The sequence below is a fragment of the Canis lupus genome, chromosome 18 (assembly GCF_003254725.2).
Source record: "Canis lupus dingo isolate Sandy chromosome 18, ASM325472v2, whole genome shotgun sequence".
NCBI classification, from domain to species: domain Eukaryota; kingdom Metazoa; phylum Chordata; class Mammalia; order Carnivora; family Canidae; genus Canis; species Canis lupus.
The window spans coordinates 2,581,679-2,653,538 of NC_064260.1; positions in this window are offsets into that span (position 1 = coordinate 2,581,679).

Sequence of the window (71,860 nt, forward strand, 5' to 3'; positions counted from 1 at the left end):
AACTCAAATACAAAGGCTAACCTTGCACCTAAAGGAGCTGGAGAAAGAACAGCAAATAAAACCTACACCAAGCAGAAGAAGAGAGTTAATAAAGATTAGAGCAGAACTCAATGAAATAGAGACCAGAAGAACTGTGGAACAGATCAACAAAACCAGGAATTGTTTTTTTTTTGGAAGAATTAATAAGATAGGTAAACCATTAGCCAGCCTTATTAAAAAGAAGAGAGAAGAGACTCAAATTAATAAAATCACGAATGAAAAAGGAGAGATCACCACCAATACCAAGGAAAGACAAATGATTTTAAAAACTTACTATGAGCAGCTATATGCCAATAAATTAGGCAATCTGGAAGAAATGGATACAAACTACCAAAACTGGAACAGGAAGAAATAGAAAACCTGAACAGGCTGATAACCAGGGAGGAAATTGAAACAGTCATCAAACACGTCCCAGGACACAAAAGTCCAGGGCCAGATGGCTTCCCAAGGGATTTCTATCAAACATTTATAGAAGAAACCATACCTATTCAACTAAAGCTGTTCCAAAAGATAGAAAGGGATGGAGTAGTTCCAAACTCGTTCTATGAGGGCAGCATCACCTTGATCCATCCAAAACCAGAAAGACCCCACCAAAAAGGAGAATTATAGACCAATATCCCTGATGAACATAGATGCAAAAATTCTCAACAAGATACTAGCCAATAGGATCCAACAGTACATTAAGAAGATTATTCACCATGACCAACTGAGATTTATATCCCGGATGCAAGGCTGTTTCAATACTCATAAAGCAATCAATGGGATTGATCATATTAACAAGAGAAAAATCAAGAACCATATGATCCTCTCATTGGATGCAGAGAAAGCATTTGACAAAATACAGCATCCATTCCTGATCAAAACTCGTCAGAGCGTAGGGATAGAGGGAACATTCCTCAGCATCTTAAAAGCCATCTACGAAAAGCCCACAGCAAATATCATTCTCAATGGGGAAAAACTGAGAGCCTTTCCCCTAAGATCAGGAACACGACAGGGATGTCCACTCTCACCACTGCTGTTCAACATAGTACTGGAAGTCCTAGCCTCAGCAATCAGACAACAAAAGGAAATAAAAGGCATTCAAATTGGCAAAGAAGAAGACAAACTCTCCCTCTTCACAGATGATATGATACTGTACATAGAAAACCCAAAGGAATCCACCCCAAGATTGCTAGAACTCATACAGCAATTTGGCAGTGAGGCAAGATTCAAAGTCAATGCCCAGAAGTCAGTGGCATTTCTATACACTAACGATGAGACTGAAGAAAGAGAAATTAAGGAGTCAATCCCATTTACAGTTGCACCCAAAAGCATAAGATACCTAGGAATAAACCTAACCAAAGAGGGGAAGGATCTATATCCTAAAAACTACAGAACACTTCTGAAAGAAATTGAGGAAGACACAAAGAGATGGAAAAATATTCCATGCTCATGGATTGGCAGAATTAATATTGTGAAAATGTCAATGTTACCCAGGGCAATCCCTATCAAAATACCATGGACTTTCTTCAGAGAGTTGGAACAAATCATCTTAAGATTTGTGTGGAATCAGAAAAGACTCCGAATAGCCAGGGGAATTTTAAAAAAGAGAACCAGAGCTGGGGGCATCACAATGCCAGATTTGAGGTTGTACTACAAAGCTGTGGTCATCAAAAATTTTTATTTTAGTGATAGAGAAGAAGGAGGAGGAGGACGAGGAGGAGTACGAGGAAGAGGAGAGGGAGAAGGACACGCAGACTCCGTAGTGAGCGCAGAGCCCGATGCAGGGCTGGATCCCACAACCCTGAGATCATGACCGAGCCAAAATCCAGAGTTGGTTGCTTATCTGACTGAGTCACCCAGGCGCCCTGGGGTTATAGTTCTAACCCAAGGCTGGAGGGCTCCAAAGCCTGTGCTCATTCATGCCGCCTTGTTTCCAGTCCCACATGGGACCCTGTGCTAGAACCCAGTGCTGGGGCAGGGAGAGCTGTGTGCAGGTACAGTGCCTCGATGCCTTTGATGCAGCTCCGAGCACTGCGAGGAGAAAGGTATCATATATGAGCGTGACCCACAGAATGGGCAGGCAACCGTCTTCTCCCACCATGAGATGCCATCCTTGGCTGCAGGGTTAGGCCGGCCTGCACTGGAACCCAAGTGTTCAGTACCCGTCAGGCTTTCTCTGACCCTCAGGTCCCTTATCTACAAGAAAGGAGATAGTAATTCTTCCTTCACAGAGTTGCTGAAAAAATTAAACATCCATCTAGAGAGTGCCCAACTCATTCCAAGAGCTGTCTCTCTTCCCTTTGCCCACGAGGAACCTCAGAGCCCGTCTGGTGCCACGTCTATACCAGCTGTGTGGGCATAAGGGCCTTGATTTCTGCCATCAGTTATCTCCCTCTGCTCTGCTCTTCCTATGGCTTTTCCCCTTGGTCCTGAGGTTTTACTTAACACTTGCTGGTTCCTTACGTGATGTGATAGTTGATTTCATGAGTCACCTCGATGGGCCTAGGGGATGTCTACACAGCTGGTGAAACATTTCCGGGTGTGTTGTGAGGGTGTTTCTAGAGGAGATTAGCATTTGATTCAGAAGACTGAGTCAAGAGATGGCCTGCGTGGGCTGCATTGACTGATTCTGTGCGAATGGAACGAGCTGGTGAAGGGCAAGAAGAACAGAAAGACAAGAACATTTCCTTTTCCTTCTTGAGCTGGGATAGCCACCCTCTGCTGCTTTTGGACACTGGAGCTCCTGGTTCCTGGGCCCTTGGACTTGCAGTAAGTGATACCAACAGCTTTCCTGATTCCCCAGTTTGCATGTGGCAGATTGTGGGAGTTCTTGGCCTCCATGTGAGCCAATTCTTATAATAGATCTCTCTGTCTCTCCCTCTCTGTGTCTGTCTCTCTGTCTCTGTCTCTCCCAGTGTTGTGTGTGTGTGTATCTTCCATTATTTCTGTTTCTCTGGAGAACCCTGACTGACACACATGAATTTCTGCTAGAAGCTTATTAAAAACAAAACATAACAAGGAAATAAATAAGGAGACATTTCATGCAGTGTTGCTTTTGATGCTCTGGGGCCTCAGGATTATTTTCCCTGTGCAACTCAGAAAACCTGGGGGGCATTAGGCATGTGCTTCTTGACACACAGGGTCAAGGGCTCACTGGGATTGGCTGGAAAAGAGGAGGCGCCAAACTTGTTGAGGACACATTAATCCCACACAGGAGTTGATGTAGCTCACAGCCCCACCCATACGGTGGAAGAGCCAATTTATGGCTGTTGTGGTTTCTAGCATTTTCAATGTTATTGGCTAGACAGCCTCATCCTCTTCATCATCATTATTATTTTCTCCTCAATTAATAAGCATATCATGGCACCAATACGAACTTTACTGCCTTGCTTAAGGGTCACACTATCATCCCTATCCCCAAGCCCTTGCTCTCGCTTTTAAGAGTTATTTGTCAAAACAAGCTTTCACATTATTCTTGGGTGCTTCCATGTCAGGTTGCTGAAGCCCCTGGAGAGGGTCCACCACTGCTGTGCAGACCCCTGGAGAAGCAGCCTGGGAAGCAGAGCAGAGGTGTGTCCCAGCAGATGTTCACTAGATGTTGTGCAAGGAGCATGGGCTGAAGGGCATGAAGTTGGATTTTGGTCAACTTCTACCCCCAGCTCACTGAGTCCTCGACAACAAGCTCCTTCTCCAGTCTGTGGACAGTCTTCGTGTCTCTTCCAGAGCTAACCCACATTCCCTGGATCCTTTCCTGTAGACGTGGTAGGAATGGCCCTGGAGAGGCAGGGATGGGGGGCCTGTTGCTCCTTGCCCTGGGGCTGCCCTGTGTCCTCTTCCTGCACCGGACTCTCTGTCCTTCCCCCCTCCATGGCCGTCCCCTCCCCTCCATGGCCACGGTCCACTCCAGCCCACCCGGAGGCACCTCCGGCTCAGCAGGTTTCTTGACCTTCTGTCAGCTATGCTTCGTCTATTGCTCACCTGCTGGAAAATACCATTTCCTCTGACAGTACTTAGCACCCTGAGAGGGGGAACATGTGTCTTGCCATCTTTCCAGGGTGATACACACTTGGAGCAGGAAGATTGCTGGAAAGCACACATCTAATCCCGCCTCACACCCCATAAATCTGGAATGAGGGTCCTTAAGGTGTGACGTAGGCAAAGGAGGGTCTGTTTTTGAGATTCTGCAGAGCACAGGGCGCAGGGATGGGGTCGCTTCGTGCCCCAGCAGGGAGCCCCGGGGGGCAGGAACCTGGTCTGCTCACCGCAGCACCACCCACAGCCTCTGCCCTGCTCTCCTTCTTAATGGGCATTTAATGGGAGCTTCTAAAATTAAATCATACATCTAGCTTGGGAATCCCATGAGTTTCAGTGGACTCAGGCATTGAAGACCAATGAGAAAATGTTTCGACAGAAAGGCAGTGGGCAGCGGAGTAAGCAGGGTGGGCTGAAAGTGCATGGAAGGCTTCATCAATTGACGCCAATGAGTTCTTTCCTACTTTGGCTTCTTTCTTTGTGTGCTCATGAGTCATTTTCAGTGGGTGGGTGTAGACTTTGGAGAAGTTGTTCTTTTTCCTTAGTACTGGTATTTTGCTGCTCACCAGTTAGAGCCCTTGTCAATTTTCTCTTCTTTCAGAACATCCGGTTCCTAAAGGCAGAGTTGCGCATGACCAGGCTTAGCAGGTCCCACATCCTCTCAAACTCCTCTGAGTCTAAGACTACAGGACTTACGGCGTATTGTCTATTTTCGGTGAGCTCTTGCTGAGGCTGCAGGCAGTATTTTTCTTTATGGTCTTATAAGAGGCTGTCCCCTGGTCCCCTTTTTATTATTTATCTTCACCCTTGCACTCCCATTCTGGCACAAAAGAATACACTATAATTTAATCCAATTCAAACTAGATGCGATTCAACTTCCTTCCATTCAACCATTTCTATGGCGCTCGTGTGTCAGACGTGACGCCAGGCACTGTTACCCTTGCATTCAATTCCCCAAGTGAGAGCCATCTAATGGGCATCACATTCAGTCCCATTCCTGGGCAGCCACAGAACTGGAGGACACCAGGGCTCAAGAACTAGCCAGGGGCGCAGCCTCCAAAGTGCTGAGCAAGGAAGAAGGTGGGTGCCTCAGATGCAAAAGGACGTCATTGAGGGAACTGTGTTTGGAAACATGGAGAGGGAAGAAGGGAGCAAGACCGAAAGGCTGGGATAAATAGGATGCAAGAGGAAAAAAAAAAAAAAGGAGGAAGAAGAGAACAGTGGTCCCAGAGGAGTCAGTGGCTGCTCCAGAATCTCTCCATGGGGCCCAGGAAGTTCCCAGGAGCACACAGAATACAGAACGGCAGGTGACCTGGCCGCACAATACTCTTGGGTGGAGTAGCAGCAGTGCCTTGGGGTTATGGCAACTGAACCCAGGAACATTCTTGAGTTTAGGACGTAAGATGACAGTACCGATGAGTACCAAGAACGAGGCCGATAGGAACGGGAGATGCATGTAGTGGTTGATTGAAGCCAAGGGCCGAGATTTCCAAGTTTCCGTGGGTGAAGTAGGCAATTCCAAGTTCAGACAGGAGATTGTAGTTCTGCTGAAAGGTGGCTGGGAACAGAGGAGTACAGCCTTCAAGATGACAAGCGTCCTATCTGTCCCCATGTGGGGGCTGAAGTTTGCAGGGGCAGGTCAATAGGGGGGGAAGGCAGGGAAATGTGGCAGGAGTTAAAGCCCTGGGAGTAGGTGGGTGCATCACACAGGAAGGGATGGCATTGTGCCTGGGGGTGAAGGGAGGGGTTAGGAAGCCAGGTGATGCCCTGATGTCCTAGTTTTTATTTCCCTTTGCCAAGTTCCTTGTGCCTGGTAGGGTCATCAGTCTTCATGACTCCTTCAAAGCTTATCTCAGCGATGGGTACATGACTCAGGCCTGGCCAATCACAGCATCCTTAGCAAGGGACTGGTCCAGCGGCTGGGACCGTGACCCAGGCAGGGTCATTGTGTTTCATCCCATGGAATTTAGTTGCATTTGGGTTTGGTTTTTGCCTTGTTTTTTATTGACAGAGTCCAAGCACCTAGAACAGAGGCTTTCAGTAAATATTTGTTAAATGAGTGGGTGTAGATATTGGAAAAATGTTTGCATCTGGAATCAAATGGTTGCCAATCTGGAATCCTGTGATGCTGAAGCAGCTGGTGACCGTCCTGGCCACCCCATGGGGTGAGATTTTCTATAGAAAAACACCAAGCCTAGAAAACCAGAGAACAGAGATGGGAAGAGGCTGAGAGGGACCAGAAGGAGGTGGAGAGGGGAGCAAAGGGGAGGGAGGGGAAGTGATTAACCTCACGGCCCGGAATCCCAGCTCCAGCTCCAGAAGCTTCAGTTCCTCTGGAGCTCCCTTCACCTCCATCCGGCATCTTTTCCAAGCATGCAAGCAAGAAGTCTCCATGGTTCGCTCTAGTTCGCTTTCTGTTTTGTGGTTGGAAGACGTAAGACGGTGTTCCTCGGGGTTCTCGTGGCTGTGGGGAGCCCGGGAAGTGGGCCGTCTTGACCCGTGACTGTCACTCGGTCTCAGCTGATAGGCTTCCCGGCGCGAGCTGCCCGCTGTGCAGGCTTGATCCTGCCCCATCCCCTGGGACCTTACACCACACTTTTAAAAACAGCAGTTGTCCTGGGGATTAGGGGAAAGGCTTTGCCTTTTGTCGGGATTATTTTCACGAGGAGCCAGACAGACCACCGGGGTTTAGCCTCAAGATCTCGTCTCACGTCGCAAAGAGGCAGGGCCTGCAGAAGCGGACACCTGTCCACTCACTAGGTCGCAGTGAATCACAGGCTGGGCAGAGCGGCCAGAAGGTGGGACACCACATCCACCCACAGGTGGCTGGACCTGGGGGATCTGCCTGGCACGGATGACCAAGGTGCTGAGAGGTGGGTCCCCAGCGCTGGGGCCGAGGGCACCCAGGGCGAAGGGACCCCCTTTCCTAGCTCTGCCTCTGCAGCCTGAGGCAGGCCACACACGCCGAACGACAGGCAGGACGGTCTCTCTTGTATTAACTGGGAACATTTCGTTCATTACTCATCATTACTTCATATTTAATGAGACTCCAATGTGTGCCCAGCACATTAGTAGCTCCACTAAGGACCATAGAGACGGATCCCCCCCAATCGAATTATTCGTAATAAAAACGGGAGGTTGAACAGATAATCTCACAGTGATGCACGGCTGCCTCTTATCTATTTGCCTCTGCTTTGGCTCCTTCTTCCACTCATGGTGCGTCCTCCACATGGGGGGCCTGAGGGATGGGGGCCAAGCCTCTGGGAGGGGGGGCAAGAGGGACACGGGATGGTGAATGAGACAGGCCAGGCCAGGGCAGTTGTATAGTGAAAACGTTTGAGAATTGGGCTGGAGTCCCAGGAAACCTGGGAGCGAGGAGGGTGACATGCGGGCCACGACGTTTCACAGCTGAAAGGAGGCCCCGACTCTGGTCACCCAGCCGGACACAGAGCCTTTCTCTGTAGCGGTGACTCTGCTTCTGTGATTTTCCACGTCACACGAACTGCTGAAGGGTAACCACACAAGGTGAGATGTGCAGAAAGGAGGGTTGTCTGAATGTCTTTGTTTCTCTTTAAAACGAAAAGCCTTCCCCAAATACGTTATCTGGCTTTGTTGGGTGGCTTTGAAGGACACACAGGTCCTTGTGTCTGCAATGGTCAGAAAAGACTTTGCAAAGAAGCGGATCTGCAGAAAATGTTCCCACTTTCGGGGGGAATCTGAGGGCCTTCCTGTGGAGGTGGAGGGGACGCTACCTCGTGTTCCCTGAAAGCAGGACTCTGGGCTCATGCTTGGGGAGGCCGGGGAGGCAAGGTGTGCCCGCCTCACAGCGTGGATCCAGCAGATGGGAAATGCTATTTTTTTCACTTAGGGTTAAAGTCGTTCATAACCCATGCAAGGGCTTTGACTATATTTCAAATGAAAAATACTTTTTTCATCTCATTTCAGATTACAGTGGGGAGAGTTCCTTCGGTGGCACATTTTAGAAATATATAGAAGGAATAACAGAGCAGTAATAGAGTTACAAGTCAGGAGATGCTCATCAGCTATTTGATTTTGGACAATAAGATATTTTCTTTTTTAAAGATTTTATTTATTTATTCATGAGAGACACAGAGAGAGAGAGAGAGGCAGAGACACAGGCAGAGGGAGGAGCAGGCTCCATGCAGGGAGCCCGATGTGGGACTCGATCCCGGGACTCCAGGATCACACCCTGGGCCAAAGGCAGGCACCAAACCGCTGAGCCACCTGGGCTGCCCCAATAGAATATTTTCTTACCTGTAAAATGGGGAGACTCGTACCTACCTCATGTGGGGTTATTGTGGGGTTATCTGAACGGCGACGTGGTGGAGCATAATCTTGCACTTCAGCAAATGGGGGCTCTTGTTGTGCTATTTATGTGAAGATCCTATTAAGTTTAGCCATTCAGAAAGGGGAAGACGGTCCTACAAAATAGCATACAAAGGTTTTGGGATTCATAAGCTCTGTATAAATTGGTTGTATTGGTAGCTCTATGATAAAGGCAACAAAACATTGTGCTTAGTATGATTTCCTTCCACGAGGTAAGTTTGAACTCTGCAGATTATCGAAGGTTCCATGGCAACAGGAATTGTCATTCATCAGCCACTGGACTCTGCAGTAGGATGTCACTCAGCCTTCCCGCAGGGATGAGAGGCTCAGGGAAAAAGGAGTTTTGAGACTGAGCAGTAGGGAGTGGGGACTCCACCCGCCAAAAAGGTGTCTTTCATTTCACTGTCGAGTAAACATGGAATAGACACTGAGCATCTCCGCCGTCCCCACCACCACACCACCGGGCAGGGCACCGGGGTTCCAGTCCCGTGGCCGATGCCAACCCACCCGTGCATTTGGGTTTGGGACTCAGAGCCTGTGGACGATACGGAAGCCTTGAGCCCTGCAATCTTTGGAGGATTCCCCGAATGCAATTTCTTTGGTTGCTCTTCAACCTTCCTTTGTCCCTTTATTTCCACACATCGCCAGACTTCCTCCGTGTGGGTCAGGCTGGCTCCGCCGACCTTCCCCTGGCCACTGCAAACAGCCGTCTCCTCTCTTCCTCTTGTTCCCAGCAGGCTTCTCCCAGGGGTTTGCCTGAGTGGGAACCAGGCCACTTTGGAATACACCTTTCCCTGGTGGTCCTTTTATTTTTTTTTAAGATTTTTTTTTTAATTTATTTATGAGAGACAGAGAGAGAGAGAGAGAGAGGGTGAGATATGATGCGGGACTCGATCCCGGGACCCCAGAGTCATGGCCTGAGCCGAAGACAGATGCTCAACCACTAAGCCTCCCAGGCGTCCCTCTCCGGCGGTCCTTTTGAGATGTCTGACCATTTGTCTACACCCCATGAACCCACAACCTGGTGGGAATCATGGTGGCTTCCTTGCTTCTCCTTTGTCATCTCCAGGATTCATCCCTGTTTATGCAAAGACATCTTCTCCCCATCTCACAGATTCTGGGATCCCTGTCTCATCCCTGCCACCAAAGACCCTTAGGATCGCTCCCTCATACATTTGTTAGGGGTCTGGAAATTTCCTCAATCTTCTTGCGGCTGTCTGCAGGCACTCCCATTCTTCAGCTACTCAAAGGGAGCGATCTTTCTTCTACTTTACTTCTATCTTTCAGGATCATGGTTACCTGCCACAAGGTCATAATCCAGAGCGACTCCACCTCCAAGGTCATAAATTTGGTATCAAAGAGTTTTCAGACAACACTGCGACTTGGAGGAGCTGCTAACATGAATTCACGGAGTTGGCCGGTTGTAAGGTCATAATTGCCTAGAGGCCCATGTCCAAACTAAACATAGCATTTGCCTGATGACAATGCCTTTTATTTTTATTTTATTTTTTATTTTTTTTAATAATCTGAATTAAAAAAAAAATTTTTTTATGATAGTCATCACAGAGAGAGAGAGAGAGAGGCAGAGACACAGGCAGAGGGAGAAGCAGGCTCCATGCACCAGGAGCCCGACAAGGGATTCGATCCCGAGTCTCCAGGATCGCGCCCTGGGCCAAAGGCAGGCGCCAAACCACTGCGCCACCCAGGGATCCCGACAATGCCTTTTAGAATACGGAGGGGAGCTAGTAGGGGGTCAGGGAGAGCCCAGGTAGGTGGCATGCATTCTAGAAGGCTCCCCTGTACTGGCTTCTCACCAAAGCAAACCTCTCATCCTGAAACAAGAGCCCTGTCATCACGGGCAGATCCCACTCTCAGTACCTGTCCCTGAGCACTGGTAGCGCCTGCCAGGCCCTGCTGCCTGCAGGAAGGAAAGGAAGGAAAGTAGAAGTTTGGGCCGCTCAGGAGCCTCTGGGGCTGCAGGGTGAGGCGAGGGGCATTCAGCATCAGGATGGTTCCCTCCAATGGGAGCAGATAGGCCTGCACTCCCCTGTGAGCCTGCACTCTCCTGTGGGCCTGCACTCTCCTGTGAGCCTGCACTCCCCTGTGGGCCTGCACTCCCCTGCGGGCCTGCACTCTCCTGCGGGCCTGCACTCCCCTGTGGGCCTGCACTTTCCTGTGGGCCTGCACTCCCCTGTGGGCCTGCACTCCCCTGTGAGCCTGCACTCTCCTGCAGGCCTGCACTCCCCTGTGGGCCTGCACTCCCCTGTGAGCCTGCACTCTCCTGTGGGCCTGCACTCTCCTGTGGGCCTGCACTCCCCTGTGAGCCTGCACTCCCCTGTGAGCCTGCACTCTCCTGTGGGCCTGCACTCCCCTGTGGGCCTGCACTCCCCTGTGAGCCTGCACTTTCCTGTGGGCCTGCACTCTCCTGTGGGCCTGCACTCCCCTGTGGGCCTGCACTCCCCTGTGAGCCTGCACTCTCTTGTGGGCCTGCACTCCCCTGTGAGCCTGCACTCCCCTGTGAGCCTGCACTCTCCTGTGGGCCTGCACTCCCCTGTGAGCCTGCACTCTCCTGTGGGCCTGCACTCCCTTGTGAGCCTGCACTCCCCTGTGAGCCTGCACTCCCCTGTGAGCCTGCACTCTCCTGTGGGCCTGCACTCCCTTGTGAGCCTGCACTCCCCTGTGAGCCTGCACTCCCCTGTGAGCCTGCACTCCCCTGTGAGCCTGCACTCTCCTGTGGGCCTGCACTCCCCTGTGGGCCTGCACTCCCCTGTGAGCCTGCACTCTCCTGTGGGCCTGCACTCCCCTGTGAGCCTGCACTCCCCTGTGAGCCTGCACTCTCCTGTGGGCCTGCACTCCCCTGTGGGCCTGCACTCCCCTGTGAGCCTGCACTCTCCTGTGAGCCTGCACTCTCCTGTGAGCCTGCACTCTCCTGTGGGCCTGCACTCCCCTGTGAGCCTGCACTCTCCTGTGAGCCTGCACTCTCCTGTGAGCCTGCACTCCCCTGTGGGCCTGCACTCCCCTGTGGGCCTGCACTCCCCTGTGAGCCTGCACTCTCCTGCAGGCCTGCACTCCCCTGTGGGCCTGCACTCTCCTGTGAGCCTGCACTCCCCTGTGGGCCTGCACTCTCCTGCGGGCCTGCACTCCCCTGTGGGCCTGCACTCCCCTGTGAGCCTGCACTCCCCTGTGAGCCTGCACTCTCCTGTGGGCCTGCACTCTCCTGTGAGCCTGCACTCTCCTGTAGGCCTGCACTCCCCTGTGGGCCTGCACTCTCCTGTGGGCCTGCACTCTCCTGTGGGCCTGCACTCCCCTGTAGGCCTGCACTCCCCTGTGGGCCTGCACTCCCCTGTGAGCCTGCACTCCCCTGTGAGCCTGCACTTTCCTGTGGGCCTGCACTCTCCTGTGGGCCTGCACTCTCCTGTGGGCCTGCACTCTCCTGTGGGCCTGCACTCCCCTGTGAGCCTGCACTCCCCTGTGGGCCTGCACTCTCCTGTGGGCCTGCACTCCCCTGTGGGCCTGCACTCCCCTGTAGGCCTGCACTCCCCTGTGGGCCTGCACTCCCCTGTGAGCCTGCACTCTCCTGTGGGCCTGCACTCTCCTGTGAGCCTGCACTCCCCTGTGGGCCTGCACTCTCCTGTGGGCCTGCACTCCCCTGTGAGCCTGCACTTTCCTGTGGGCCTGCACTCTCCTGTGGGCCTGCACTCCCCTGTGGGCCTGCACTCCCCTGTGAGCCTGCACTCCCCTGTGGGCCTGCACTCTCCTGTGGGCCTGCACTCCCCTGTGAGCCTGCACTCCCCTGTGGGCCTGCACTCTCCTGTGGGCCTGCACTCCCCTGTGAGCCTGCACTCTCCTGTGAGCCTGCACTCCCCTGTGGGCCTGCACTCTCCTGTGGGCCTGCACTCCCCTGTGAGCCTGCACTTTCCTGTGGGCCTGCACTCTCCTGTGGGCCTGCACTCCCCTGTGAGCCTGCACTCCCCTGTGGGCCTGCACTCTCCTGTGGGCCTGCACTCCCCTGTAGGCCTGCACTCCCCTGTGGGCCTGCACTCCCCTGTAGGCCTGCACTCCCCTGTGGGCCTGCACTCTCCTGTGGGCCTGCACTCCCTGTGTAGGCCAGGAAATCTGCACCAACAGGCTGCCTCCCAGTCAGAGCATCCTTGCCACCGGAGGGTGATTTGCCAAAGGGGGTCCAGGCAGGAGTCTTAGCCTGTTCAGGCTGAGATGGCAGGAAGCCCCAGGCTCGGTGGTTCAAACCACAGAACCTTACTCCTTACAGTTCAGGATCCTGGCCAGTCAGTTCCCAGTAAGAATACTCTTCCTGGTGTGCAATGTCCTTCCTTGGAGGATGGGAGGGAAGGGGAGGGAGGAGGGAGAGAGAGGGAGAGGGAGGGGGACAAAGGGAGGGGGAGGGAGGGACAGGAAGGGGGAGAGGTGAAGGTCAGGAAGGGGGAGGGAGGGAAAGGAAAGACGAGAAAGGGAGGGGGATGGAGGGGAGAGGGAAGGGGAGGGAGGAGGGAGAGGGAGGAAGAAAGGGAGGGAGGGGGAGAGGTGAAGGACAGGAGGAGGGAGGGAGCGGCAGGAAAGGGGAGGGCAGGAAGGGGGAGGGAGAGGTCTTTGTCATCTCATCTGGACACCCAGCCTGCTGGGGCCCACCCTCATTTTCTCACCGAAAGCTCATCAGGTCCCCAAGGTCCCCTCTGGTACCATCACCTCAGGGGCTAGGGCTTCAGCCCATGTATTTGGGGGGCACCCAAACGTGTGGTCCGTGATAGTACGAGATGATAAGGAAGCAGGTTTTAGCTCCATATCACGATGGACTTCGAAAGAATGATTTTATGTGGTCATAGAACTCACTGGACAGATGTGAGGTGAACGCAGCGTGTGGAGGCCGGTGTTGGGCCCTGGGGGTGCAGGGCGGGACAAGCTCACCTTCCAAGGACAACGCGGACACCACGCAGCCTAATACACCTGCTTTTCCTGCGGTGTCTCTCCTGTGTGCAAATGGCCCCACGTGTCACACGGTCACGTCGGGATACCTGTCGGCATCCCACGAGTAAAAAATAGACCCGCTCGTTGACGGAATGATAAATACTAAGGCAAAGGGACACAGCCTTGCCTAAAACTTCTGTCGAAGCTGTTGCATGACAAGGGCCAAGGCCAGGCCTCCGGCTTCCGTCTCACACTCAGAGCTGGCTCGCGCACGTGCGGGCCTCGGTGCGGCCTCCGTGTGCACAGATGGCCACCGGCTGACCTTGGCAGTGGCACATCACAGACACGGCCCGAGGCCGCTAGACCACAGGGACTTGCAGATTCAACTGTGAGTGGAAGACGGGGAGGAAAGGGACTGGGGGGAGGGACGCGGAATCACGGAGCACAAACACCCGCAGGAAGCCAGCTACACGTGTCACGTGCGGGCAGCACCTCCGGGGCTCAGGCCCTGGCTGCGTCACGGGGCAAATTCTGTTCTCTGTCACAATCTTACTGAGATGTGATTTCTGTACCCAAACCCTCACGCTCCTGAAGGGTGCGAATCAGTGGCGTCTGGGATATCCCTCCCTGCCGACCAGCATCCTGTAGCTCTCTGTCCCCTGGCTGCCCCTAATCGACTCTGGGTTTGCCTCTCCTGGACATTTCTTACAATGGAATTTCTACAGTATGGGGTCTTCTGTGTCTGGCTGTCGTTAGAATAAAGGTTTTATGGATTTCCCCGCGCGGTGGCCTGCATTAGCACGGCTTTCTTTAGGACTCAATACGATTGCCTTTGTATGAATGCAACATATTGCGATTACCCGCTTATAAGTTGATCGACCTTTAGGTCGTTCATACTTTTTTGGTGAATAATAATGTTTCTTCGAACATTCACGCAAACATTTTTGCGTGCATGTTTTTAATTCCCTGGGTGCGCTCCAAGGAGTGGAAGTTTCGGGTCTCATGGTAACTCCAGGCTTAGCATGCTCAACTGTTTTCCAAAGTGAAGCGTCATATTTCAGCCCTACCAGCAACATGGGGGGGGGTCTACTTCCCCTCTATCATTTTATTGCAGCCGTCTTAGCGCACACGACATGGTATCTCACTGTATCCCTATTCCTGTGTGCATTTTCCTCATCACTAATGATGTCAAGCTTTTTAAAAAAACGTTTTTATTATCTGTGTACATACCTCCTTTAGAGGTAATATGCATTCAAATCGTTTGTCCATTCAAAAATAAGGTAATTTGCAATTTTTATTATTGAGTTTTGAGTCCTTTAAGATATTCTGGATAGTAGACCCGTATCAGATACATGCTTTTCAATCTTTCTCCCATTCTTCGAATTTCCTTTTTACTCTCTTGATAGTGTCCTTTGAAGTACAAAATTTTTCATTTTGATGCAGTCCGATCTATCTACTTACCAAAATCGCTCATGCTTTTTATGTCATCTCTACCCAAACCATTGTCATAAACATTCACTTGTATGTTTTCTTCTAGGACCTTTATGGTTTAGGTTTTTACACTTCAGTCTTTGATTTAATTTAGTTTTGTGTGCAGTGTGACATTAGGTTCTAACTCCATGGTTTTGCATGAGTGATCTAATTTTCATATAATTTGTTGAAAAAGGATGTCTTTGCATCCTTGTTGAAATTTAAGGGTTTTATCTGGATTCTCTATTCTATCCCTTTGACCTATTATGTCTGTCCTGATGCCAATATCACATTGTGTTGATGACTACAGCTTGACAGTAGACTTCGAAGATGGAAAGTGAGAATTCTCCAAGAACAAGTTCTCTTATTCTTTTTCAAGTTTGTTTTGGCTATTCTGGGTCCTTTGCATTTATATATGAATATGAGCATTAGCTCCACAAAGAGACAAGCAAGGATTTTGAAGGGATTGCACTGAATCTGTAGATCACTTTGGTTACTCTTCCAATTTCAACAATATTAAGCATTCCAGTCCATGAATATAGAAGTATTTCCATTAACTTAGGTCTTCTTTAATTTTTTCAACAATGTTTTGCAATTTTCAGTGTACAGTTTTGCACTTAAAAAATATATATTTTTAAATATTTTGTTTTTTATTATTTATGAGAGACACACACACACACAGAGGCAGAAACACAGGCAGAGGGAGAAGCAGGCTCCAGGCAGGGAGCCCGACATAGGACTCGATCCTGGGTCTCCAGGATCAGGCCCTGGGCTGAAGGTGGCAATAAACCGCTGAGCCACCCAGGCTGCCCGCACTTAAAATATTATTTTCTAATTTTATTCTTTCTGATGTTGGTTAGAATTGTTTTCTTAATTCCATGTGTAGATTATTAATCTACAGTGTATAGAAATAAAATTGGTTTTTGTATATTGAGCTTGTATCTGACAATCATTTGAAACACATTTATTAGTTATATAAATTTTGTGTATGTGTGCATGTGTGTTCTTTAAGATTTTCTGTGTTCAAGATTGTGGCATCCGTGAATAGAGTTTTACTTCTTTTCTTTTTTTAGGCTGGATACCTTTTATTTCTTTATCTTGCCTAATTGTCCTGGCTAGTAAAACATTGAATAGCAGTGCTGAAATCTTAGGGGACAGCATTCAGTTTTTCATCAATAATTATGATAATATTAGCTGTAAGTTTTTAATAGATCTTTATCAGGTTGAAATAATTCCTTTATATCACTAGTTTGTTGAGAGGTTTTATCATGAAAGGATGTTGAAATTTGTCACAAGATTTTTTCTGTGTCGGTTGACGTAATTATGTGTTTTTGTTCTTTTTATATTAATTTATTAATTATTATGTTGGTTGATTTTTGGATGTTAAATTATGGTTGGATTTCTGGATTTCTGGGTTAAAGGCCACTTAGTCATGTCATAGAATCCTTTTGGTAAACAGTTTGATAGTATTGAGGATTTTTGTGTTTATATTCATAAAGGATATTGGTTTGCAGTTTTTTTGGTGATGTCTTTGCTTGGTTTTGATATTAGTAATACTGCCTCATAGGATGAGTTGAAAATTGTCTCTGCCTTTTCTGTTTTTTAAAGGAAATTTGGAAAAGATTGATGCTAATTAAGTCTTTAACATTCAGTAGCATTTACCAGTAAAGTCATGTTATTCTGGACTCCTCTTTGTGGTTAGCTTTTCTGATTACTAAGTCAGTCCCTTTACTTATTATAGATACCTTCAAATTTTTCTTTTCTTTTTGAGTCTGTTTCAGTCATCTGTGTCTTTTAAGGAATTGTCCATTTCACCTGGATTGCCAATTTGTTGGCATACAACTGTTCATAGTATTCTCTCTAGTCCTTTTTATTTATGTATGGTCAGCAATGATCTCTCTTCTTTCATTCGTGTCCTTAGTAATTTAAGTCTCCGCTCTTCTGTTTCAGTCTCAGTAAAGGTTTATCAATTTTGTTGATCTCTTCAAAGAACAAGTTTTTGGTCTCAAAAATTTTCTCTATTGGTTTTCTCTTCTGTCTTTCATTTATTTCTACTCTCACCTTTATTATTTTTCCTTCTTCTTGCTTTGAATTTAATTCATTTTTTTCCTTTTCAATTTTCTTAAGATGGACGCTTAGGATACTGACTTGAGATCTTTTCTCTTTTTTACTGTAAGTGCTTATAGTCATAAATTCTCCTCTAAGCACAGCTTCAGTTGTTTCCCATAAATTTTGGTATGCTGTGTTTTTGTTTTCACTCATTTCAAAGTACTTTCTAATTTTCCTTGCACTTTCTTCTTTGACTCATTGATGTTCACATTTTAAAATTTGTCAGATTATCTTATGTCATTGACTCATAATTTCATTACAACTGTGGTCAGAAAGTGCACATTTTATGATTTCAATCATTTGAAATTTGTTAAAGCTTGCTTTAGGTTCCTAAATTATTGTCTATCCTAGATATGTTCTTTTTAAAAAATATTTTATTTATTTATTCGAGAGAGAGAGAGAGGCAGAGACACAGGCAGAGGGAGAAGCAGGCTCCATGCAGGGAGCCCGTTGTGGGACTCGATCCCAGGACTCTGAGATCACGCCCTGGGCCAAAGGCAGATGCTCAACTGCTGAGCCACCCAGGGATCCCCATCCTGGATATGTTCTATGCATACTTGAGAGGAAGGTGTGCTGTGATGCTGTTCAGTGGAGTCTTGTGTAGATCTCTGTTAGGGCTAGTTGGTTTGTGGTATTGTTCAAATCTTCTATTTCTTTGTTGGTCTTGTACTTAGTTGTTTTATATATTACTGAAAAGTGGCATACTGGGATCTCTGATCACTGCTGAATTGTTTCTTTCTCCTTTCTTTTCTGTTAATTTTGCTTCATGCTATTGTGAAGGTAAGAAGTTAGGTGCCTATGTGTTTAAAATTATCATATCTACATGGTTATATTAAACTCATGGATTGACCTTGTTATCCCCTGCAGCCCCTTGCAGGCAGTCAGAGGCAAACATGGCTCAAGTTTGGGGATACTTGCTTCCCTGCTCCATCTAGCTCATCGACTGCTTTCAATTGCTCATCAGTAGATGTAACTACATCTTGTTATAGGAGAAGCAGATGTGGAGAAAGAGGAACTGAGTCTTGAAGGATGAAAAGAGCTTAGTCAGAGCTTAACCTCTTAGTGAGGGAAATTTAGACATGAAAGTAGAACAGAGCAAAACGTGTTCAGGCTGGTGTATTTCCATCAGAGTGGTTGGAAGGTAGCGTAGGAGGAGGCTCACTGTGAGGCTGAGAAAACACCAGGACAAGATCTTGAAGGACCTAGGAAGTCAACCAAAGGTGTCAGATTTTATTCTGATGGCTCTGGGGCTCCAGAGGAGGATTTTAAATAAGGGTGTGATTGCAGATATACAAGTCAGTAGTGCACCATTCTGGCAACGTGGAGAGCTCACTGCTGGGAAAAAGCAGAACAGTAAACGAAGAGCAAATGGTGAACAATGGAGTAAGGCAAAGAAGCGAGGCACCCTGAGAGGTGCAGAGAAGTGTATTTTACAAGACTTTGGTGGTTGTGGATGAAGAACAAAGCTGCCGCATTTCCACCTTTAGTGAGTACGATTCAAAAGAGGTGGAGCCTACAGAAATGAGACCACTGTCTTTTAAGAGAAGGTGGTGAGACTGCAGAGCTGAGGGGCATCCAAATAGAGGTGCCCACTAAGCTGTCACATGTTAACGTGAGGCGTTCGGGAGATTAATCTGGGGTGGGTATGTTTATTTAGGGCGTATTTTCTTTTTTTTTAAAAAAGATTTAGTTATTTTTATTTTAGAGAGAGAGAGAGAGTAAACACCAGTAGGAGAGGGGAAGAGAGAGAGAGAGCATCTCAAGCAGACTCCTCCTCTGAGTGTGGAGCCTGATGTGGGGCTCGATCTCATGAGATCATGACCTGAGCTGAAATCAGAAGTCGGACGCTTCACCGACTGAGCCACCCAGGTGCCCCTGGGGTGTATTTTCATATAAAATTTAACTATATGAAGCCAGAGAAGAAGTGAGATCATGTAGGGAGAGCATTTAATTGAGATGAGTGTGTCTGCAAGATAGCTTTGGAAGAAAACAGCATTTGAAACAGGGCAGAGGAAAGAACTGCAAGAAAGATCCCGAACAAGCACAATCAGTAGAGCTTTCTCTGTCTTCCCCTCCAGCCATGCAGCACAGAACACACACAGCACAGTGTCGTGCCAGCCGTCAGCGTCCAGGGTGGCCTTACAGGAGCTTGTGACATCCCAGGGCAGCAACTACAGTGTTTGGAATCTCTTACTTTCAACAGATGGTCTGAGCTGTGGCTCGCAATTCCTTGGAGTATACATCAAGCCTGTTCTTTAAACACATATTTAGTAAGATAATATTGTTTTGGAATCAATTCAACATGCCCCCCGCTTCCTAAAATTGAGACCATTGGCCACACTGGCCTAGCCCCGGAATCAGTACCTTTTCCTCTTTGGGGCCCTTTGAGCTTATCCTACATCCATATGCCTGCAAATAACGGCCCAGGGCCCATCTTTTGTTCTGGAAATCTTCATTTGACTCTTACTGTGTTTGTGATGGAGTAGTAAACACTCAAGGTCTAAGTTAACCAACCTTTAAGTATTTAGAAGAGTAACTGCACCAAAGCAAGCAGTTAATACAGATGAAGTATTTTATCATTGTCCCTACGGTTATTTAGCGGAGGCTCACTTGCAAAGCCAAGGGATTGGGTGGCACGTGATTGTGGGCTCACTGCACATGCTCCCCATTCCCCTGAAGTGCCCGTGGCCCAGGTGGCCCTGTAGAGCACTCACTGAGACAGCAGACCCAGCACAGAAGAGCAGTGCAGGGTCTGAGGAGCCATGTGACGAGGCCACACTAGAGGGTTGCAGGGTTAAGAGTAACCGGAAAATGACCAGGTGGTGACATCTGATCTGTCTTCAGAGACGAAAGTGAGCATTGTGCTCACGTGGGGTCAGCCCTGCAGCTCCAAGTGGGACCTGCCCCAGGCCGCGGTACTGCCTGCTGGAGGGTGTGTGCCCTGCCCTCCCCAGAGAGGGGCTCTGCTCTTTTGATGCTATTTTTTTTTTTTGAGATTTTATTTATTTGAGAGAGAGAGAGAGAGAGGGAGAGAGAGAAACTGAGAATGAGCACGGGGAGGAGCAGAGGGAGAAGCAGTGTCCACTGAGCGGGAGCCTGATGTGGGGCTCAGTCCCAGGACCCCGGGATCATGACGTCAGCTGGCAGCAGACACGGAACGACTGGGCCACCCAGGCGCCCTTGTTTTGATGCTTTTTCTTTCCTGTTCTGTCCACGAGCACTGGCGGTGTGTCCAGCGTGCTCAGATGAGGCGGCTGCTCAATGGCCGGACACCCCGGGTGGAGGGAGCGCAGCTTGGTCGGGGGCCGCTGTGTGCTTGAGAGAAGAATCCACCGGCTTTGGGTGATGGACTGTTTCTCTGAGGCTTACCCATCCTCTTCATCCCAAGTAACGTGAAAGAAGAAGAAAAGTGGTTCAAACTGGCTTGATAGGTTTCATATGTCCAAATTGTTGATATTTTGGACAGAAGAACTCAATAGCGTGAGTGCGTTTGGCAGAGACGGGAATTGAAGCAGATTGCTAGATTCCATTTTCGTAAAGTCTGCTTGGTGGGGGGATGCCTGGGGGCCTCAGCGGTTGGGCACCTGCCTTCGACTCAGGTCGTGACCCCAGGGTCCCGGGATCGAGTCCCACGTCGGGCTCCCTGCATGGAGCCTGCTTCTCCCTCCACCTGTGTCTCTGCCTCTCTCTGTGTGTCTCTCATGAATAAATAAATAAGATCTTAAAAAAAAAAGTGTGTTTCTCCCCTTTGCGACCCCAGGGCAGCTCTTGTTTGCCCACAGGCCAGGTATTTCTGTGTGTGACTGCTCTTTGGGGTTCAGGCTGGTTGATGGGGTGGGAGTGGGGGAGCCTCGTGTCACCAAGGCAATGACTTGAGCATTTCCCAGGGCAGCCCGAACCCCGCAGGGCCCCCGCCTGACTCTGGCCACCAGCCCACAGGTGACAGCCCCCTGACCCCGAAGTGCCTAGGACACCCTCTGACCTGCCCACCCCACGCCCCTCGAAGGGGAGAGAGAGCCTAACCTGACTTGAAAGATTGTTGGCAGGCAGTGCGTGCAGAGTCCCCGGGGAGAGATGACTGTCCCCAGAAGTGAGTTTTTCAGGGAAAGCCAGGAGACTTCACAAGCACGTGGGGCATCATAAATGTGGGAATTTCTGAAAGTCTAAGGAGCTAAACTTTGCAGGTGTCCCAGAATCACGAGGCGTGGGTAAGTCAACATGCCCTGAAATGCTTGGTTTTCTCACTCAGTTTTGTGAATTTAGCCATTTTCAGCAAACCCCATCCCGTGGTCACAAATCCTGTGTCACACCCCCCGCCCCCCGCCACCGCCGGGCCTGTTGTGAAGCACCGTGGGGCTAAGAAAAAAAAATCAGCAATGAAGTCTTGCAATATCTCCTTACAGAGGTGCTTCTTAACTTTGGCTACAGATTGGAGTCCTGGGGGGACCTTTACAAGCCCCATCGCCCAGACTAGGGTCCATAGAGGGGGGTCGGGAGGTGGGGGTGCCCGGCAGGCTGTCCTCAGAGCCTGGCTCGGTGCTGCCTCATGGGGAGACCCCTCAGCTTCTCCTGCCTGCAGCACAGCACCCGTGCCCACCTCTGGTCCTCGGCGCTCCCTTCCCCTTCGGGTAAGCAGCCCTGGCACAGGACGGGTTCCCTCCTTCCTTCTGCATCTTTGCTCAGGCCACCTGGGCCTTTGGGGCCGATGTGGGTTTGAAGCGAGAGAAAGTTAATTTTTTGCTTTCTTCCTCATGGGCTCATAGGCTGCAGTGTTTTGACTTTTGTTTTTGCTTTTTGGTCGAGAGATGCAGAGGGCACTGCAGGGGTGATGAGGGGGACAGCAGTCCTTTCCCGGGCACAGGGACAGGGGCAGAAAGCAGGGGCTGTTGCCGGCCCCTCGCCCAGGTCTGCAGTGGACAAGCTCCTTGCGGGGATGCTCAGGGGGCCAGGAGCCCATCCTAGGCCTGCTGAGAGGGCTTCCTTCTGGGCCTCCAGTCTTCACGAGAAGCTGGAGTTTCCAAAGAGCTGGAGAGCCTTTGAGGCGTCACGGGGAGGCCACAGCCATCCGTCCAGTTCAGATGCTATTAGATTCCTCTCAAAAGGGGTTTGGGAGACAGAATGAAGGGCTGTGCCTTCCAGAATGCACACAGCATTATAGTTTAGAGAACCCCCTTGGTGCATTGCAGGTACTGATAATGCGGAAAGGAAACGTATTGGTGGTGAGCGGCAAAACTTTTTTATGGGGACACCTTACAAGAACAGGCCGGCTCTAGGGGAACCTGGGTGGCTCAGTTGGCTAAGTGTCTGCCTTTGGCTCAGGTCATGATCCCAGGGTCCTGGGATCGAGACCTGCATTGGGCCCCCTTTTCAGCAGGGAGTCTGCTTGCCCCCCCCCCACTCATGCTCTCTCTCTCTCTCAAATGAATAAATAAAATCTTAAAAAAAAAAAAAAAAAAAAAAAGAACAAGCTGGCTCTGCTTTGGTTCTCAGCTCCGTCTGCATATTTTGGTCACTCCCAGCGGGACGGTCCCCAGCGACACCACCCATCACCCATCAGGCAGTGAGCCTGAGCCAGGAACCGTGTGGCTATTCACCGTGCCCTTTGTTTTCTGTATCCCGACCCTCGGACACCTGGCCCTTCGCTGACACTGGAGTTGCTACTTCTCCAGGGGAAGCCAGTTCTTAGAGATGCAACCCAACCGACCCAAAGCCCGAATGCCCCCACCTCCTCTGTCGCACTCTGGGCCACTCTTGTGGCTGCTCCAAACGCCCCAGGCCTAGGGACCAGACAACTGGGGACAGTCCCTGCCCCCCACAGACCCCACAGATGCTACACAAAGTAGCCAATGCTAAGCCTGTTCATCCTGCCTCGCCTGTTCTTTACTATGGAAACCACGAGGAAGGATCTTCCCCACATTTCCCCGTCTCCCTCTGCCTCCTGACTGACCTTGGTGCTCCCCTGACGATCCCCCACGGTCTGTCCCCTCCTGTTGGGATCTGTGAGACACAAACCATCTTTTTAATGGCAGTCGTCTCTTGATCTGTTGACCTCCCCGTACCTCAATAATCATAAAACCTATAAGAAAACAGCCCAAGAGCTTGGCCGTGTATCAGCAAGAGGTTGGGGCTCTCAGCCATCTCAGATTTAGAGACGTTCAAGGACGCCTTTTCTACCACATTTGCCCGTGAAACAAGGTATGCGGCTTCCATGGCCTCACTGCTTCGCACTTGACAATGATGTACAGCCACCACGCTAGGCCCTAAGTACAATCCTCTAAATCTATATTTCTTACTGAGCCAGATTATTTGTCTTTCTGACAATATTAGGCCTTGGAAATGTAATTTTTTAAATTAAAGAACTTTATAACGTGGTTCTCCAGAAGAGCTCCATCCAGCCCAGATGAGGACATTTGTCTCCAGCTCTGTCCCCTCGGTGATATTTTAATATTACATAATTCACTTAACAATGCACCTATTCATTATGGGCGAATCTCGCCACCATCTTCTTGCACTGCTGCTAATTGGCTAGTTTGAGGAAAGTTTTTCTCGGTTAAAATCCTTGTCAGTTTTCAGAAGTAATTTGCTTGGCATTAGCACCAAATTAAGATGTTTTCCAGAAGACGTTCACAATTTAAGCCGCACACTGTGAAGGATTGTACGACGCATTGGAGACGAGATACGTAGAAACCCCATGCACCTGTTAGGAGTGCAGAGGATCCTGGAATGAGAAGCCCAACCAACCACCAGGCTGGCGGAGCGGGGGGCTCAGAGGTGTCCCCAGCCGGCAGTCTCTCTGACTCCACCTCCCGTGTCTCTCTTCTGCCCTGGCTCTGCTCCCCATAGGGCCACGGTGTGCGATGGCAGGGCTGGTCTGAGTCCTTCTGGGGCAGGTCGAAGAGTGAGCCCTGCAGTTGTTCATCCTCCTCATCGTCAGGTGGGCCGATCTTGTGCCAATGCCTGGGCCCAGGTGGATGGGCTTCTTGACCGGCCGCCCAGAGGAGAGAAGGCAGGACTCCTGGGAGAAAACCAGGGTCTGGCCCTAAAGGAAAGGCCCCAGAAGCTGATGGCAAGCCACACGTATGTCCATTATGTATTCCTAGAGGGATGCTAGGCGATCCAGTGCTGAATAATTTCTGATATAAATCAGTACTCTTGTCATTCTCATTCTGTATTTTGGGAAAGGAAGCATTTGTAGAAACAGGGAGCAATTCTTACACATAATACAGGTTACTAAGGTGTGCGTGTTATGCTTCGAGTAGAGCACCTCATAAACCTACTTGTGTAAAGGATATCAATGCAAGTATATGAAGTATGTAAATAAGTGTGATGCTTTAAGTCATGAATTAATGAAAAGATTCTTCACTGGATTCTTTTCCTTTAACATATCTCACTGTGACCTGAGGTTCCCCATGGTAGATTCTCTTAGGGTTGTTTTGGTAAGAGCACTTGGTATTTTTCCAAAGACAAATGAGAGAAGTTGCTCAGCTATACCAAGAGGGACGTCCCGCCTTCCCAGGCTCCAGATGACCCACAGTGCAGTGCTTAATAGTGCTGCTAGCACATGGAGAATGTGTCGGTAGTGGTTGTGTACTCTAAGTCAAAACCAGAAGGGACTTACAGGGTGTTAGGAATGCTCGCCCAGGAATAGCACTGTCCACTGCACCTTTCTGTGATGCTGCAAATGGTCTAGACCTGCTCTGTCCCCTCTGGTTCCCACTAGGTGTATGTGGCTATCGGATCCTCGATGTGTGGCAGGTGCAACTAAGAAACTGAATGTTCAATTCCATCTAATGTTAATTAATTAAAATTAAAATTCAAAGAGATACACGTGACTGGTGGCTACCAACTGGGGCCGTGCAGGTCTGGAGCATTGGCACGATGAAGGGGAGGGACGTTTGCTGTTTGGAAGTATTCATAGCTTCTATGTCATGTAAGAAAAAAGAAAAGGACTTGATCAGGAAAAATTCTAGATCTCAGGTGTATTTAACTGTTGCGCAGAAAGGCTTTGCATCCGGTCTGTTTGCAGTAATTACCAAGGACCAAGTGGGAGCTAGACATCGAAGACGGGGAACCTGGCCTCCCAGCTTCTCACTAGCTCAGCCAGCATCCTCGCTGTCCTGGGAATCCCGGGCGTTAGCAGCCCTCTTTAATGCGGTTGTCCAGCAAGGGGCTGAAGCTTGGCTGTCATTTAACCTCCATAGACTTAACTTTCTCTTGCTGAGGTTCGGCATCTGCCAGCTTCACTAGTGCATGTGGGCACATGGTGTGTTGAATGCTGTTTCTGGAGACAGATGGATCTGCCAAGGCAATTATGCTCTGTTAGAAAAAAGCTTCTAATGCTTAGCAATTCTGAATATTATTTTATCTGAAAAAAAAAAAGATGTCTCATAAATGTGCCTCAGAAGACTGCAGGGTTGACCCTAACGAAGTGTTAGCAAGATAGAATTTGAGCCCCGGAAGGACCTCATCCCGTGAGTTCACTGCACAGATAGGAGGATGGAGCTCAAGAAAACTGATGTGCCTCCAGCCATGAAGTTAATTAGTGGCAGAGATGAAACTAGAATTCAGGTCTTCTGGTCCAGCTTTCCTTTTACTACAAAATATGGCTTATCTGTGGTTCTGTGGAAGGCACATCCCACTTTTGACAACATTTCCACATTAGAGACAAGCTACTCTATTAGCAGTTTTCTCCTAAATCTTCATGCCTCCTGAGCAGATAAAGTCCATTTCTGATGAAAGAATTTAACTTAAAGAACGCACTTCACTGCATTCAAATAAGCCCTTTAAACATCCTGCACTTCAAGCTTTTATTCTAGATTCCATTGTAAGGTGATAATGAGGAGCTGAAAACTAATTAGCTCATCAGACAAAACTGTCTGGTCTGCCATCTGCTGAGTCTGGAGAGTGATAGTCCCTGGTCGAACTGAGAAAAGGGACTAAATATATCAATTTTCCCCTTTCCTCACCCCATTCTTGCCTGGTTGCATGATGGAGAAGGGGTAATGGAAGACCCTGGGCTAGTTTGCCCTGCCAGTCGGGGATGCGGTCACACATCTCTGGTGTGGATGTCAAATCCAGTGTTTCCAAGTATTACCATAAATGTAGTTGTATGGGGTTGTCTTCATTGCTGTGAACCCCCTTCCAATATACGTGTCCCATCATTTGGGGAGGATGAAAATCATTTGAGGGTCAATGTGCAGTTTTCACGTTAGTCAAGTTGCCAGGACCCCAAAGTCTCCATTGGCCAGGTGTCTCCCACTTAGATTTGGAATGAACCCTTGAACTCTTCTCTGTAGATGACCTCTCTTATCATGAGCTTGAGTGGCTCTTGTCTCTGGAACTGGGCAACCTTTCTTTGTTTATGCAAGCATCTTGTCTTCTATTTTACTGAGAACCAGACTCAATCAGCAGATTGGCTTCCCCAGAATTGTCAGAGAGCCAACAACTGTTGACCTTTACACCGGTATTGACCCAGTGGGCACTAATTAGCTCAGAACAGGGGCCCTTCACTTATTCAGTCTCTGTATCCTTGGCTCCGATTTTCAGAACCCTCTGGGAGAAAAGTCTCAGCCTTTGGCAGTCTACTTCAGATGACAGGGCATGAAGTTTATGCAAGGGCCCGTCTTGTCAAATGATCCTGGCTGTCATTTTCATATTATGATTCAGAACTGAAAAGTCAGATTCCTTTGAAAGTTATCAACCTACATACTCATGTCTAAACCAAAGCAATAAGAGAAACAAATTCAAAACTGGAATTCAAAATTCCAAATTCTTGGTAGGGCATACACCAGAAGGTAGTAATGCTAAATAAATCATGGAATTTTGGGTTTTGGGCTAAGATGGGACTTTTAGGATATTCTTTCTCTTAAAAGTGAGGGACATTATGAGCTCTCTAAATTGTATTCTGAAAAATTCACATGACTTGTATTTACACAGCGCTTTCATATCAACTCTTTTACTTGAAATAGATTTTTGTTGGCTCCAAACACATCAACCACAATGGGCTCAGTAATATGTCAGAACTCCTCTGTGATTAAAAATAAACCACCACAAATCAAACAACAGCTACCACAGAAACAGACAACCAAGAAGCTAACAAAGTGAACAAAGCCCAACTACCCAGATTTGATCTTGAAGTGTGTTAATTCAGGTCTCTTAATGAGGCCTGAATGGATTTCCAGTTTATTTATGGCCCCATTTCTGGTTGCTTCACCATTTTAAGTGAGAGCACCGAGTGGCCATCCATCCATCCTTATGATAACTTAAGTTTCCTGACCCACCACCTTCCAGCCTCCAGAAGATGAGAACAGTGATTCTGCAGCATTGCGATGCACTGGTCAGCATGAACTGGGTACGCTGCCGATCCTCCCTGCTTTGCCCTTGTCTTTGTTCATTGGTCTGTCATTCTGTTCATTGGTCTGTCATTTTGTTCATTGGTCTGTCCCGCCCCTAGACCTTTAGACCGTCCTTCTCTTCTAGGAACCATACTCACTCTGCGGAAATTACAATTTTGATCAATTGTGGACCCTAATTCAGGACCCTAGATCCTTGTGGGTCCTGAATTAACAGCCTCTGAGTTTGTTGTAAACACAGATCTGAGAATCATGACCAGCCCTGGAACTAGTTTCCCCGATGGTCGTGCCCACATCTTAGTTCTGACTGTCTTTCTGGGCCGTGGGATTATTTGTCTCTTTTTGGCTCCAGGTCCTGATCCTCCTGGGGCCCCACCTCATCACCAGCTCCTATCCCACAGAGACTCTCATTGGGAATTATCTGAGAACAGTTTTCATCCTCTGATGGTGAGTGGAGAACACTTCGGTGGAGCCTTGTCTTGGATAGGGATGCACTGATGTATTGGTTTTAATTATCGCGTGTGTGTTTTTCTTCCTCTAATAGTTTATAAACTCCCTTCAGAAAAGAGTGAATTTCTGATTCATCTCTTTCTGATTCATCCCCTGATGGGCCTCAGCTAGCAATACATTACATTTATTAAATTAACAAGTGCATGAACATGATGTAGAACGGCTGAGACTTGGGATTTGCATTTAAAAAGTCACTTGAGTAGGGATTGGGGATCTTTGACAATCAAACAGTAAAGTTTGAGAGAGAAAGAGACACTGATCAGAAATGCAGTAGACCTTGTATTACCAATGGTATCTTCCAGCCCCTCAAAGGGCTACCTAACAATTGTCTATGCCCTACTGGCTGAGTCTTGTTTTCCTTGCATTTGTAGAATGGGAGGTTGGTACCAAAGTCATGATATTATTGGGAGACATAATTTAGATAATGTATGTAAAACGCATAACAAATTGCTTGACTCGTAATAAGCCCTCAATAAATATGTATTTCCCCACCCCCATTCTAACTCAGCGGAACTAAGACATGCAAACTGTGGGTCTTGGTTATGAGCGGATCACAGAGCAATGACATTTAAATTCAATTATTTTCTCTCCATGTTTTCTAAAAAGGGAAATTGGGGTAATTTAAAAGTAAGAGTATTTGTCCACAAGGAAACAAAATAAAACCTTTTCTAGTTCAGCCGTGATTGCAAATACAAGATTCACCACCGAACAGAAACTATAACATTTCTGGAGTTCAAGGGGAGTTGGGAGATGTGTTAAGAAATCACACTTGGAGGGAAGAGTGAAGTGCTGCTTCTGTTCTGCCAAACAAGAGGAAACTAAAGAAGTTTCTCGTGACAATCTTTTAATCGGGTCCCTGAGTCAGACAGTGGAAATGTTTATTTCATAACAATGATCCTGAATAAATATTGAGCACATAGCAATGAAACTCAATTAATTGAAGGTCATTTTCCCCAATTCCTTCCCTCATTTCTAAATGCCTCCGACTCTAAATGAGCTTCCGATCTCCTTGAGCCTGTGTGGCCCCCTCTGCACAGGGCTCTCTTGCCGGCCTGGGGCCTCGGTGACTTATTAGTGACTGATTTATTCATGTTTCTCTGTAGGTTGTGAGGACGAGGACCATCTTGATAACTTTGGAGCCATGATGGCCCACGGGGGTGCCTGGCACAAAGTAGGTGGCCATCAGTGAAGGGACAGGTGAGAGCAGGTCAGGAGCAGTGCTCACAGCTCTGGCTGTGCTTACGACATCTCCGGGGAGCTTTTATGTAATACCCACTCCTGTGACCTTCCCGGAGAATTCTTGATCCAGTTGACGTGGAGTGAAGAGCTGCCGTAGGTATTTTCGTAAACTACTCGAGTGATTCAATGTACACTTGAGGTATTGGAGCTGAGAGCCAATAGGACAGAGTATAAAAATATACTATTCAATTTAAGTATGTTATAGTATAATAGTAACTAATTACTGCATTAAGCTAGATAGTGCTTAATGAGGAGGGCAGTCCTTGTCCTTGAACAGCTAGCAATATGTTGGCAAGAGATGGGTAGTCATTCAATAACCACACGGCACAGCGTTGAGAGAACTAGTCTACCAAATGTGTGCAGTGCGCCAGGCACCAGGCCCTTTTCAGTGGGCATCGCCTCAGTTAACCTCTACAACCACCTGGGAGAAAGGCAGTATAATGATTTAGTCCCATTTACAAGATACGAGAATTGAGCTGAAGCGAATAGAAGAGTTTGAACTCGTTTTCCAGTGAGCTTAACATCGGTACTTTTATTTTGGGGGAGGGCGTAAGCTTCCGAGGTTCCCTTTTTAGACTCTAAAGTACCCCCAAAGGGGACAGAAAATATACCAGGGGATGCACTGGAGCTGCTCGTATGAAGCCTGGTGCCTGCATTGGGTACCTCTGGGCTTAAATAAAGGGGGGGGGGATAGCAGGTGTCTGGCTGGCATTAAAGGTGGAGCTGAGTAGGGCCAGACGTGGGAAACATCTTGACTAAGAGTCACGATGAGGAGCTAGAAGCTTCCTCATTTTACACATGTGGGAAATGAGGGTCAGAGTTTAAGAACTTTAGTCTAGGAACCAGGATGCACACCCAGGAGGGCTCTGTCCTCTTGCTGCCCTGCTTGGATGGCCCTTAGCAGTGCCAAGGGAAGTCTGGTAGATCCCAGATGGGACACCCTGTTACACTGAAGTATTTGAGGAGCTCTTGTCACTACAATTAAAATTTTTCGTTTTAAATCCAGACGTGGGCTCAGTGGCCTCGCAGGTATAACTCGGGTGGTAGGAAGCAAGGTCTTCTGGCTCTCAGCTCACTAAATGTCTCCTGACCCTCCACAGACTCATTCCTTGGGTATTGATTTTAGAGTCGCAAAAGATTTTAAAGACGGAATTTTATAAGCTGCCAAAATAGTAGAGTTCCTTGTTTTACTTTATTTCCCTCCTACTCATGACTCCCACGGCTTCACTCTATTTCACACCACCTCCATGGGGAGCTACAAGCATCGCATCCCTCAAGTGTTTGAGTTCCAGGTCGTTCCATTCGGGCAGACTTTTTCTTTCTATGCAGTGGGGGCCCCACTGTGCGCACGCACGCACACACACACACACACACACACACTCTTTTTTTGTTGTTGTTGCTTCTTTTGTTTCTTTATCCACATTTAGGTATAAACCAAAGTCCTGGTAAGTATTCATCAGCATTTCTAGAAAAATGCATCTGGAAATGTCCAGCGTAGGAGGGCCTTTCATATGGTTGGTTGCCTCCTACCATCGGGGGGACTAGGGGTTCAGGAATCATCGTGCCGGGCCCAATAGGGGCAGCGCCTGGCCTGGTGCTCAGAGTTCCTACCTCCTCTCCAACACATCTTTATTAAGAGGCTGTCAGGTCCCAGGCACTGGGAGTTTGGATTAAAAAGGAACCAGCCTTCCAAGGGTTTATAGCCCAGCAAGGAGGACTTTTTCAAAGGCAGGGATGTGCCTAAAACATTTCCTGATGGTTTTCTGTTTTAAGATCCTTTGAACCAGACCTGTGAAGGAGAATCAAAATAACCCTTAAACAGACCCCATGGAAGGCTTGTGCCACTCCAGTGTTCCTAGAGGGATGTCGGAGGGGATGTCAGGGGGACCTGTCCCCATTCCGGTCAGTCTACCCGCCAGCTGTAGCAGTGATCTCCAGCACGCTTCCCAGAGGCTTGGGCAGGCAGGAGTCCTAGGAATGGGCCGCATCTAAGCTCAGGCCAGGACCAAGTGATCCTTGGTACCTAACACTGAAGGTAAAGATGATGTGCTCCTCGTCGCTAGGTTAAAACCAGGGAGGCAGCCCTGGTGGACCAGCGGTTTAGAACCACCTTCGGCCCAGGGTGTGATCCTGGAGACCCGGGATCGAGTCCCGCATCAGGCTCCCTGCATGGAGCTTGCTTCTCCCTTTGCCTGTGTCTCTGCCTCTCCCTCTGTGTCTCTCATGAAAAAATAAATAAAATCTTAAAAAAAAAAAAACTAGGGAGGTTGATGCTGAATTCAGGAACACATATAGGCTGGTTCACGCCTTCATATTCTGGGGTGTCACCACTCCTTGGCTCTGGCTCAATCACAGTCGCTCGCTGCTTTCGCATCCACCCAGGGACAGCCCATCTGTAGACGGCCTTTTCAGCGTGCCTCCGTCAGTCATCTAGAACCTCTTGCTGCAGGGGGCTCTTTCTCTTTGGACCCTTACTGAACGCTACCTGTCCAATGACTCATTTCCTTAGACTTACTCTTCTTGAACCTTCTAGGGTAAAATCACTGACCTGATAAACGGTGGCGAGAATTGTCTCCGATGCTTCACATGGTCTCTTGTGAGCAACGTAGGGACCTCATGATTTTTATTTTATCAATTATTTATTCATCTGAACCTTCTCCCCAGTTTGTTCCCAGAATGCACGGAAGCCATCTTTCGCCCAGAAGAGGTACGAAAAATGACATTAGCAATTGGGGTGAGGAAGACCAAGTACGAATGGGAGCAGGAGACATACAGTATTGGCCCAGACACAGAGGCATTTGACTCACTTGTTTGCTAAAAGAAGCCACAAAGGAGGTGCTTAGAGCGCTGGGAGCCATGGCTCTGCATCTTTGTCTGGAGAGTCACCAGCGGCAGAGCGTTAGACGGAGCGTAGGGTTTCTGAGCCTGGAGCCCCGTCCGTGTTCAGGTCTCACACCATGAAGTTGGCCCTCCAGGTTCCTTCTGGATCACAACATCCCTCCTCTCACTAGAGACAATCACTGTTCTAATATCTACGTTATTCTATATGTTGGCAAATTGGACACCAATAAAAAAAAAATTTGTCAGTAAAAATAAATAAATAAATAAATAAATAAATAAATAAATAAATAAATAAATATTCTCATAAAGAAAAAAACCAAAAACAATAATCAACTCCTTGCCTTTTTTTTTTTTTTTTTTTACAGTTCATTACCTCCCTGTGCATCTCCCTAACAATGGATGGTTTTCACTGATTTTCTGCTATAGAAGTGAAGCTATCTGGGGAAGCTTTTCATCCCCACATTAGTTACTTATGCTAGCCTAACCCACGGTGTTGCCTGTCGTTTATTATCATTGTCAGTTATCGTCATTGCTCTGAATTACATCCTTTTATGAATATGGTACAATTTATGTGTTCACTTGAATGCAGATGGATATATGGGCTACTTCCCATTTGGGGATGCTTTGATTATTATCTCACACTTATTTGTCCCGATCTCCCAGGAAGGCTCTGGTCCCCCTTTGCCACGTTGCTTTAGGGTCTGCGAGCTCCTGGGATGGGGATGAAGCTGTCTTAATTATCTTTGAATTCCAGCACCTATTGCAGGCGCTTTGTGGCCACTCTTGAAACAGCAAGATAGAGGAAACGATATGATACAGCGGTGATGATATCAGGCTGTGAATTGAAGGACAGGTTCCAGCCCGTTGTAACCAAGTAGCCCCAAACAAGTCAAATCAAAGGGAAATCTGTTTATCATTTTCTTCAAAATTCTCAAGAGGCTCCTTTCTGGTGAGGACTGCATTGACTTGACATCTGCAGAATTTCCCAGGACACACACAGACCTTCATCCGAAAAACCTAAGACAGAGAAAAAGAGGAGAGAATGAGAGTATTGGAAGGCGGTGTCTTGCCTAACTGTGGTAGATAATTCTTGTGCTAATCAGCACGTGCTTCCTAATTTGTTTTTTTTTTTTATTTTTTTCTAATTTGGTTTTAGAGCTACTAAATATTGTTTCTCCAAGAGGAAGTGGAGAAATCAGTAAGAAATAGGAATCAGAACCTAAGGAGTCATTGTTAGGAATCTAGGCATTAGGAAGGCATCTTAGCTTCGAATGTGCCAACAGACCACAGGGAGCAGGCTGGAATGCAATCCCAGGGTCAGGGTCAGAGTGGGCTCCTGGAGGTGTGGCATTCCAGGCAAGGGAGGGGTGAGCATGTGACACAGAGGCCAGCAAACACCGATCTTTCTTTTTTTTTTTTTTCTTTTTACGATTTATTTACTTATTCATGAGACACAGAGAGAAAGAGAGGCAGAGACACAGGCAGAGGGAGAAGCAGGCTCCATGCAGGGAGCCCGACACAGGACTCGATCCCAGGACCCTGGGGTCACACCCTGAGCTGAAAGCAGATGTTCAACCCCTGAGTGACCCAGGGGTCCCCAGATTGATCTTTCTTGCGGCTCTCCCAGTTTGGTTTTCTCCCTCCATCTTCCCAAGACTTTCTCCCCAGAGCTCGACAGCACAGGAGGCATAGTTCCACCCTCCTGAAGTTCTTGACTTTCCGCCCGAAAGGCAGCCGACCTCGTGGTGTAACACCCCCTTTCTGTCCAGTGGAGTGGAGATCCGAGTGGCCTTTGGAGCTGGTGGGCCCCGTGGCCCGTGTGCCTTCGCTCACCTGCTTCACAACTGAGCCCGTGTGGATCCTAGTGTCCGACGGGGTGGGCATTGGGAGCAGTGAAGACAACGCTCCCCGCATTTTAGCTTCTTCTGGCTCAGCCGGCGGCTGTGTGCGGGGAGGCCGGGCAGGCCGATCCGCGGGCCTGTGCCAGCCCCATCGCTCCTGCAGTCCAAGGCTGCTTTTCTCCTGATGAATTCTTGAATTTCTAAGCAAACATTTTGCCAGTGCTGGTGAGCCAAGTGGCACACGGCTCTGAGTCGCTGTCGGAGTCTGGCTCGGTGCCTCGCTTTCTGGTCCCGAGGAACCACTAACAGAGCAAAGCTGAGGCCCAGGAAGACAGACCCTTCTGTGTTTGTTTATGAGCTTCCAGGAGAGCGGAAACAACCCGCCAGCTCGGCTTCCTCGGGCCAGTTGAAGCGAAACCTCGGGCCAGCAAGGATTGTCCACTTACCTTGATCATTAAGGCACAGAAAGATCCCTGCAGTTTGGCTGTGATGCCTTCCAAACCGAGGGTGTGATGGTCTCAGCGAGCGGGTGTGGACGGGGCTTTGGATCCATCAGGCCTGTGCGGTGATTTCTGAGTCACCTCTGGACGACAGAAATGGGCCCCTGACCCGGCGCTCAGAAACATCTTCCTGTGCTGAGCAGCGTTACAGCTTATCTTCTGCTTAATTTTTATTCTTGAAGTGTGACCTCTGTGGTGATGGCCGTGTTTGTGAATTCAAATACAAGTGTGGCTTGTTGGCTCTAATGGGTCCAGGTGATAAAATGTGGAATCACCTGCTTTTCCTTGTCTCCAACATTTGCACAAAGCTCCTTTCTGGTGCAGAGTGATCTCAGGGGAGTTTCCCAGAGCGCAGGGCTGTTTGGGCCGTCGACGGATGGAGCACAAAGGCCGTGACCCTGCGTGCCCTGCATCTGGTCTTCCTGGTGAGCCACACGTGGGCCCGGGCACAGCAGAGGCCCACCCATGCGGACAGTCCTTCTGCAGAAAAACGAAGCTCTGCGTTTTCCTGCTCCCCCCCCCCACCAATCCAAGGTTTATAAATAAAAAAATTGAGACCAGGCCAGTCTATTATCCTTGGAGTATTATTCATGATTCTAGGAAAGAACACTCAGCAACCAGGAACTGCATCAGTTAGAGAAACAACAGCAAAAAAGTCACAGGTGGGTAGACTTTTCCAGAAAGCTTGCGACCTTGTTGAGTAGCTACAGAAATTGATCATAAATGCCAGGCTTGGAAAGTCCTGCCTCTTGTCAAGAGCTTTCATTGTACCCAAACATACAAACAGCAGAGAAATGCTTCAGTCCCTGAGCTCAGCTCTCCACACGGCTCTTAGAAACCACCTTGTAGGTTGTGTGGCCAACTTGGCGCAGAACAGCCAGCGGGCCCCAGCAAGGCCTTGATTAAATGCCAGTCATAAAGAGAAGAAAGAGAAAGAATGAAAATAAAAAGGAGGGGTGAGAATGAAAATAAAAAGCATGTGCTTGGTGACCGAGGGGCACCTTAAGCCAGCGGAGGAGCCTGTTACGCTGCCCACTGCCCACTCTTGGGCTAAAAAGAGCGAGCAGCCATGGGCGGGAAGCAGGACTGACCCGGGCAAATGGGGACGTCGAGGCATCATGGGCTGGGAAGCCGGGGCCGAGGGCTGTGCTTTGGAGGGCTGAGGGTGGCCCCGGGTGAAGGAGCCCGGCTTCCTTCAGAGACCTTGCGGGGGCCCAGGAAGGAGCCCCAAGCCTCTTGGCGGTGCTGGCGGCTGCGTGCAGGGACCTGGGTGCTTGCAGAGCTCCCGAGATGCTGGCCTGCCGCTCTGAGGCTGGTACCTTCTGCGCCCAGCACCCATGGTGCCCACCCCCGCCTCTGGCACCCACCGGTGCTCCATCTCTGTATTTACAGGTCAGTTTCTCCTTTTTGTCTGTTTTTTTTTTCTTTCATTTTAGTCTTTAGATCCCAAATACAAGTGAAATCAGAAGGCATTTGTCTGACTTCCTTCGCTCGGTGTGATGTCCTCGACGTCCACCCGTGTTGTCTCAAATGCTAAGATCTCACCCCTTTGTTACACCTGGAAGCCTCTGCTTCTGTTGGAACTTGGAGGGTTTTAAATTTTTTTTTTTTGTTTTATTTGGTCAAGTTTCCCTGCTGCCAGCGGTAGGCTTGATGATGTGGGTGCTCGGCAGGCCCTGAGGGAAAGCGCCGTGATCTTTGGGCCCGGAGCCAGGTTGTGGGACGAAGCCCCGCACGGCGATTGTGTGGTGCGCAGGGCACGTCTGCTGTGGGCCACGGTCACGGGCAGGGGGCCCTGCGGAGGGCGTCAGGGCCTAGTGCAGTGGCCACCTCATGGGGAGCACCAGGTTTCAGGGGTGCACGACTCACGGGGCATGCCTTCTGCCTCTTGGGGTGGGGTCACCCCACTGGTGCCCGTTCGGCCCCACAGGCGGCCCCAGGAGCCGGAGGCTGGCAGGCGAGGCGGAGCAGCAGGCGCAGGTAGGCACGGGCGGCTCATGTCCTCAATACCATGGGCACGTGTCCGTGTGGCGGTCCCGGGGGGGCTCCGGGCCCCGGCGATGACACTCGGAGCTTGGCAGGTGAGCAGCTTCGTGGGGGGGGGGGGCAAAGCCTGTCGGGGGGTCCCTGCCCGAACCGTGGGCAGACTGCAGGTGCTGCTGGGGGAGGCCAAGGTCAGGGAGGACGGAGGGGCCCGTCAGAGCCGGGTCTCGGCGGGGCCGGTGGGGATGGGGACAGACACCCAGGACTGCACGTGACACGCAAGGGATGTGGTTGCTGCTGAGCTCCGGGCTTGCTTCCCAGGGAGGAAGGAGCTCTGGAAATCCAGGAAAATGAAAGTGCACGGATAGGGTGACCTGGGGAAGTGAGGCCTTCTGGAAAGGCCTTCTCGACACCGGAGGCCGCCCGCAGGCTCCCGGCCGACCCTGGGGTCCTCCGCCTTTCTCCTGAGCCCCTCCCCCCTGACTGCACCCCGCCAATGGGCGCTGTGCCCTTGGTCCCCCTGGGGCTCCGCGGTCCCACCCCGCTAACAATAGGAGAGCAGATGGAAGGAAGCTACGGGAAGTGTGATTTGTGATTATCGAGGGGGGAGGGGGGAACCCTCTGCTGGGTCACTGAAGCTGTTCATAGAAGAGGCAGGCGAGGCTCTCCAGGGCGACGCTGAACGTGGAGCGGCAGGACGCTCAGGGACCAGAAGATGCTCAGAGGAGCTCATTCCTGCAATGCTGCATGGGCTGCATGGACGGGGCTGGTGCTCCCAGGGGCAGGATGTGCACGAGGCACTTGGCCCAGACCCGCTCCTCGGGGTGGAGCTCCTTGGGGCTCCCACACACTCCCTCCCTGTGCAGGGGGCGGGGGTCACTGCTCCTCTCCCAGCCCCAGCTCTCTGCTCCCAGGACTGGTGGCTCTCCCAGCCCCGGGCACTGTCCCCCCTGAAGTGGCCCGGCCGTGGTTCCCCTATTCCATGCCTACACGTGGGTGATTCGTCCTGTTTGTAGAGAAAACTTCCTTGAATCACTCTGTTTCTTGGCACAGAAACTATTAACCTCTGAATTAGAAAGGAAACATCCAGAATGGGGGGCCCCTGGTGGCTCCGTGGTTGAGTGTCTGCCTTTGGCTCAGGGTTGATCCTGGGTCCCAGGATCAAGTCCTGCGTCGGGCTCCCCATAGGGAGCCTGCTTCTCCCTCTGCCTGTGTCTCTGCCTCTCTCTGTGTGTCTCATGAATAAATAAATAAAATCTTTAAAAAAAAAAAGGGAAAGAAGCATACAGAATGAACATAACCAACAAGTCCCAGGAGAGATCGGAGGGACACTAAGGTACGACGTCAAAAAGAGGGATCTCTGAATGATCTCGATGAGCAAATACTAAACACCTTGGAACATTTTTAAAAAATAGCTTTTTTAAAAAAAAAAAAAAACATGATGAAAGGAGAGAGTTTGATGTGAGAAAAAAAAAGCTTTATTCTGACAACATTTTTAATTCAATACAAGGGAGCGTGTTTTCTGAAAGCAACAGCAGACAGGGCCCCAGTGGAGAGAATACCCGTATGTGCTGAGGTCTTGGCTGGGGAGCTGGAGAGGCGATTAGAAGGCAGGAATTCTTTTTTTTTTTAACAATAAATTTATTTTTTATTGGTGTTCAATTTGCCAACATACAGCACAACACCCAGTGCTCATCCCGTCAAGTGCCCCCCTCAGTGCCCGTCACCCACTCACCCCCACCCCCCGCCCTCCTCCCCTTCCACCACCCCCAGTTCGTTTCCCAGAGTTAGGAGTCTTTATGTTCTGTCTCCCTTTCTGATATTTCCCACACATTTCTTCTCCCTTCCCTTCTATTCCCTTTCACTATTATTTATATTCCCCAAGTGAATGAGACCGTATGTTTGTCCTTCTCCGAAGGCAGGAATTCGATGCCTTTCAAGGCATCTTTCAAAGTCAGAATCCACAAAACAAAAACAAAAACAAAAACAAAAACAAACAAACAAAACAAAGTCAGAATCCACGCTTTCACCCACTAAAGGCTCTGCGTCGTAGGAAGAAGGCCATCCACCTGCTAGAAATACGTCAGAACAATGTGCCGTGATGCCAATCCCGAAACCGAGCCAGGACTTGCATTCCCTAGGTGCCTCCTGCCTTTTGTGACCTGCGGTGGGGCGCCTGTGGGCTGGGCCCGGACGGTCGTGGTGGCAGGTTGGCGGCATCCCAGGTGTCCGGGAGCCTCGCTGGGTAGGGACTGTGCCCAGACCTTTCACAGACCTTTCACTTGGGGGTGGCTGGTGCCTCTTCAGACTGACCCACGGTCCCACTAATTCCCTTGCTGGCAGCCAGTGCCATTCTGCTCACTGAATTGTTAAATGAGTCTGTTTAATTGGCCGCCAAACACGACTCCGGCCAGCGGCGGCATCCCACAAGCTCACTGCATCCCAGGGTGGTAGGAACAGGGCAAGCCAGGAGAACCTCTGGAAGGAGAATTCTTCCTTTGCCTGAACGACCTTTAATGAATGCCGTTTTGCTTCAGCATCAACTCTCAGGCCCTCTGGGGCTGGAACCACAGGGTCCGCTCCCGCTTGCTTCCCTTCTGGGAAGCATCACAGCCGACTTTTCCTGGAAATTGATACCCTGAGATGGGAAGACGGTGTCCTTCGCTTTGGAGATTTATGTAGAGGCAATTTCTCAAAGTTCCTCATTGTTGTTACTTTATGATACGTTGGTCTGCGCTTTGAGGAGAGGTGGAACATGTTTACCATGTCTACAGGGTATTCACTGTGCAGGATGGTTTTGTTCCTCTTTTCCCTTGAGAAATGGAAGCATAGGCTCTGCTCAGGATCTAGGGAGACAGGTTGATGGAAAAAGTCTCCCAATCAGACCAGAAAATAATTATATTTTTAAGTTGTCAACCCTAAGCAAGATAAAGCCATCGGGCCAAGGACAGGACATCAGCCCAAACCACCTCACTTACCCAGTAAGATTTGGGCAGCAGAGACTGAGGGGGATCCCGCCTTCTGACTCTGAGGTGTGCAGCACTGGACAGCTGAGAGGCCACCCAGGTGTTCAGGTGGTACCTCGAGGTCAACACTGGCCCCTTGGATCAAGAAGCCAACTCTTGGTCAGGAGGATCAGTGTTGTAGGAGCTTTAGGCAAATTCCCTTAAATAAAGAAGTCCAGAGTAATTTAAATTCTTTTCAAGATTTATTTATTTATTTATTTATTTATTTATTTATTTATTTATTTGAAAGAGAGAGAGAACAAGCGAGCATGGTGGGGGAGGGTAGGAGCAGAGAGAGAGGGAGAGAGAATCCTCAAGTGTACTGTGTACTGAGTGGGGAACGCAACGTGGGGCTCGATCCCACCTCCTTGAGATCATGACCTGATTGCAAATCCAGAGTCAGATGCTTCACTGACTGCACCACCCCAGGACCCCAGAGTAATTTTTTTTAAACTTAAGGACTAGGTAGGATTAGGGGGAAGAGGGATAGGTGCTAGAGCCATCTTTCCCTTCTAGAACCTCTTCCAACAAGGAGAGCCGCTCTCACATTGCTGTTTCTAGTGTCAGGTGTTTGTAGTGTCCGGTGCACGGGGTGTAGCTGGGGGGCTGTGGGGAGATGGAATGGGCCATAGATGTGTTGTTCCCAGAAGACAGTACCAAATAATAGGCACATCCCTGAAGGCGCGCTGCCCGGAGCACAGCATTTTTGTGAAAAGTGAAGGTTCGTGGTGCATGACATTGCCCTTTGTGGATGTACTATGACCAGTTAGAAATTGTCATAAAAAATGAAATGACCATAATCTGTTAATTCCTTCAATAAGTTAAGTGTAGAGGGTTGAAGTTGCGTGACATTTTTATGAGGCTACTCTGGTCCTCATTGCCTCTGTTTGGTAAAGCCTGAAAGAAAATGTGATAAAAGATGTCAGTGTACTTCAGGAACACTCCTAAATTTTATGTGAAGCTTTACATTATGGACCTAAGGTCTTGTGTAAATGGTAAAAAATTTAGAAAAATGACAAAAAGAAGGCCTTTCAGCTTGCTGACATGAACAGAGCTGCAAGTGGAAAATTTCAGCTAATGGATTCCATCCAAACTGCCCCTGTGATTCTCCTGTTGCTTCGTTTTCCCCTGCCTTAAATAAAAGCAATGAATACTTGCACTTTATATACTTTGTCCTTCTGAAAGTCTCTCTTGATTTATGCTTTATTTCACTAGGTGCATTCGTGGACTCCGAGAGATCGGCATAGAGAGAAGGGCTATTACAATCTCCAAGGGACTGATGATGAGTGAGCTGAGATCAGAGATGTCGGGGGGAGTATCCCAGGGGAAATAGTCAGTTGGTGGAAACCCCCGGGTCATTACCTGATGCAAGAGGCCAGGAAGGGCAAGGTGTCAGGAAAGCATGTCTAAGAGGAACAGTGTCGGGTGCCTCTTCAGAGAGGAAGACCCTTGGGGGCTATGTGTCCATCAGAGATCTGTGGTTGGAAGTCTGATGACGTTTGCACAGAGACCAGAGAGCGATTGGGGGGGGGGAAGCCGTGTGAGTCTGTGGTCAGGAACATTCCAGGCCTTCCAGTAGGGCTGTTGTGGGCTTGTGTGAAGCTCCGCACGGCCAGTGCAGTGGGAGCACAGGAAGCGAGGGGCCCGCCAGAGACAGGAATCCCGTGGGGTCTTAGAAAAGGCAGAGTCTGAAGAAGGTGGATGGTTTCTCGCCCAAGTTAGACGGAAAGTCAAAGGAGGAATTAAGCAGACGAGCGGTACAACCTGGGTCATAGCTTTAAATAATGCTGCTGCCCACAGGGTGCGTAAATGGCCCGGGGAGACCCTCGTGGCACTATTTTAATAGTCTAGGTGAGGGAAGGGAAGGCTTGAGCTTCAGGGGTAGGCGTCCCAATGGTGATAATTAGTTGCATTAGGGAGGATATATCTTGAAGGGAATAAGATGTTTCTGGAAACCAAGAGACAGAGCTCAGTCACAGGGCTCTTGCTGCTCCTCTGCTCCCTGAGACCATGCCAAGCAGAATTCCAGGATTTCATAGAAACCTTCCGGCCTTGTGCCCGGGGTGGGATTCTTTGGCACGGCCACACGCTGTCCTGTTTATTGAAGGGCTGGACATCAAGGGTTAGGGGTTCTGTGCATTTAAGCTCTGTGAGTAGAACTGAAAACAGTTAAGGGGTGGGAGGAGTATTCACCTTTCTCCTTCAGAAGGATTGGGTGGATATGTGGGGGACCCTTAAACTCTCTCTTGTTTGGGGCTTGGAATGGCAAGATTCTTTGCCTCATCTAGTCTAGAAAAAACTTCCTTCCCTCCCTCCCTCCTTCCTTCCTTCCTTCCTTCCTTCCTTCCTTCCTTCCTTCCTTCCTTCCTTCCTTCCTTCCCTTCTGTCTTTTTCTATGGGTCTATGTTATGAAGAAGGGCCACACAACTCTTGATACCACTTACTTAAAAAGAATACGAGTAGTTACAGTTTTTCTAATTTGATCTACTTTCAAAGGGAAAGGAACAACATGCCATGGTGCTACACAGGGTTCTCAGGAATTTTCCAAGGGTTTCTATGACCCAGAATTGTAGAAATATTATAGACTATTGAGCGAGACCTTGACACAAGAAAAATCGATAACATATTATAGTTAGAAATACCCAAGAGGAAGAAACGGCCAAGGGAGACAGTTGCCGGTCAGACCAGAGGCTGGCTTAAACCTGCAGTTTTCTTGTACTATTTTCACTAAGTACCAAGGAAAGTAATGGCGTCTGACTTTTTATTCTTTTAAAAAATATTTTATTTTTTTAGATTTTTTTTTTAAATTTTATTTTAATTCCCATTAGTTAACACACAGTTTAGTTTGTTAGTTTAGTAAACACACATATTAGTTTCAGGTGTAAAATATAGTGATTCAACACTTCCATACGACGCCCAGTGCTCATCACAAGCATGCTCCTTCATCCCATCACCTTGGTGTTTGACTTTCTATATGCACGTGGATTTATCCATTTGCTCATGCAGCACATTCAGGTCCTCTAGGTGTCAGCCCTCAGCTAGGAGCTTGGTTCAGAGGCAGAATCAAGCTGGGGCCTGCTTTGAAGACACTTAGGCTACATTTGCATGATGGCCAGTTTCAATATATTTGTCATGAATTTGGATCATAAAAGTGGCCTTCAAATTTCCCAGTGCTTCTTGGCAGCATCACCACCTTCCAAATGGGCTTTGTGCTCAGGGGTCTGGATTCTTCTTTCACTGTTTGCCTCCATCGGGCCAGGCCCCCTGCTGACTACTTGCCCTAATCTTCCATGTGTCATAAGTCCACTCCACCTTGTGTCTCTTCAGAGGAATCATCCCTCCCAGCTTCTAGGCAGTGGGTTAACTGTTGGACACATGGGGTTCTTTGGCCAACCTTCACCTTAGTGATCTTGTGATAGGTCTTTGTGAACTTGCGCAGTGAATGGAAAGAGCAGAAGAGACTGCCCAGCCCCTGTGAGGATGCAGAGAATGACACAGATGTCCTCATGGACCACTGTCTTAGTCAGCCCCGGTTGCCATAACCAGACACCACGGATGGGGTGGCTTTAACAACAGACATTTTTTTTTCTGACAGTTCTGAAGAATGGGAAGTCCAAGATCAAAGTGTTGATAGGTTTGGTTCCTGGTAAGGATCTGCTTCCTGGTGGCCTTGTCCCTGCTGCTCACATGATAGGGGGAGAGAGACAGAGATAGAGAGAGACAGAGACAGAGAGAGACAGAGAGAGAGACAGAAAGAGAGACAGAGAGAGAGAGAGGAAGCTCTCCTGTGTTCTTCTTAAGAGGACACTAATTCTATTCATGAAGGTTTTGCCATCACAGATGCAATTACCTCCTGAAAGCCTCATTTCCAAATACTATCACACTGGGGATTAGGGTTTCAACATACAAATTTAGGAGGAGTGCAAACACCCAGCCCCAACCTCAGACACCAATAAACTCAGTAGCAGAACCGCCCGGAGAAGCATTGCAAATGAGAGCCCGAGTTGATTGGAACAGATAAAGAGGTGGAAGCAGGTAGGGAAGTATTTTGGGAGAGGGGATCCTTCCTGCCTACGCACGGATCACTGACACCTGTTGGCAGTCGAGCCTACCCAGCGAGAGGCAGATTTCTTGAAACCGTTTTCAAGAGCGGTATTCACATTTATTTATATATTACTCGGTTCTTATGTGGCCCTTCTGTGTTGGAGGAAGCTGCACGACCAACATTTCTGTAATGAACTTCAGGCTAATGACACGCGGCGCGCGGAGGCTCCACTGCAGTTCGTTAAAGAAGTTCTGGGCCAAAAGTCGTATTTCATCTCGATCTAAATATATCTGGATAATTACTCACTATGAAGCGAACTTAGAAAAAGGTGTGCTGTCAGCTTTCCCAATTAATGAGTCCATATGCTTTTGTTTTTGAATTAGATTTTGACTGTGGTAACACATTGTACAGTAAGTGTCCCTTCCTGGCCTGTTCTGTTTCCTTTGATTGACAGGCTTGTTTGTTTGTTGTTGTTTAGTTTAGCCAGCGCATAATGAATACGAGAAAATAAAGAGCTGTCTGAGGATGAGCCTTAATGAGGGAGACTTTGAGAGTTCGTTTGATGGTTTCTTGAACTCCGTAGGTTGGATAGTTGGAGTTGAACACCAGTAAATAGTACAAAAAAAAAAAAAAAAAAGAGCTAACTGCACGCCGGGAATAACCGAGCTGCTGTATTAAGAGTTTTCCTCCCTGTGTCATGAGAACCAGTCCTCGGCCCTTTGGACATGCATCGCCATCCTTGTTTAGTAGAAAAGGGGACTGAGATTCAAGAGCATTAAGTACTTGAACTGAGTGGCGTAAAGTGTTGAGAGCTGCACACCAGTCACGCGAACCAGAGTGCTCAGGGTGTCTGCACATGGCAGTGTTGTTGTATGAGTGGAGGTGGGGTGTGTGTGCCCGCGTGCATGTGTATGTGCCTGCGTGTGCGTGTACGTGTGCACGTGCCTGCGTGTGTGCTTGTCAGAGACTTAAATCAGCACGGCCTTGGAAAGATCGAATAAAAGCTACTGCGTTCTGGGAGGGCATTTTCCAGTTTGTAGGACCCGTGGAGATCGAACAAACCCAGTGGAAGATGAGCGAAGGGACCAGAAACCAGAAGCAATGCCTGCTGTGCCTCAGTTACAAGGCGACCTCAGGCTTGGCGACAGAGGAGCCTACGTTACACTTAGTGAAGTCCGTGGTCAGGATGTAGATGCTGGTGTTAACGAGACCGAGGCCAGCTTCACAGCTAAAAATCATTAAAAAAGAATCATTAATATTTATCCAGCAGTGCCTACTTCATAATAGTTTGGGGAAACTCTTACAAGGACTAACAGACACGTGTGTCCATGGAGCAGGCCGCAAGCTGGATGAGGCTGCGGGCAATGGTCGCCAAGCACAGGCAGGAATGCCTCCTGCACCGGCCCTGGGGCATCCACCCCCATGTAAGTCTGATGCCCCCATCCTGGGGCAGGGGGCACCACGTGGGGCGGTGTAGGCAGCAGCTCCGCAGCGAGGATGCCCGTCCCCGTCAGCAGTGGTGCTTACCTTGTGACACTGGGCATCGTGACACGGGGAGTGAGGCCGGCATCCAGGGGGCCTGGAGCCTCCAGGGCCGGGTTCCAGTCCCCAGCACACAGCTGACTGGTGTGTGTCTTCGGAGGGGACACGGGGACCGTTTATTAAATGCTCACATGCCAGGCACACGATATGCGCTAAGACTCATTTTCTCAGAGTTTGAAAGGTAGACGTTAACGTACGTCATCAGACAGATGTGTCGTCTTGCAACTGAGAGGCGTGGGGCTCAGGGTGTTTAATGGCTCTAGGCAGTGACACACCTGGTAAGCAGCATAGATGACAGCAAATCTGGCTGGCCCGGCCTACAAGCCCTGGTCCTGTGCCCCCTCTTTGAAACCCGGACGTTTCCTGTAGGGCGAGTCCTACGGTGTGTGTGTTCATCTGCCAAGAGGGACTGTTGCCACCTTGCTCACAGGGACACTCTAAGGAGGAGGTGAGGAAATCTACGGGTTGTGGTGTGGTGCACAGGCACGTAGTAGGTGCTCAATAAAAGTAACTTCCCTTGGTCCCTCGGTGCTGCTCTCTCCTGTCGTTCTCAGGTTCCACCTGTTTCGGGACCACAGAGAGACACTGTCTCATCCACAGGCTTTTCAGGCCAGGTGGGCCATAGGGTTACTGTGGGACAGGACCTGTGGGCCAAGTTTGAGCCCCCCGTGCGGCTGCAAAAGAGGAGGCTATGGATTTGCCTTAATGGTGACGGCACAGGATCCATCTTCACGTCAACTCTGGTGGAGCCGATGCGGGCCATGGAGCCAGGTTCCCTTCCCACCTCTCTCCTCTATGTCGTTGGCAGGTTACGAGGGATGAGCTCTGACCTCCACACGGGGGACGTCTCTCCTCCGTGCCTGGTTAAGGCTGCGTGCCAAGGTCAGGGGCGCCTGAGTGGCTTAGTTGGTCAACTATCCAACTCTTGATTTTGGCTCAGGTCACGATATCAAGGTTGTGGGATAGGCCCTGCATTGGGGTCCATGCTCTGCAGGGAGTCTGTTTGAGAGTCTCTCTCTAAAAAAAAAAAGTCTATGTGCTAAGGTCATACAAGGCCCTACACAGCCGACAGCGGATCTCTGGGCCTCAGGACTTTGTCCTGCAGACTTGGGTCCTTTCTTACCACCACAGACTTCCTTTACCTGCGCTCTGCACTCCTGGGTCCCTGGAACGTGCTCTGCATTGACAGAGGTACAGACAAATGCATGCTGAGAAGGGAAAGAGGAAAATCAACCTGTTGGGGTTTCCAGGAAAGATATTTATCGACTGTTGGGCTAGGTTAGAAATCGGAGAGGACAGTGGGTTGAATGCACTTTGGGTTAAGCCTCTAAATACATTTGTGCGTTTGGCAGGGAGGCCAGGAGACTGTTTCCCTTGGCCAAATCCAGCGTGAACATAAAGGTGTGCCAGGAGCCCTCTGTCCCATTGGGTGGGATAAGTGTACAAGGGTGACTAGCGAGACCCCGTTCTGCATCTCTCAAGGCAAGCGCTTCACCTATCGTGTCACTGGGAGGCGGAGCAAACTGGGCCATCAGGGCCCCGCCTCCCCCTCGCTTGCCTTCCTCCGGGGGCTGTTCCCACCAGACACGTCATCTCTGCCACCTGAACCAACCACAGCAGAAATATCCCTACCCCCTGCATTTACTGGGTGAACTGCTCCATTCTCACCTGGATGCTTTGAGAAACTATAGCTCGGTGCCTCGGGGCCACCAGCCTAGTGAGGGATGGACGTGATGGACGTGCGTCCCGTGTGACCCGGCACGGCTGAGCCTGTCCCCTTCCCAGGAATGTGGCTGTGGTATGGAGTGGTCAGAGACGGAGACGGTGGGGTCCCCTCCTCCACAGATAGTGCCCTGGGGTGACGGTCTCTTCCATCACCTGCTCCCGGCACCTCGACCCCAGCGGGTTCCCTTGTGCGACCCTCGTGCGTGTGTCTGTTTGGAGGTATCCAGCATCCCTCAAGTTTCTTTAGTGATTAAGTCAGCCGAAATGATCAGTCTTGCTTGAATATAAAGAACCTTAGGACATGGGAACATCGATAAAGTCATTACTGAGATGTAGGCTTCCCAAATCTTGGCTTATACAAATCACCACCAAATGGTGCTGGTTTAATATCTCCAACCACCAAATAAATGCCTGATGTGAGACATAGGGAGGTGGTGCGTCTACACCCGCAGAACGGTTCAGCACCCACCCAGAACTAGCAGGGGGAGCAGCCACACGCAGAGACGCGCGTCGCCACACAGTCACCCTGCACCTCTGCCCAGGGCGGGTGTGGACATCCGGGTGGCCCTGATGGAAGCTCCTGCCGCAACCCTCCGGTCTTCCCCGCACCCCTGCTCCCCCGCTCCCAGGGCTACACCCGATCCTTCCCGCTTCAGACTCGTTCAGCAGGGGTCCCAACCCTGACTCTATTTCTATTCTCGGCCAGCTGTCCAGGCGTCGGCCTCCTCTGGCCTCATGCGGGTTTGTCCGGTGTCCCCGAGGCTGAAATCCAGCCTCACTGTGCCCGTGGTTAGCAGGTTCCTCCCCAGAAACGACAAAACCCCGTACATTCCATACTGGGCTGAAGGGTCAGGTCCGCGGGCTCGAAAACTGCATTCTGTTCCATAACTTTCTTCCCCAAATATCCTTCCGAAAGCCTAAGAGGCTCCTCGGAACTCGCTTTGGACACATGGGTGCGACTCAGCCTCTCTCCTAAAATGTGAGGAGAGCGATGAGCAGAGAAGTCTCGTGGCTGCTCCACATCAGCTAACAAGCCGCGGGCAGAGCCCAGGCGGAAACCCAAGGCCTTCGTCCCCCCTCCCGTTATTTCACTTTTTATTAATTTAAAAATGATCTCTGGGTCTGTAAAGATTTTCCACGTGCATGCTGTTATATCCCAGTCAGCATTACGCAGAATCTGAATGGAACTCGGACAAATTAGTTGGATGTTTCAGGAGGGGGCAGCCAAGTAGGCATTTCACTGCTTCTCTTTGAGGTCCTAGCCCAGAAGGTTTTAGAAAGCGGAGAGGAAGAATGCAGTAGGAAATGCCGTTTCCCACGCAATAATGTACAGCCCTGGGGATGGGGGCAACATTTTCCAGTAAAACTGCACCTGGGGGGGGGGGGCGGAGGAGGCGGGAGGCAGCGCATTGAGAAGGAAACGTTGAACGTTGGCGGCAGCAGAGGATGGGGAGACCTGAGGACCTGCTGGGCCGTTCGTGTAACGTCTCTCGCTCCAGCCTCACCTCAAGTTCCTGATTTGGTAGGTTTCAGTGAGGCCCAAGAATTTTATGTTTCTTTTTTTTTTTTTTAATATTTACTTTTTTTTAAAAGATTTATTTTCTTATGTGAGAGAGAAAGAGCATGTGGGAGAAGGGATAGAGGAAGAGAATCTGGAAGCAGACTCCCCACTAAGTGCAGAGCCCGACGTTGGTTCTGTCCCACGACCTTGAGGTCATGACCTGAGCCAAAACCAAGAGCTGGATGCTCGACGGACTGAGTCACCCAGGCGCCCTGAAGTTCCCAGGTCTAACAAAGTTTTGGGTCACACCGACACTTCTGACTCACCTACCTTTTTATAGTTCATCATCCCGTGCTCAACATGATTCTTATTGTAAGAGAACTGCCCTGATTTTCACACGGTCCTAGAAATTCTGGAAGGATTCTGACTACATGCCACCTAATATATTTGCTGCAGATATTTGCCACCCAAATGCCCTGGGTGTTCCCAACCAACGGCCATGTTCCTATTTTGATGATGAAGGTTAGCTCCATATCCTATTGCGTTTCAGACGTCGAAGACACTTAGGAGAAGAAATGCACCGATGTCTACCGATGTCTACTCAAGATATAAATTTGCTTGAAAACCTCATCAAAAAAACGATCGGGCTTGTTAGAAAAAGAAGAGATGCAAGGAGATAAAGTCCAAAGAGCTCAAAAGTCAAGTGTCCCGTGACTGTCCCTGCCCCGGTTACAGGCAGACACGGGGTGCAGCCCCTGGGATCCCGAGTGGGGCAGAGAGAGTGGAGCTGTGTGGGATGTTCCTTACCCCACTCCCTCCCTGGAGATGCTGTCCTCTCCCAGCTGTCCTCTCCCCACCGCCTTCTGTCGTTTGGGTTCTGGTGTCCGTGTCTGGCATGTGCTGTGCCCTCTGCCCGAGGACCTCGCATCTCCGGGAGAGTGGACGGAGGCCGGTGGGCAGTGTCCCCTGCGCTGTGGGGGGTATTCTCAGTACCGGTCACATCTTAGGGTCTCCTGAGATGTTTCCTGTGCTCGTTCCAGGGCCAGAGCTCAAGTTGGCTGTTCTGGGTGCGTGAGACATGCGCCGAGGGCACCTTTTTCTCTTCTTCTGTTTTCTAGACCTCGCAGACAACTCCGGGGTGCAACGGGGGTGATGATTGCTAGATCGTGAAGTTCGGTCCCCGCAGCAGCAGCATCTGCAGCACCGGAGAGGTTGGTACAAAGGCAAATTTGGGGTCTGACCCCCGCCTCTGACCAGAGAATCAGAAACTCTGGGGGCAGGGCCCAGCCGTCTGCATTTTCACGGATAGCGCAGGCCGTTCTGAGGTTTGCCGCGAGAGCCACTGACATGAACGAAGAGGCTTTGTGGAGAGAACGTCATGAAGCCTAAGGACATACGCGAATGGTGGACAGAATGCTTTGCATGGAAAAAAAATCCACTCTTTTGACACGAACATCCCCTTGTTTGCCTTGAATAGAGTCTCCCTGTTGCACCTTCATTGTCGGTAGGGCCTGTGCGTCCACAGCAGGACAGGGACAAGGTCGCCCTATTGAGGGCTGGGCAGCAGGGGCATGAGGGCCTGACGGGGGGAGCAGTGGTCTCCTATGCACTGGGTCAGGGCCCTCTATCCAGCAAACGGGGGGGGGGTCTTCACTTCCCTGCTCCTCCCCCAGGGCCCCCTACCCTGATCCTCACTCGGGCCACCGCACAGCTTCTCTTCTCTTTCCACATCTCCCTCCCATGGGGTTGATGGTCTTGTGACTAGTGGCCCTTCCCTGTGGCAGAGAGGTGGCCCCTCCTGGGGCAGAGCTGGTGCCCAAGGCAGCCCTCTGTCCCTCATGCCAGGACCAGGGTTAGGAGAACCAGTTTCACAAGAGCCAGTAACACTCAGGAAGGCCCTGGGGAAGCCGTCACATGACTCTCCAGCTGCAAAACAATATTATAAATATGCTCTTAGAAACAGGTGTTTCTGGGGGCCCCTGGGGGGCTCAGGGGTTTAGCACCTGCCTTGGGTGACCCCGGGGTCCCGGGATCGAGTCCCACGTCGGGCTCCCTGCATGGAGCCTGCTTCTCCCTCTGCCTGTGTCTCTGCCTCTCTCTTTGTGTCTCTCATGAATAAATAAATACAACCTTAAAAAAAAAAAAAGAAAAAAAAAGGTGTTTCTGTGACTGGGGGGAAAGCACCCACTTTCTCCCAAAGGCTGGGTCTCCAGGGTGCCTGACACACTTTCCTGGTCAGTAGCATCAGGCCATTTGGAGTCAGGCCCAGGTCCTATGTTTCCTACAGTCGCGCCCCTTAGGAAGGTGGGACGGGGTGGGGGGAGCCCTTAGGTACTGGGGGTTGGTGCAGAGGCAGGGGCATCTAGCAAACCAGACGTAGGCACTCCTGGGGGTCGTGCGTGTGGACCTGTCGTCTTCCTTCGTCCTTACGGCAACCTCACGCCGTCGGCACGGTTAGTGGCCTCCTTTACCAAACGAGCTCATCAAAGGCTCAGTGAGGCTGAGTAACTGGCGGCCTGGGGCCGTGTTCCAACCCAGGCCCGGGGGATGCAGGGGCTCGTGTGCTTGTGCTCCCCGTGGCCCAGCCAGGGCGCGGCTCCTGGGCACGCGGATCCTTCCGGGCGGTCCCCGGGCACCACGTGGAAGGGAGACCCGACGGGATCAAGAGGTGCTGTTGGTGCAAAGGACACACGGGACTCCCACCTGCTATGAGAAAGAGAATGAACGTTTTACAGTCATTACACATTGAAACGGCAACACGTCGGACACGTGTGGCTGAAACCACGTCGTTGAAATGAACTCCGTCTGTTCCTTTTCATTTTTTAAACGTGGCCCCTGGAACATTCCGTGCGTGGTTCCATTGCTGCCGGATGGCCCTGTTCCGACAGAGGCTGCTCACAGCAGGTGTATCCTGGAATAAGGGGCCCGTGAGGCAGTTCGTCTGCACCAAGGGCCTCCCTGGGAATCTGAGCTCCAAGACTGCAGGTCCCTGCAGCCGAGGGAACTGGACGGCAGGCGACAAGGGGGCCGGGACCTGGCCTCCCCCTCTGGCCCCCCTGCAGCTGAGCCCGGGAGCCAGGCGGTGAGTGAGGGAGATCGATGGGGACTGATGGGGCAGCAGAAGCCCGCGTCCCCCTGCCTGTGCCGCCGCCGGTGCCCGCCCGCTCGAGGTCACGCACACTCGGGCTCTCACTTCCCCCCGTCCCCCGGCTCGTGCACCCCCACCGCGCGGTGCCTAGTCCAGGCCACGCTGCCAACAAGAGGTGGGGGCCGACTTAGCTCCGGGCACTGCTGGGAAATCGGGTGCAACGTGTCGGGGCCCTGCGGCCAGGAGCCCGGGGTGCCTTCGCTCACCTGCCCCGGGAGGCGCCTTGGGATGGCGGGGAGCCTGGAACCTTCGCGGTCAGCGCCAACTTCTCCCAAAACCCAGAGGACCCGGCTGCCCAGCGCTTCTGGTGGCCGGGCAGCTCAGACACAGGCTTAGCGGACCCCCCCCCCCCCCCCCCGCCTCCCTCCGTCCCAGTAACTGCGGGGCACAGGCTTCCTGCCTCCGAGCCAGAAATCAGAGCGTCTCAGGCCCGGATGTCCTGCTCCGTGTACTTCGCTGCTTCAATCCCACTCTTTAGGCCAAGGACATGGGCTGGTGTCAAGCTGCCTGAACGGGGGGCGGGGGGGGTACCACGAACGTGGCCGCCCTGGAGGTCAGAGGCCTGAGGTCAAGGTGTGGGCAGGCTCCCTGTGCAGGTTCCCCGGAAGGGTCTGTTCCAGCCTCTCCCCTCACTCCTAAGGTCCCCCCACTTGCGGCGACATGAGGCCTGACTTCACATGCTGTTGTCCCCACCTGTGTCCCCGTCTCCAAACGCCCCCCTTGTGTAAGCACCGCGGTCACATTGGGTTAGGAGCCCGCTGGACCCCGCGGGGCCTCCTGTCCGCGCACCTGCAAGGGGGCCGTTCTAAGGTGTGGAGGTTAGGGCCTCACCTGTGAGCTTGGGAGGGGCACGGCTGACTCATAACAGACGCGGGCCCACACTCCCCCCTGCCCCCCCCGCCGCCTGCAGGAACTCAGGGGTACCTGGATCTCTGTTCCTACCCTGTGCCCCACGTCCTTGCTGGTGCATTTGCCAGTCACCTTCCCGGCCTCCAGCTTCCCAGGAGCTCTGGCTGTGGGCCTGTGCCGGCTGGTGCACGGCCTGTGGGGCACCTGTGGGCCGCACCCGCCTGTACCCCCACTCCCCCGCCCCGACCCCTCCAGCCCCGAGTGCTGCCCTCAGCCGCCCGCACGGGGAGCCCAGCCTCGGGATCTGCTGTCTGAGGGGCAAAGCCCGCGGCCCCACGTGCCCCTGGCTGCGCCGAGAGCAGTGGCATCTCCTGCCAGACAGATGATCTCTGCTGACCGATGTGTGGCGTCCCAAGGTTGGGGGCAGCTGAGTGGCTCCATGCATCACGCGGCAGCCCTCTGCATCCGTCCCACGTACGAGGCACCCCGTGGGCCTCCCGGGTGCTGGCCTAGCATGAGGCTGCTAGTGGGGGTGGCCGCCGCTGCTTACGGGGTGCTGGCTGGGGGTCAGAGGCCTGCCCAGCAGCATCCCTCGCCCACCCACGCCCCTGCTGGCACGCTGCCTGTCGGATCCCCACGCATGAATTCAGAAGCGCGGAGCCCTGCTCTCCGGGTCTCCGGGTCACGGAGCCTGGGGGCAGCTAGGAACAGGCGCCAGTCTGGCTGGCGCGTCCCCTCGATGCCCCGATTCTCCATCTGCACCGGCCTCTGGCTCATCCCCTCTGAGGAGGCCTTGGGGGGGTCTCTTGATGCTCTAACAGGGGCTTCGCCTCCCAGCCTCGAAGTGCATTTCCTTCCCCCAAACCCCATGGCTCTACCCTCACAGAGGCAGGACTGCCTCAAGGGCCCTGGGTTCGAGGCCTGTAAGAAAACCCCTCTCTGGGCCGGGGGGCGACACAGCCTGAGCCATGGAGTCAGGAGCGTGGTCAGAGGGTGCGAGCAGCACATCTGGCCCTTGTTGGCACGTGGCTGCTGCCTGGCCGGGTCCCCAGCATCGCTGGTGAGGACGGAGGCCATCAGCCCAGCAGCTGACAGTAGGAGCACGGGGCAAAGGCTGGGGTTTGGGCTGTGGGGTTTGCACCATTTGCTTCCTTTTGCCTCCTTCAAGGAAGGGGGCTCTATGGTGACTTCAATCACGATGAGCCCCCAAAACCCAGAGGAGGGAAACAAACAGAAGGAAGAGGGATGAGAGCGATGGTAGGTCCTAGCTGCCCTCACCCGGAGGAGGCCTTGGAGGCTCTGAACCACAGGACATCGTCTCTCCCTGGACGCTCGGGCTCGTCACCCTCCATGCGGTCGCAGAGAGCAGGGCCTGGGCCCCTGGCGGTGTGGGCAGCCCTGATGCCCGGCGGCTGCGCTCCCCGGAGATGCTCTCCCTAGAGGACGGAGACCCAACCATTGAACACACCATGCTGGACGCAGAGATGGGAAGGAGAGTGACTGGTTTCTTGAGAATGGAGTAGGCCAGGCCCTGGTCAAAGAGCTGGAAAAATCTAGCATCTCTGAAAAATCTGTAAGAAGCAAGTAGGTCCGGGCAGCCCGGGTGGCTCAGCGGTTTGGCGCCTGCCTTTGGCCCAGGGTGTGATCCTGGAGACCCGGGATCGAGTCCCGCGTTGGGCTCTCTGCGTGGAGCCTGCTTCTCCCTCTGCCTGTGTGTCTGTCTGTCTGTTTCTCTCTCTCTGTGTCTCTCATGAATAAATAAATAAAATTCTACAAAAAAAAAAAAAAAAAAAGTAAAATTAGAAGCAAGCAGGTCTGATTTTCCAGAAGGCTCCCGAGTCATGACTGAGGACTTGGGCGTGCCAGCGGCCACTGCGAACACGGGCGTTGCAGTCTGATGCCCACCCTGGTGGGGCCCAGCCCCCTTCCCGGGCAGGCTGGGGACACAGGGACCTGGCTGCTGAGCCCTGGGCTCTGGGCAGGGAAGGCCAGGCCAGGAAGAGGGGGCGCGGCTGGGGCAGCCGAGGGCAGCCGAGATGGGCGGGCGGGTGCGTGCAGGTGGTGGCAGCGGCAGCTGGGATCTGAGAGGTGGGCTGGTTCACCTCCTTCCTCCTCCTCAGGCCAGGCTGCCGAAGCCCTCCTGCTTCCTTCCAGGTGGCCTGGTGCTTTCCTCAGCGCCTCCCTTTGCTCGGTCAGAACCCTTTGCACTCCCAGAGCCCGCTGGCCACCGCCCCGCGATGCTGAGAGCCAGGGAGCCTGCGGCGCGAGGGCTCCGCTCCGAGCCCGTGGGCTGCAGTGGGGCTGGCTCCGGCTGCCTGTCACGAGAACCCCGTGGAAGCCTCGGTAAACACTATTAGTCCTGAACGAGTGATGATAGCGAGATCAGCTCTGAGCTGCCGATTAAGCTTAAGCTGATCTAAGCTTCGGGCTAATGGAATGATCTATGCATCGCGCTGCATGGGAACAAGGAACGGGCACTGGACACCTGCCACGTTTCATAAGCAAGTGGAGTTAGTTATGCAAATACCACACGAGGCAGCAAATGGCTTTTTGTTTCCTGGAACAGTGCGCCTCGGCAGGGCAGGCTTGGTGGCGCTGCTGGCCTTCTGCGGGCCCGAACGTGCACATGCAAAGGTGTAGTACAGACGCCTTCACGCCTCCTCCTGGAGTCCCTGCAGTTGCCATTGGCATTTGGAGGCTGTCAGCACGCCCGTGGAGAGCAGAGGAAGCTTGTCTGGAAGTGGGCAAACTGGAACAGGCCCACGCATCGGCGTTTCTGAAGCGTCCCGGTGGCGATGGCATAGCCAGGGAACACCCCAGCTCAGGGGGGTCGCTGACCCTGTTTCCACCTCTGTCCAGGCAGAAGGTCATGCGCTGAGCTTAAGAGCTATTGAGGGGATCCCCGGGGGGCTCAGCGGTTTAGCGCCTGCCTCCGGCCTAGGACGTGATCCCAGAGTCCCGGGATCGAGACCCATGTCGGGCTCCCTGCGTGGAACCTGCTTCTCCCTCTGCCTGTGTCTCTGCCTCTCTCTCTGTCTGTGTCTCTCAAGAATAAATAAAACCTGTAAAAAAAAAAAAAGAGCTATTGAAATACTGATGATGCAAAATAATAGTATCTTAGTTAGGCATAAAAGGAAACACTCAAAAATGCTTTATTGACCTGCATGAGATGGGTGGGCATTTCGGAGAGCGTGGAGAACACAGGCCGAAGAGTAATCCAGATGCACAGACCCTATGGGCACGGAGAAAAAATCAGGACAAACTCATTGTTCATCAAAAGGAGTGAAATCACAGTTCTTTCATGTTTTTCCAATTGATACTTGAATAACTTGGAGCATCCAGTGTCCTCTTTCTACAGGACACCCGGTGGCCTCCTTACTCTATAGAAGCGACAATCTGGAGATTAATTGAGAAGAATGCTGGAATCCACAATGAGGTTTTTTTTTTTTTTTTTTTTCCCAGCAGGACACACATTCTGGAGGACTGGACCGGTGCGTTTCAAAGCATCTCCTCCGGCCCTGACGTTTCTAGATGGCGTAACCAGGGGAGTCAGGGTCTTTCCTGGAGCAGATGCTGAGTATGACTTTCTGTCATATGGTCTCCAGTGACAGCAGCGATAGAAGTAGGTCAAATTCCCCCGATCCTATAAGCTGTGGCTGTATGGTCCGGGGGATGCCATAGTATCTTGGCGATCAAAGATCCTGCAGCCTTGACCTCTAAAGTCTGTGGTTCTCCCTTGCTGCCTGCTTGGAAGCTCTGTCCACTGAGGTCCCTCTTTCAGGATTATATAATTTCTCAGACATAGATGAAAACCCCAGGGTTGTCTAGCTGGTACGTGTGAGGCCACATAGGGAGGCTCCTCTCCCACGTCCCCGCCGCGTGGGCACCCAGCCAGCACTGGCGTGCATCCCATGACGAGTGCACTCCCCACTTAGATAGCTCAGCCCATCATCCTGTTTCCCTGGCTCCTTCTTCCACTGACCATAAATATATTCTCTTGCGGCCCTCGTTCTAGATATTAGACGCAATCGAGATTAAGCTAAAATCACTCTTTCTTCTGCATAAGAGATCCTCACCCCTCTCAGTTCTTAGTCATTTGGATGCCAAACAGAAAAACAATTCAGGGAGAATTTGGATCAAAATCAACAGGAGCTTTGCTTCATTTCCCTGCTCTGTTAGTCATGCCCCTCTCTGCCAGTCAGGTAATGGGGTAGCTTCCGTGTCACGGGTTGCAGTGTTGTCAGCCCCATGCGCTCTCCGGCATTGCTCGGACCAGCCACCCTTTTCAGTTCCAATTTTCTCTGGTTCTGAGAGCCCCTGATTTTAGGTGTCGAGGAGACGGTGGCTGTACTTCTTGGGAACCACAGCGAGCATGCGGCTTCTGGAGGGACCCAGTGAGTCTACAATGCCCTCTGACGGAAGACGCACACTACGTCCAATGGAAAAGTTATTGAACGTTGACTACTGATGAGAATCGATCCAAGATTCTGTTCCTTGAAGACAGTGATCATAGAGTCCCTTGGATTTTCTCTCCTCTTTGCTCCTCATATACTCCCTGGAAATCTTCACATGTAGCATGCTTGGGAGCTTCCCCTGACGCTTTTATTTCCTCTGCCCTTGTCCCAGCTTGTCTAGACATCTCTGGAGCATGGACTTTGAAAGGGAACAGAAGAATAGTTCAGGTGGGTGCTGATGGGTCCTGACATCCCGCTTATGCAATCTTTCACTGGCAAATTGTTGCCAACAAACCCATTAAGTCATGCCGTTCCCACCTTGCAGGGCACTGAGCAACTGATCCAAGGAAGGTGAGATCTAAATTGAGAGAGTTCATGCAGGAAACTCCAGTGTGGGGAATGGCAATTTGGGGAACACTCCTGAGCCACGTGGGTATTAGCAAAGCCCAGCACAGGTCAGGAGGGATGGGAATGTGTGCTTGTGAGCTACTGAGCAGGTGCCAGGCATGGCGCTGGTCTCCTTACCCCTGGGTCCTTATAGGTATGCACCACAGTGCAGGTGTGGGACTGCCATCTTCCTAAGCAGGAAGTGAAGTTGGGGGAAGAGACTAAATCCCCCAAGATCACAGCCCAAAATCAAAGTCTGTTGGGCATTGCTTTGAAAGACTGCACAAACAGTTAAAGTACTTGGAGTGGGACGCCTGGGGGGCTCAGTGGGTAAGCATCTGCCTTCAGCCCAGGGCGTGATCCTGGAGACCCGAGATCAAGTCCCACATTGGGCTCCCTGCATGGAGCCTGCTTCTCCCTCTGCCTGTGTCTCTGCCTCTCTCTCTCTCTCTCTCTCTCTCTGTGTCTCTCATGAATAAATACATTTTTAAAATCTTAAAAAAAATAAAGTACTTGGAGTTACTTTGGGTTGCTGGACTGTGTCTTACGGAATGGGGTGCCATCCTCAACCCGGGGCTGCTTGAGACCAGATGAGATTTCTCAGCAACTTTTGCGTCGCCAAGTTCTATACTATTCTTGAGGTACCTCTCCACCTCTCCTCCCACTGATGTTTTTAGGAATCTGTCTGGAGACAGTTCTTTTATAGAGTAAGGAGCTTAGGTTCTTTCCCCAAACCATTAAGGATTCTTTGAGGGCTTCATAGCCGGTTTGATTTTTCCACTGAATTCTTCATCTCCACTCTGTAACTTTGCTTCTGTGAGTATTGAATTCTCTTTACCTGAATTCAATAAAAAGGTTGATTACAGGGCTTCTTTTCCTCTCTTTTCATCCAAATTGTCACTAAGAGAAGGGATCATACAGAGAAAATTTGGGGAAGGAAGCAGGAGAATGAAGGTACTTGGGTGTACATCACCCAGTCGACCAAACATAGACAGACAGCCAATACCCTACTCATATTGGCTACCACTGGTCTTAGAGGTCGGTCAGCTATGCGTGCTGCCCAGAATTTCTCCCTTGTTGTATTTCTCAAGCCCTATCACCAGAGATGAGCCCTCTTCTTTCTCATTATTCTTTTGAACCCACCACACACACACACACACACACACACTTCAGAAATAAAGATCTACACATACAAAAATACTAAAAGCACAACTGTCACATATCACAGTTGTACAAATGCAGATTTCTGTCATTCCTGTAGGTTTTCTAGGCTTTGTAATTCTTCTCTAATGAATATTTATTGCTTCCATTGCAAGGAAAAGGAGAAAAAAGGGAAGTAGTATTTTTAGTTTAAAAGGAAATAATGTAAAAGAGCTCTTATTTCAAGGGAACTGCGCCGAGAATAATCTTTCTTACCTTGCTGTTCATTGCTGACCTCAAAGTGTTCCATGTTTCAATCTTCTTGTTTTTTTTTTTTTTTTTTTTTAATGTCTTAGGAGAGCAATCTAGCAGGGGGTCTGATAAAAGAATTTGAAAAAGAGGGCCTTTTATATGTGAAACCTTCCATGCTCCTGGAACAGAATCATGCCCGCTCAGCTAGTAATTGCTCCAGGCTTCAGGAAAGACAAGACTTCCCCACTCCAGAAGATGAAGGGCTCTCCGATGGTAAAACCCGTTTCAATAACTGATTAGTGTTTGGAACTGCTAGTCCTTTCCTCTTTCTCTCTACCCTAACTCCTGTGAGGGTTCATACCCCCCAGTTACGTGCTCAGTTGAAAAGACTACAGTGGCTGGTGAGTTTGGGCTTCTAAGATCTGGGAGACCTTTGCCTGTTCTGGTCCCTCCCCATGGAGTCTGAGCCTCACGTGATCCCTGTCCTGGGCCCCGGGGTTCAGAGCCCCCTTGCCCTAGGCATCTCCGCCACCTTTCTTACATGTTTTCTGTGAGTCCCCATCCTGTACGCACCTGACGCTTGGTTCTGCCCATCTTTGCAAACCTGTCCTTCCCTCCTGTGTACTGAGCTTGTGTCCGGCCTCTTCCCCCAGGGACTAGAGCAGCAGCCCTGGAAAAATGGAAAGGTATCCAGAGTGGCAGAGAGACTGGAAGTCAGCTTTGGGTCACTCACCATGCCAATGGCAGGTTCTAACCTCTCAGAGCCTCTATATCTTCATACTTAAATAATTTCATGATTATTTTTCATTTTTCTAAATTTTATGATTTAAAATTTTATGATTTATGATGACTCTATAGTACATCGATTATGCATACAGTAAAAAGTAGATGGTATTTATTACCATTCAATCAAATTTCCCCCAAGGACTTAGATGTGAAATGGAATTGTCAGGTTTTCCTACTTGGGGCCGACTTTGAAATATTCCTCCACCCTCGGGTGTTCTTGGAAGCACACCCTTGAATCCTATCTCTTGGCTTTTGCCTGTACCAGCCTGTGCAGGCTCTACAAGGGGGAGATTGATACTCAGCCATTCATTACTCTCCACAAGCTGACCGTGGGGTACTGAGAAAACACCAGGATATTTTTGAAGCATATTGCACTGCGGTGTAGTAATAAAAGGATTTTCTCCCCTCTTTCCTTTGCAAGATTAAATTTAATAAAAAATACCATTGATTCTTTTTGTAGAAGTCAAAAAAATGATTTTAATTATTATAAAATGAAAAATATAACTGCCTACATCTTCCAGCCAATGAATCATCTCCCCATAGGCGAAGCCACATGGAAAGTCTTATCCTAGTCAGAAAGTATCATGGTGAGAATATCATTATTTCTTAATGCAGTGGCCTGGGCATTCATTAATTTTGTCAGAAAATCGTTATAAGAAATAGCTTTTTTTTTTAATGAAATAAGACGGGTTATTATACACTGCACTTTATTGCTTGCCTCTTCTTAATCATGCTAAGAAAGTATTCAAATATTTTCATTTTCAAATGTAAATTGTGCTATACAGTATAGTGATATGCCTTTTTAATACCTTTCTCTGGTAGTAGTGGTACTTTTAAAGTCTCTTCTACTGGCTTCATATCTCTTCCAGGAAAGCATGCTCAAAGTTGAGTAAAGAGGGTTGCCTGGAGAGCTATGGCAATCCGAGATGGCATGTCTTCACCAAAAATCTTATTGTGAAGATGCTCTAATTCAAGATATCTGTACTTGCACAATCAGGGATTTTTTTTTTTTTTTTTGAGAGCCCTTAATTGTTTAGCTTGCTGCATTTTAAACCATTACATTTTTTTTTTTTCTGGTGTACAAGAGAAAACAACAGAAACAAAGTGCATTTGCTCAGACAACTCACTTGCCACGATTCAGTTTGATCCCATTCATAGAAAGAGTAGCAGATTGTTGAATATGAGTTTAAGAAAGAATCTCAAACATCTTTTAGAATTCATAGCCCCCATCCCTGTCCTAACTCAACATGCACACATTGTTTATAGATGAGAGCATGGGAATGCTGGGGGCTAGGGGATGAGACTTTCCAAGGCCAGAGAACTCTTGTCTTTCCCATTGCTAGGGTCTCCTTGCTGGAGGCTCTGTTGTCCCTAGGTCTCCACCTGATTTGAGTGTCTCTCCAATCCCTCCATTGATTTACTAGGGTTTTGAATTAAAATTGAAGATACTTCCCTGCAGATATTTGTAACAGAGGATTAGTGTGAGGTTCACAGGGTTCTTAAAAACCTGCTAGACTATCAAAAACAGTTGTTCCCTACATGTGATAGAAAAATGAAAAAAAAAAAAAAAGGCTTTCATCGGTGTTCTTCTGGGTGCTTTCAAACATTGCTCAGGACCATTGATCTTGAGCCTGTTCTTGTCACCTGAGTCCTGTAGCCTCCAAGATGGTTTCTGTCCATGATGCTGTAGCAATTGGGCTTCTGCATGGCTCAGGAGACATTTCAGAGGGATGTATCTCACCCAAGATGCTTTGTAGGCCTCAGGGATATTACTTCTGAAGAGTGAAGATCTCCAAAGGATGGTGGGAAACCAAGTGCCAATTTCAAAGTCACAGCCAGATGTTGTGAAGCTTGAACCATGTGTTCATTTATCTTTACCTTCTCTCAACATTGATTGATTTCCAGCTGTGTAATGGCCACTGGACTAAGGGCTAAGCATTCAGTCAGAAAGATAGACATACTACATTGTTTTCTAAGAGCTGGTTGTGTGACTGACAACCAACTAGTAGTTTGTATCCTAATAAGTAGGATCAATGGGAAATTCAGTGTCTTCTGGGAATGATAGAAAAGGGTGTCTAACCTGAGAGTAGGATACGGTCACTTTAAACCTGAAGGGTGAATAGGGATTAGGAAGGTCTAGTTTGTGAGGAAGAGTCAACCAGAGGCATGAAACAGCTCTGCAACAGAAAGGTAGATTGAAGGAATTCCAAAACTCCTGCGTGGCTGGAGTGTCCAGAGCCTAAAAGGGGATGGCACATGATGAGTTCAGAGGTGGAGACATTTTGAATTTGATCACCAGCCCAGATTTTTAGGATACAACATAATACTTACAACATGGCTGATACTTTAAAGATACTTCTAAAATCACTTAACATCCTACTGGGATGGCCATCCATAGAACAGAGCAGCACAAGGGAAATTATGTAAGGTGATGAAATAATGGGGAAGAAGAAAAAAGTTCTAATGAGAAGTGAGCACATAGAGAGAGGGAACTCAGGATGGTTCGTCATATTGGGTGATGACTACGTGGATTAAACTTGCCTGAAAATTGGCAGAAAGGTCCCACAAAATGTGGTTGCTTTTTCCCATTGAATTATTATTCTATGAGAGGAAGAGATGTGGTTGCTGATATCAGATACTTCTCATGGTATCAGGTGTGTCTACGTCTTTGTTACTCTTCAGTATTCCCCTTGGGTCTTTGCCTGTGACTGGGAAGACATCTCTACATGTGAAGCAGCGGAGACACTTCTGATAGCAAAGCTTCAAGTGTAGTGTTTCTCATAAATCACCAATATTAGAATTACTTGGTTGTGATTGTTAAAAATGCAAATACCCGAGCCCTATGTAAACCCTACTGATTTAAAGGGGATGAGTCCCTGGACTCCGTATGTGCAACAACCTCCCCAAATGCTTCTTAGGTCCACACGATTTTGGGAAATATTGATTGGGAAATATTTAGTGTGCCTGTACTTATATTTATGCAGGATGAAGAATAAAATAGGCTGTAATTGCACCAGCCTTGGGGGTAATCAAGGAGTATTTCAGACATGATTTAGTAAGGGAAGCTGCCTGCCAGGATCTGTTTGTCACCAGTGTGCAATGCAATAAGGAACTTGTGCCAGACTATAAATCAGTTACTTCACTAAACCAATGCTTAATTCAGCTGATTTTTTTTTAAACTAGTAAAACTTTCCCGATGCAGGAAACACTACGTAGATTTACATCGTGGCACCAATTCCTGATTGCATTGCAGACAGACCTTTGTTTAGCTCTAGTCAAAGGCACAGTAGACATGTGGTCTTCTGAAAGGCTTAAAAAATGTAAAATACTTTGGAAAATGGCTCAAATATATGGAAAGAGATTCCACAATCAGAAAGAACGGATGCTTACCTGCCTGTAAAATATAGCAGTGGCTTGACCAGTTGGCTGTAACTCAACTCACGTAACACCATATCAGTTATAATTATTGTGGGACACAATACATTTGATGTGTTAGGTGAGGTGGCTAGAGTCAGAATGCCTGTGGCCTTCAAAGGGCTTCTGAGGGCCCAGTCCACATTTCCTGGGATAATGGGACCCTCCAGGTGGGCTGCTCCCTTGTTCTGATCAGCCACTTGGGGGAAGCTTTTGTTTTGCACTAAATAATATATCAACATTAAACTTTTATTCTCAGGCCATAGGTCTCTGGGTCTCAGGGAAGTAGACACTGGGAAGAGTAGAAAGTTTCCAGTCTGGAGTGGTTGGGTGATCACAGTGGCTGAGCCTTTGGGAAGAAGAGCTGAGTAGCTACTCTCTGTGGAGGTGTGCAGCCTTTGTAGAAGGGCAGAAGCGCTGCATGGGGAAGAAGCCAAGCCTACGTCAATACAGAGCACCATCCTGTGACTTGTCATATCCACAGATGGGGGATCCATGAGACACAGGCAATTCTACTCATAACTATGATGCATCAGGATTGTTAAAAACTTTCCAGGCATTTTACCTGTAATATCTCATTGCAGCTTGCAACAACCTGGTGACCAGGTATTACTTCACTGAGAGGAAACTGTGTCCAAGTTTCTTTTTGTGTGTGTGTGTGTGTCCAAGTTTCTATGTGGAGTAAATGGCAGAGAAAGGATTGGAAGCAAGATTTGCAACCCCTCCCCTCCCCGCCCCGGGAGAGGCTTGCTCCTAATCAGGAGGTCAGAAGCCCCGAGGCACTGAAACTGAAGTAGGTGTGTCATTGCTTTATTCCAACATCAGTGCTCAGGTCTACGGAGCAATTTATGACATTTACCTGATGGAGTGATAGACATTTAGGAACGGTTGCCTGGAGAGTGAGAGGAGCACTTTATTCAGGTTGGGCCGTGCCTTCAAGGATTGAACCCTTGGGGTTGTTCTTGAGTGTTACATTTACAGATGTTTTATGCCATCTCACTGAAAGTTTTTCCCATATTTACAGTTTTAGAGACTTTGTATATAAACATTTTACAAGCAGACAATTAAAGGAAATATCATTATTAAATATCAAATTTCTGATTGCATTTGTATCTCCTTCATCATTTTCTTAAGAGGCCAGAGAGGGATGATTGGAAATGTCACATACCCAGAGACAGTCATCGTGGTCCAGACGAAGAAAGGCCCCAAAAGTGCATCTGACATTTATGAATTATTGTCTCCAGGAAAAGCATTTACTCAGAACACAGTTGTTACACCTTGACAGATGTTTCTATCTTCCAAGCTATTAATTTCAAAATATTAATAATTTGTATCAATCTGTAGACTTGCAAACAATTTGTAGAAATGTAAGTTTATATCTTAATTATGTGCCTTGGTTTGAAATTTAGGTCAGAGCATGCACATTTTATTTGTAAATGTTTTCCTTCACAGGAACCTAGCACTTATAAAATTGAAAGCTTTAGGCTCATCTCATTTGGAAGCTATTTTGTGACGATCACCGAGTTTCAAAGGTAGCAGAGCACTTCACATCAATATTATTTTAAAGTTAAATCTAGAAACCTGACTGGGAGTAACATTTGACTTAGGTGCTGTATAGATTTCCACTCATTTGCAGCCTTTCCTATTAAATCATGGCATGATAATATCCCAGATCTGGGGGAGGGATTTACCTGGCATGCTTAGATAGAGCCACACACACATAAATATCCTGAGGTGTATGTATCATATGTAGCTTTACATTTGTGTAGTGAAATATATATTTTATATCTGTATGATATATAAAAATATTTCTATGAATTTCATGTATAGTTTCACGGATTCCAAAACTTGGTCAACTGAGAATTAGAGTAAATGAAGGTTAAGAACCTGCACCAGGTATGTAACGGCTTTGAGATTGAGCCAAGTTGGGGCTCCATGAAACTACTCTCGTTGCATGAGTAACTCCCAGGGAAGTGCTCCCACTGCATGAATAACTCCTGCGGAGGTGCTCCCACTGCATTACAGCTCCCAGGGAAGTGCTTCCACTGCATGAATAGCTGCTGCAGAAATACTCCCACTGCATTAGTAGCTCCTGCATAGGTGCTCCCACTGCATTACAGCTCCCAGGGAAGTGCTCCTGCTGCATGAGCAGCTCCAGGGAAGTGCTCCCATTGCTTTAGTACAGCAGAAAGCCTCTATATGCTGGGTTCATTGTGAGGGTTTATGGACTCCTGCAACTTGGCAAGCTTAGCCAACGAGAATGCATCTTTTTAAATAATGTATATTAATTTTATAACAGCTTGACTATTGGGTTAATAAAGAAAGGTAGAGGACTTCAAACAAGTACAAACAACTCTCAGAAGCATGTAATATCCTAAAGATTACAAAGAGGAACAGGAAGAAAAAGTTGGCACTGTGACAACTAGTCAGGGGCAAGGGAGGGCTTTATTCCTGCTAAAGAACTAGAAAATCATCAGTAAAGATGACAGAAATCCCATTTTGTTATACTAAGGGGCTGGGCCGTGTAAGTGGATGCAGGATGAGGAACCAGTGTGTGTACCTGCAGGGGATGCTTTCTGAGGAGCCCCAAGGGTGTGGTGCTCAGGGGAGGGCCCAGAACTGGGGGCCCAGCAGATCCTTCTATGACGATGGGGGCCCCTAAACAAGGCTTGGAGAACATGTTTTTACTGATGCGGAGATAGGCCTCCCGTTCCAACAGATCTTTTCAGGAAAACATCTGATTTTATGGGACACTGTTCTTTTACATAAGGACTCCGTGCACATCAGATAGGGCTGAGCCAAAGGATATAAATTCGGGCCCTGCTGAGGTTATTGTCTACGTGGAAAACCCAATAACACCCAGTATTACTAGAGTCCCTCTTCTGACAAGCTTAGATACATTCTATGAAGAAAAAATGCTTTCTGAACACGCCGTGATGAAAGACCACAAACATTCAAGGCGATCGTGATGCATGCTATTTTTTTTTTTTTTTTTTTTGCCATTTTACTTAAGAAGCATCTTTATGCCTCAACAGTTTATGTTCCTGTGCTAGGGAAACAAGTTTCATAAAATGTAAGTACAAAGCACACACTGGGAAATTCAAAGCACACACACTGAACTACTCTTTTGGAGACGGGGATGTTTACAAACTTGTTGAGTGACACTGTGAGAAGTCAATGCTGATCCACTTCCAGGGCGAAGTGGCTCCTGGACACCTAAGCATGTGGGGCCCTGTCAGAATGGGACACTTCTCCCTGCGATTTTTCCAGACTGCGCCTACAGTTTTGTTTGCATTGAAGTTTGGCCCCAGGGACCGAGCCAGTGGGACCGAAACCCACTGGTTTCCTAAGGCACCAGCTGCACACTGTGCCTGCAAATCGGACCCTAGGGTGAGGCTGCACCGTTGGACACCAGACACCCAGCTCCCTCAGGACTCTTCAGGGCAGCGCCCTCTCCCCTGTAGGCTGCTAGGGAAAGAGAAGGTGGTTTTCCTTAATGGCAAACGATGCAGCAGAGGATGCTCACAGGAGGCCGAGTGCTACCTAGTGGTAATTTATGCCATAAGCATGGACCTAAGTCCATCTTCCCAGCACATTTTGAAGATGGGACACATGCTGAGGTCATGTGACGTTGCAGACAGACAATGCAGCCGTCCAAGTGCAGCCTTGGAGCTCAAAGGCCAGGGTATTTAGGGGGTCTGGGTTCCCACGGTGTCTGGGAAAAGCTAAGGTTGGGTTTCTAAATAGAAAAAGTCTAAAATTCTTTTTCCCAAGGGAATAGCTTGCTGAAACTGCCCAGTGCAAAGCCCTTGAGGCTGCTACCGCCACTGGTGGCCCAGAACTGTCACATCTGCCTGCGGTCCACGTGGCAGGTGCACGGTGCTGGGTCCCACTCCGCGTATTCTTTGCATGAGACGTTGTCATTCATTCGTAGGGGTTGGAAGGGATGGGGGGAGGCACTTAATTCTCGGAACGTTCACCACTGATTTCCATGAACTCGACCACTGTGTTACTGAGTCTTCCGTGAGCGAGGAATGGTGCCAGGAGTCCACAAAAGCGAGCAGTTCTTGCTCACACAAAGCAGGGAGGGAAGACATTAAACCCAAGTTTCAAGCACCTGCTCTGGGATGCTAGACGATTCACTTACCTTTATTGATCTTCAATTACTTATGTCTTAAATGGGTACAAAAATAGGTTTGTAAATTTAATTAAAGGATGATTACTTTTTTTAAAAAAAAGGATGATTATTATTCTTTTTTAAAATTTAAGGTCCCAAACACAATACTAGAATGTGAATCTTATTTTTTTTAAGTGATACACAGCTGTCACCTTTCAAACCACATAAATAATAAATTAGGGTCTGTGTCACCGCGGAAGAGCAATCGGCAAGGAACGCACCTGTGCTGCACACGTAAAATTCGTTTAAAACATACAGAGCTTTCTGTTTTAACGCAATCTGGTTCTGGCCCTAACCTTACGTCTCCGCATTTCCTGGATATTGAGGTTTCCTCCCATGCATGACTCCATCCTGCGATACGGGCATTAGGATAACGTAGAAAAGCAAGTGCAGCGTCTGGGACAGTGACCAGCCTGAGGGGAGACGGCAAAGACGGGGACCGTTTGGCCACAGAGAACTCCGAGCAGAAAGTCCAAGGAAAGATTTTTTTAAATTTTCTTTAAATTGGGGGGGTTTTCTTTATTTCCAGTCTGATGTTGATAGAGCACTGCTAGGACAAACTGTACGTTTTGCTTATCTCAGGGTGTCGATACCAATCAGGGTGACTCACTAGCTTGCTGGGCCGCACCGCAAAGCCGCGCAGCCTGGGTGGCTGGCCCCAGAGACGTGCATTCACTGTCCTGGAGGCTGGAAGTCCAAGGTCGAGGTGTCCACAGGGTTGGCTCCTTCTGAGGCTGCGAGGGACACATCTACCCCAGACCTGTCTCCTTGCTTCTAGCACTTTCTTGGCTGGTGGCAACGTAAGTCCTATGTTCTCACCCCTGTGTGCCCCCTTCGTATAAGGACACTCGTCGCATCCGGTGAGGAGTTCCCTCTCCCAACACGACCTCATCTTAATCAACTACATCTGTAGGAACCTGCCTTTGGGTAAGTTCACGTTCTTGAGCACTGAGGGTTAGGACTTCGTCATGTGAATTGGAGGGGACACGCGTCAGGCACAACAGGACCACTTTATCCCACTTTGTGTCCCGGGACACCCCTCGGGGAGTGGGAAGAGTGGCGTGGGGCAAGGTGAAGAGCAGAGAGAAGGAGAAGCCTCAGTGTCTGAAAGTGATTCCCGGAGGAGTCAGGAGAGACCCAAGAACCTGCACGCAGCTGAACGACGTGTCGAGAGATTCTTTTTTGGTGACGTCGAGAAGGCCCTCCTGAGCAACTCGTGTGTTGTGGGGAGGATCTTTGGTGTTTCTTGGCTTGCAGCAGCACCACCCAACCCCTCCTCCCTCTTCACGTGGCCAACTGTCTGTCCTTGTCCTTGGGACGGTCTCCAAATTTCCCTTTTTATAAAGACAGCCGTCCTATGGGATTAGGGGCCCAACCTCCCCCAGGTTGACCTCATCTTGACTAACTGTACTTGGCACAACCCAATTTCAAAGTACATTCACTTTCTTACTTACCGGGCATTAGGACTTTATCACATGAAGTGTTGAGGATCACAGTTCACCTGTAACAAGAGCTTCTGTTGGGAGCTAAACTGTACTAAGTCCACCGAGCTCGCACAGAGGGACAGCGCCACCCTAACCACAGTGTGCTCACCTCCTGACGTTTGCATCAATGGACAGCAAGTGCTGTTAAAATGCAGGTTATAATGCGGTGCTTCTGGGATGGGATGGACAGCCTGCATTTCTGACAAGCCCGTGTTGGGGGTTGAGGGACCCCTCTGAGCAGCCAAGGCTTCTACTCCCTCAGGAGCATCTGTAGGCTGAAAAGAAAGATGTGCAAGGGACACCCAGGTTGAACAGGACTCTCAGCGGCTGTGCAAAGTCAGTGCTCATGGGATGCTGAGAGGAGCCCCGGATGCTCAGATACTGGGGAGAGATGCCAAACTGGTCTGCGTGCAGCTAAAGCAGGTACCCAGCTGCAGGCACATATGCTAATGATCGCTAATAAGCCCGTTCCATGACCTGATTTCTCTGTCCATCTCACATAACGTCATTAGTCGGACAGATTGCACGGGGCTGCTCGCTCTAATTAGCACGACAGCAGAGCCTGATGAGCGGCTGCAGAGTCGCTGAACTCAAGGCCTTGGAGCCAACGGAGCCCGGCCTCCTCCGTCCCGGGTGGGGGCCCTGGGCCCTGGGCCCTTTTCCCAAGGCCCTATTGCTGGGACTCCCCTGCCCCGATGCTCTGAGGCTCAGGACACCCGGGGCACCCAGGGGATGGCTGCGGTGAGATGCCACCCCTTGCCTTCCTAGGAAAGCTCCTGCTTTCCTCTGTTGTTAAGGGGTCCAAGCTGGAGGAAAAGAGGGACCAAATGCCAATAAGGGGAGAAATTCCCGGGGGTGAGCAGGCCTGAGCGGCCGGGGCAGTTGGCAGTGCTAGGAAGGGGCCCTCAGGAACCCCCACCTCCCTGTGGGGAGGCCCCCAGACCAGGGAAAGTGGGGATCCCGCGTTAAAATCCAGCTCCAGAAGCTTGGGTGGGAGACCAGGCCCCAGCAGCAGCCAGCGAGCCGCTTGTCCCTCACTAGCCGGGTGGCCAGGGACAAATCCCTACCATCTCCAAGCCTGTGTGCCATTGAGGAGCAAGGACTGACACTATTTTCTTTGTGAGGTTTTGGAGAAGATTAAGTGAAGTTACTTATGTGCACGACAGCGTGCAGTCCACGCAAGCTCTGCTCGAGGGCCACCAAGCGAGCGTCTCCATGCAGCTTTGTAATATCCTAATTACGAGCTATTAAAAATGTACTTTTCTTTCTTTTAGGTGCAATTGCTCTTCTGAAGCGGGTCTGCCATGGATGGTGGTCGCAATTTCTTTGCTGGGAGTGGGAACAGGGTGTGTTCGTGGTAGCCACACTCGTGAGACGCTGAGTACAGCGTGTTGACTCTCTCTCTCCTTTTTTAAGATTTTATTTATTCTTGAGAGACACAGAGAGGCAGAGGGAGAAGCAGGCTCCACGCAGGGAGCCCGACGCGGGACTCGATCCCGGGTCTCCAGGATCATGACCTGAGCTGAAGTCGGACGCTTAACCACTGAGCTGCGCGGTGGCCCATGTTGTCTCTTTTACCAGGACCATTGTTAAACATTGTTTCTACAAGTCCGCAAAACGCAGTGGTTCTCAAGCAGGGTGACTTTATCTCCCTCCCCCAAGGAGACCATTACCAATGTCTGGAGACCTTTTTGGGTGTCATGACAGGGGTGGTGCTCCTGGCAGCCAGGGGTACGGGCTGTAGATGCTGTTAACCACCCTACAATGAATATGAATTGTTGGGCCCTAACCGTCAACAGAGACATGGTTGAGAAAGCCTGCATTAGAGGAAGTCAGCCACATACGATTAGAAGAGTAGGATATGCATTTATGAGCCATTAATTAAGGGACTTTTTCTCCTATGGGCCTTATCTATTTCAGCCTGTGCAACACTGTAAAGCTCCGCTTGATTTCAGGGTGAGCCACGTGTGGCACGAGGATTGCATGCATGTGTGTAATGTATGTGGGTATGTATGTAACGCCCTTCAAAAGCGAGGTGATGAAAACATGCTCCTGTCTTAGAGAGCCGGTGCAAAGTGTTACACACTTGAAATGTAGCTTTTTTTTTTTTTTTTTTTGCCTTTAGCTATTTAGCTATGTTTGAGGCAAACTGAACCAGAACCTTGACATTTTCAGACCTTCAAGAACAAACTTGCAAATAGCACCTAGTTTGTATTCTCTGTGTTTGATGTGATGATTAGATGAGGACCTATATCAAATAAAAACAAAAGCGCACTGAGATATGAACACAGGGCTGTTGACTAGGTTTGCTGTTTCCCAGACACTGAGATTAAATTTGTGCCTTAACAGCATTTCTTATTTCAAATACCATGGATGATTAGAGTTATTTCCAAACACAAGGAGTTTATGACACCAGGTACCACTGTATTGGAACAATTATTTTGGAAAAAAAAATCACGGAATCTGACGGGAGAAATATTTCCAATTAAATAGCCAATCAAAATCACTTTCTAGGCACACAATATTACACAACACTGCACTGGTTTGGAAAAATGAAACAAAATTATGTGAGCTATTACATACAGTTGTAGTCTCAAGGATGTTATGATATAATCATGTGGGAAAACCACCAAATGATTTATTCTTTCATAAGTTCAACCAGCATTCTTTTCACTTTCTTGTGCTAGGCTCCGGGGATAATGGATGAAAATGGGTGTTCAATGTCCCTTTCCTACCATGTTTCCCTCCCGTGGGGAAGATGGACATGGAACATGCAATATGAAGTGTTCGGGTGGCAACACACCTGGCTTTGTGTGTTGCTAACAATCGTCAGATGACGTGAGGAGCATCACAACTCATCCTGTGGTTCCTCCAAGTGAGAAGCTTAGGGAGTCTGGTGAGTTAAAATGAGCAGGCCATTCTCGGGGGCCAAGGAAGACAAGGTGTTAATAAGGAAAGGACGCCTGAGGGAGACATTTGGCGGGATGAGCACTGGGTGCTATGCTATATGTTGGCAAATTGAACTCCAATATTAGAAAATTTAAAAAAATAAAAATAAATATTATTTAAAAAAAAGGGAAAAGATGCATCCTCAGTGGTGCTTGTTGGTGGAACGGGAGTAAAAATGGGCAATGAGGGATGAATGATCATTTTTGTCTGACTCTAACTGCATATTCCCTATAGGAAAACCTAGGTGACTTGGAGGGGAAAGTCCTGAAAAGGTAAGCTGAAGGATGCTACTAGAAAATTCAGTTGGTGGCCAGACCTCCATTGGTCTGCATTGGGTTGGGTATCACTGGTGCCCATTTGACCAGTGTTGGACCATGTGGCTCCCTGTGCGAGTGCACATAGCTCCAGCGGAGAGATATTGCCTTTGATGTATGGATCATCCTACTTCTAGAACATCGTGCTGGACCAAGGACTCTACCTTTCCCCTGGGGGTGTTAACTGTTCCACGCGGAATGTGCTAAATTTATTTTCTAAATTTTGGGGTATGTCTTATTTTTCCCAAGATGCAATCAGAATTTCAAAATAGCTTCTTTGTTCAAGGACCAGATGAAAGCAGCAGTTTGCCCAAATTTGAATTTCCCTTCACAGCAGCCAGCAGTGAGCATGTGCCGTAGCCTTTTGTGAATGTAAAGATGTCTTTAAAATAGAACTGGAGTGTTTTCTAGGCAGCGTTCGAGACAAAAGTTGGAGCTAAAAGGGACCTGAACATCTTGTGACTAATTATTCCTCCTTTTCCTGTGCGGTGATTGGCATTTGCCTCCATTCATAGTCTCG